Source organism: Melopsittacus undulatus, chromosome 3, assembly GCF_012275295.1.
Source record: "Melopsittacus undulatus isolate bMelUnd1 chromosome 3, bMelUnd1.mat.Z, whole genome shotgun sequence".
Taxonomy (NCBI): Eukaryota; Metazoa; Chordata; class Aves; order Psittaciformes; family Psittaculidae; genus Melopsittacus; species Melopsittacus undulatus.
Genome location: NC_047529.1, coordinates 71,491,115 through 71,552,062, shown reverse-complemented (window position 1 = coordinate 71,552,062; position 60,948 = coordinate 71,491,115). Strand labels below are relative to the sequence as shown.

Sequence of the window (60,948 nt, the reverse complement as noted above, 5' to 3'; positions counted from 1 at the left end):
AAGGCTGTGTCTGCCTGTGCCAGGGGCAGGGAGGGAGGCGGCGCCAGCCCCCAAGCTGCAGTCATCAGCAGCTCGGGGAAGACCTTCATAAAAACCATGCTGGCAAACTAAACAGGAAAGGGTTTGCTTCTCCCCTGGAAATCACTAAATCGGCTCTGCCAGAGGTGGTAGGTACCCTGGGCAAAGTGCCTTCTTGTCTTGCGGGCTGGTGCACTGAGGAAAGGAAACCCCGCTGGCACTTCCCTATTGAAGCGCTGCCACTGTAGCATTTGTCCTACTTGAATTTCAAAAGTGGGAATTTTGGTGTATGCAGAGGCAGGGAAGGATACTGGCACAGAAACCCTCTCGAACAACCTCTCCTGTGTTGTCCTGTGTGATACCAGACCCATGACTCAGCCTGCTGAGCTTTCAGTGTCTCAGTGCTGTGAAGGGAAATGATGGTCCCAGAATGGATTTCCCCTGGACAGCTCTGAACATACACAGTCCATTGAAGACCATATTTGATACCTGTTAACAAGCCCAGGTAACAATTTTTCTGGACAATGGATGACTTCAAGGTTTCAATGCATGGCAAGACTGTATGTACACTGTTTATCTCTTTGTGTCCACTCAGTGAACATGAAATTACTTGTGCATTACAGGCTGGTTTAATTTCCTGCTTCCGATTTGGAAATTTTGATGAGCATTAGAAAGCTTTAGCCAGACATTTGGCATTAGCAAGTACAAGTAAGACTGCTTTTAGATTGCCAGCTGTGGTAAAAAACCAGCAAGAAGTCGAAGCACAGCATTAATGACATTTAGTTGCTTATTTTTGCAACAAGATTTTCAGGAGAAAACAAAACACTTTCTCAGTGGAAATAATTAAAACAATGAAAATGACTGCATTTCCTGTGTCACTGACATATTCCATGCAGGAGAAAAAATGTTTCCCAGCAACAATCAAAAAAAAAAAAAAAAAGAATATCAGCAGTGCACATTTTTCTTAGCAATGTATATCCCATTCCTTAATTGGAACAGGCAAGGGACTTTCAGCTTATACATTTTCAACAATTCATCACATGGGGAAACAGCAAAACCTTTTTCCACTGTGAAGTGATCCAAAGGACTTCCATTTTTGGCATTTGGTTTGGAAATTCCTAAAAAGTGCCTCATTTCAGGCAGTAAGTGGCATTTATAATTGGCTGCTCCAGGCCCAGCCCTTGCCCTGGGACTGTGCACTGGCAGGCACTTAACCATATAGGTGACAACACACTTATTGTGGAAATAAAGCAGAAAATTAGGGCCATGTGCCCACTGTTCCTCCTTTTCCATCTTTCTGAGATGCTTCTTTTGACTTCATGCTTAAGTTCAGCCTCTGCCAGTGAAGTAGCTGATAGAAGTAACTCTGATCACACAAAGTAGTATACTGGATACTAATAAAGACATTTGAAATGTAGCTATGATACACCTCTTACTGGTTCATACTGGATTCTCTCCACTGTTTCCAGAAAATTGTGTCAAAAGCAGGTGAGAAAGAAATCAAGACCATAAAAATTTCAGTTTGAGCAGAGAAACTGTTTTGCCATTTTCCCAAGACAGTGAACTGGATAAAATATGTACAGGCATTTTTACTAAAACTTCTCGCTTTCGTTTATGACTGCCTCCCCATTTCATTTCAAATGGATAACTTTCTTTCAAATGTATGGGGCTGCTGTTTCTATCATTTGTTATAAAAATGTACGTGTGAAATATCTGAAGCTAACAGTGAAGAACAGTGTATGATGGCAAACCACATGTGTTATTCAGTATTTGTTACAAGTGGCCCTTCAGGTTGTCCAGAAGCTGGAAGACCTCTCCTTTTATTTGATGAAAAGGCTACACTGCCATGAAAGTAGAAACCTGAAGTAGAACTCAGGTTTTGTTGTTTTTTTTTTTCTCAGCTAAATTCTTTCTTTATTGTACTTTCCAACCCCCAGTTCTTACCTTGAGTTTGATTGTGTTTGCCAAAACATAACTCTTAAAGTTGCCACTCTGGCAACATAATACTTTTAAAAAGAACTTTTAAAGAAGATGCTAGCAGAAGAGCAGGAGGAATAAATAGTTGTGCAGTGAGTCAGCAGGTGTTTTTCAGACCCTGAAGGGAGTTGTGAAATGTGATGAGCTCTGGATTGTATCTATTATTTTTTCTATCAAAAGAGGTCAAGAACTTTTTAGAAAAGATTTATTTAAAGCTGGATAAAAATACATTGCTATAAATCAGTGCCTTTCAAAGAGTAAGAACAAAACAGAAAAATGAACGACAATAAGAAATCAGAGTTTAGAAAGGAGAAACTTGTGTTCTCAGCTCTGTCATGAATTATCCATGTCATCAAATCGTACCATTTATTTACTTATTTAGTATTATCCATTTGTTAATTTGCAAAATAACACAAAAAATAGCTGAAATATTAATTTCATGAAATTCTTCTTACATTTATATAAAGCATATTTGCAAAGCTGACTTCTAAATTACATTTCACTTGCTCCACAACAGTAATAACACTTCTCTATATTCACAGATCCTCAAGGGCTCACTTGACATAGCTCTCTTTTCCATCTAGTTTTCATTGCTCTGTGGCTGGAATTTTGGCACGTTTTTCCCCTTATGTGTGGTGTCAATGCATCAGTATTAATGGGAAAGGCTACTTGTGCTTTTTCAGATTGGTACTTTTTTTTCCTGGAATAAGTTGTACATTTTTTCTTGGGATTTTTACTCCATTTTATTCTATTTTATTTTTTTCTCTCCATATCTCTTTCCGTCTCTCATCCTTCCATCCTACCTTATACTGTCCCATGCTGGCTATCTTATGAACCAATTCTGCAAATGGTGAACTATTATTTCTCAGAGCAAAGCTCAGTGATCACAGATGCAAGCAACATAGCTTCAGTTGATAAGGCAAGAAAATCCTCTTTGCAGTTTTACTGAAAATCTTTATTTCCATATTTTAGAATAAAGAAACTGTGTGAGTTCCACTATCTTCTTTCTGAAAGTCTTAAAATGTACAGGGAAACAAGATAGCCTTATTTACTCCAACTCTGATAATAATGGCCTAAGCAAACTTACTCAGAAAGGCCTTCAGCTCTTAATTCATTCCTATTTGTTGGCTTAATACCAACATTCATGTCTCTCCACAGTTGCAAATATAAGTTATTAGATCACTGGAAACACAGACAAATAACACTCATGACCAGAGATTTTAGAAGTGCCCACCTCAGCCTCACAGATTTTCCAGGCAGCTTATTCAGCTGTGAGTATCTTACCTTCTTTTTCTAGCCTAATCATGCCTTTAAAGTGTTTGGTCCATTTTGAAAGCAGAAAACTGAGAAAATATCAGAAAAGATGATTTCTTGCCAACTGCACATTGACAAAACCAACAGAGGAATCTCACAACTGTGTTATCCTCATACTCCTGGCTTGTCTCCTGACTTTCTCCTGCTTTAGGCTTTTCACTCTTCTTTCTGCTGAATTGTGTGACCTGCCGCTCAGCCTCAGGCAACTCAGTTGTGGAGTCTGGGATCGTACTATTTGTAGTGTCATTGAGCTGTTTGCCTATGCCAGCGTTTGAGATTTCTTGCTTTCTGGAACATTTCACCCCACTCCCCACGCTCAGACAGGACTCAATTCCCAGGCAGCAGTAAGAGGGGCAGAGAGAATGTGATCCTTTCCCATCTGTACATCCTTTGGCAGCCCCTCTGCCCCTGCTCTGACTGACACAACTTGCTCTTGGGCACATGGCATGAGCTAAGCGGCTAGTTTAACGGCATACACAGGCAAGGCAGGAACAGGAAAAGAACAGAGAATTCAAAAGTAGCAAAGCACACTCCATTTTCTTTCCCCTTATCTCATCCATGTCTGTTGTACTGGAGTTTTGCTTGTTTGCTTGCCTGTTTATTTTTGCTGGGAAACTGAGGGGGTATAGGGTTGTGGGACCACGAGCCTGTGGCCACCAGCAAAGGTTTCACAGTCACTGCATATCATGAGATCACTTTATGATTGCCTTGGCTGCAGAACCAGCACAGGCTGTTTGCTTTCCCTCCCTCTGTTTGCTTTCATTAGCTGTAACCAGCTTTTTTCCAGCTCCTTCCTTTTCTGGGATGCCACTTAATGCCAGTTAATACCAATAACAATAACATCAGTACCTCAGCTTTTCAACTGAAAACAGATTTTCACACCTGCTGAGCTTTTCATGATCAGCTGGCTACTGATAACACTGCAAAACATCCCTCATACCAATGTCATGCTAAGCAGCAGACCTCAGGATAAAATATTTCACATTTCTACTTACTGGGAACATTTTTCCCTGAGACCTTATCACCATGCTACAGTGGTTTTGGCACAGGGTGTAACTTAGGGAGCAGGTTGAAGCCCAGGAAGCTCCCCAGTACCTCTGCAGCACCCACAGCTCACTATGACAAAGGTGCATTGCCCTCTGGGTAGCCCAAACACAAGTCCCCAGAGTAACAATGCCTTTCTTCATTTATTTTCTCTTGCCATTATGGTTTGTGCTGTGTACTGGCTGCTTCACCATCCATGAAAGCTGGTTACCTCCTGAGATTACTACAGGAGGCAACGTTAAGACATTGTTGTGTTGCAGCTGGCATAGATACCATGAAATAAAGGCAGAACTAGGGAGGAAAAATGGATTATTTGGCCTTTGTTTTCAGGAGAAGATTAGCCTGCTGGATTTCTGAGTAAGCAAGTAGGTAAACATTTAAAAATCAGTCCAGGCTCTGGCTTCTGAGGGTAATGTAAGTAGCACTGAACTCCAGTTTTAAACACAGTTAAAAGAAATCTCCTTTTGTCTAAAATTTCTTTTTATTCTTATTCAAAAAGAATAAAACTTATTGTTGTATTTACTTAAAATTCATCACTTCAAATCTGTTCATCAGAAGATTTGGGAGCTCAATGAAAAGCAGCCTTTTCTTTTTATTACTTACTCCTGGAGGTAGTACGCTTCTTGTTAAAGGAAGATGCATTTCTTAGTAAGCTTTTAAGTTATCCCAAAGTATGTAGGTGCCAGCAGCTATACATTGTCAGTATATTTAATTGGAGGACTACATTTAGTTTAGGGGTTTGAACAGAAAGGGCTGCAGTTGCATTACATCTCTTACTTCCATCAAAATTAGTAATACCCTACAGCTGATGTGTCAATTCACAGCTGAAGGACACTCAGTGTGATGGAAGTGGAGGTGCCTGCCCACACTGTCTTTGTAGAGATTGGTAGAATTAGTTTTGTGTAGAACAGGGGGAATGAAGGGACAAAGAAAGGGTGCAGAAGATCTTCACAAATGCATGAAAGGCTGATGGATACTTCCAGTCTCACCAATGTTGTACTGCAAGCTTATCTCAGTAATTTCACACAGCAGTCCCTATTTCAGCAAAGCACTTCATTGTCAGTGGGATGGCAAAAACTAATAGTAAAATTAAGTAGTCAATTCTTGTATATCTGATTACCTAAGGATGGGACAGATTTTCTACATGGAACCTTCTATAACTTCACATGTCCAAACTTAACAGCTGAGAATCTCTGAATAACCCTAGTGCAAAGAGGGCATAGAATGGGGAAGTCTGGCATCAGTTCATGCTGTTCAGGATGCCTCACTTCCCACTGGACATTGCCCCTTACAAACATCCCCCCTTTTCTGCCAGACCTCACCAGGAGCCTGGAGAGCCTCTCATCAATTCTCCATGAAGCTGAACATGCCATTGAATGGCAGACTGAGCTGAGCTCTTCTTGGCTTCTCAACAGGCAGAGAAGTCACTGACTCTGGGTCAGCACTCCCCAGGCAGGAGTGAACCTCGGGGCCACATGGGCTTTGTTCCCCAGCAAGCTGAAGTGGCATCTCAGCAGTTCTCTGACTTCTTTAGGGCCATTACATAGAAAGACATTTGGGAGGTGGGAACAAGTGTGCAGCTGTGGAGTTAGCCCAGTTTCCAAACAGCAGGCATTTGAGCAGAGCTGTGGGTTATATGAGGTGTGTGCTGTTAGAGGAGGTTGTTTACACACCACGTTATAGCAAAGGAATCTTATCATAGCTGGTTTCAAACTTTGAAAAGATTTCAGCTCCTTCCCCAGCCTAAACAGCCTCTCCTTTTTTTTTCCTTCCAAAACATCTCAATAATGACTTTAAAAGTTGACATTAATTTTTGCACATAGCCTATGAGGATGTGACAAAAAATTGCTAACAGCCCTGATAGCATCCTGACAGATGGACATTTTATATGGAAAATATGTAACACATGAGAGCAGAGGCAGGCTGACTTATTTAACTCCACACTGAAGATACTGCCAGTGCCAAACTTCCTGCTGGAACCAGTGCCTCTGCGGCATCCTTACCTCTCCACCTTCTGAAGCTGACAGTGAGGCAGCTGTCAGACAGGGTAGTTTCAGCATCTTTGTCAAATCTTCTTGTTAAACAAACACTGATAAAGGGTGTATCATGCCTATTCTACTTCAGAAAAAAATGTCTAGGAATTTTCCTTCCTGGAAATTTTGCAAAAGCTACCGACTTTCCACCTCTGCCGTCCCTCTCATGCTATCTGCAGGCTTTAGTGTATTAAAACAAAAACAGCCAAGACAAAACAGCACTCAGTGAAAGAGAAGAAAAGCACAAACAAGGAGCCTGTAGCACTGCCAAATTATACAACAGCGATTCCCACCAGGAATAGCTGGGACAACTTTCCTCACTGGGGCCAGCGGGTCTGCTGAGAGCACTTGGGGGCTCCCACACCAGGACAAGGACCAGGACCAGGATGGGGCAGGCAGCTCTCCTGCACACATGTAGCTTTCACTCTGGTGCAGCCTTTGGCCACTGCTTCCCCCAAAGCTAGCAGGGGTGGAGTGACTCCTAGCAGCCCTCAGAATCAAGCCTTTGACTCAGTATAACTGAGACAGTTTCAGTTTTTCCACAAATAATTTTCATGAGAAGAGGGTGGCTTGCTCTTCATTTGCTTGTAAAATAGCATGAACATTTACGCTGTGAAAGCCATCGCAGACTGCAGAGGGCTGCCATGGCTTTTCTTTCCTCCCTGCTATTTCTCACCACAACTTGCTCAGTTTACAAGAACTAAGCAATGCTGCATGTGTGTGCTCAGTGCCCTAACTTTAGCTGACACAGCAAAAACTTCAAAACCTCCCCTTAAGGGTGACTTCTCTGTTAAAAACCTGCGCATATGAACACCAGAGAGAGGAGACAGAGAGAGAGAGAGACACTTTAAGCTAATGGCTAAGGAATGTGCATCGAGTTGTGTGTGGACGTCTGATGTTTCCAACTATTTGTTAAAAGGCAAAAGCAATACTTCCGACAAACGGCCCTCCCCTCGCCTGCAATAGGCTCCCAAGAATAGCAACAGCCTGTGTCACTGCAAAGGGCAAAGCCTTCTGAAATAGCAACAAAGTTGTTCACAAACCACTTTGTGGTTTGCATTTGGTTTCAGACAGCTTCAGCAACTTGTTGCCATGAGGAAAATAACCTGTGCTTTCCCCTCCGTCCAGGGAAGGACTGCTGCCCTGTGAAGTGCTCCTGCCCCAAGCTGCAGAGGGGCTAGCAATGGTACCTGTGCAGAGCAAGAAGGACCTGAGCCAGCAGAGCCAGACGATGAAAGCAGGGGAGGATGAGGAGAGCAGCCGGGGCAGCCACCGCAGCAGCCGCCGCCACCTCCATGAGCTCCCGACTGCAACAGGTAAAGTGGCCGGAGCTGAACGTCAGCTGTTAGTTTGTCAGAGCAGCAGCGTGCCCGCGGAGCTAATGCTCGGAGCTGTGAAAGCAGCACTGCAAAGCCAAGGGGCGTCCCAGGGCATGGGACACTGGATATCTAACAATGGGAGAGGGGAAAAAGTGAGCAAGGAAGAGAAATGCCAGCTCAAAATTTGAATTAAGTTTTATGCTATACTTTTCCCAAAAGGCCTTTGTCCTACTCTCTGTGCATGTGTTGCTTGTGTAGAGGCCTTCCCTTTGCGTAGATCAGTCACCTGAAAAGCTGGGAAACCCTCTGGTGCCCAAGGTAGCAGCGGTGCTCTGGCTTTCATACTCAGAAGCAGTCCAGCCCTTTTCACGGAAGTGGAGGGAGGCCAGGCAAGCACTGCACCTGCTCACACAGGGGAAAGTGCAGGGTGGAGACACAAGGACTCCCTCCTCTTTTCTCCCCTTAGCATTTCAGGAAGAAATAGGGTTTCTGTGCTGCCACCCCAAAAAATCAACTTCAGAATTTCTTCTTTTGAGTACTGAAGCTGAATTTCATAGCTCTTCACCTTTGCCATCCTGCCCAGACAGTTTGTTTAAGTTACAGCATGGTTTAGCACCTTGAGTCACTTTCACTGATGATGAGGTCAAAGGGAAAATGACCCACAAACATGGTATTTCTCACCCACAAGCCAGCTGTACCCAAACAGGAAAGCACAGTTGTAAGCCAGAAATTACTATGTCCCAAGCAGGTTTTGTTCACTTAAAAATTAATGAACTGACTAACCTGCTCTTCACAGGCAGAAATGCTTCGCTGGAGTATAACAGTGATCAGTCTAGCAGTATCTACTGATACCTAGATGCAGAGGTCAATCAAGAACAGAAGGCCAGTTGGACTGCAGACATATTTAACGTTACCTGAGGGCATGGGGGGAGCAAAGCAGGTGCATCTAGGATAACATTATCAAAGGGAAGCACAATGATTACAATAAATAGACAGCAAAGTTACTGCAGCACAAGGGCTATGGCTAGAAGAGTACATGCAAATTACACACTTGGCCTTACCCTCAGAAGCTAAAGCAGCAACCTGAGGAATTTATAATTGCCTAGCTAGGAATTAAAATAACTTGTTGATTCTTACTGGAAAATAATGAAACAAAACCCATTCAATGTAATCAAGTGCCAGGCTGGCTGTTGACATAATGAAAATACATGGAAGAGCACTAAGAGAGATGGAGAGATGGCAAGGGTGGGTCTGCTCAGGATCTGAATTCTCCATCTTTTCATCAGTGCCAGGGACCTTTTTTCATGAAATTCAACTATTACACAATACTTTAATTGGGATTATACTGTACAAAGTATACAATGCTTCCCACCATCACAGGAATTTAGGTGTGTGAAAATATGCAATTCCTTCTGCCTTCTTTTTTAGTCAATTTACAAAATATTTGTTTTGGTTTTGCCTTTCACACTTGGGTGAGAGGAGTCACATTGGATCCCACAAGGCCCTGACACTATTTTGGGGTAAATTTAATATATTCTGAGGTTTTCCAGCTCTGCTTGCAACATAACTTTGTCCCAGAGCTACCATTTGTTTCTTCCCGTAGGGTCTTGTTGGGTAACTGGTTCAGATCTCATGCCAGACTTCTAGATGAGCAGTTAGATCAGATGTATCCCAGCTAAAAGGAGAGACACAGCTATTAAGTAGCTATTGGATCTAAAGAAGCCTCAGGCATTAGAATAGATCAACAAGGAACTGGATGAGACAGAGAAAGGGACTGTAACTGTGCAGCAAAGATCATGATGGCATGAAAATAGGATAATCATCTTTTACAAAAAGCAAAACCATAATTCAATCATGCAGCAATTCCCAACACATGCCATTAAGTATTTATCCTACAAAACCACCTGATCTACACGTTATACACTTTAGCAAAATGCTTCTATAAAGACAGCTTGAAGAATTGTAAACACTATTTCCCTTTAACAGCAAACTTCTTGTATGTCAGACAGCATTTACATAGAGAAGAAATATGTTGTTAAAGAGTGCTTCAAATTTTCAGATAGAGATGCTATAGTTTTAAGATTTATCATGGATAAATGTAGATACCTTGTTCGGTTGAAGAAGGGAGATTCCATGCTGTGGATTCATATCTATGCAATGCACTCAACTAACTCTGATTTTCTAACCTGTGCTTGTTAACCAAGGATTGACAGAGCTTGATTTCACCTTTCAAATGTCTAAATAGATCAAAATATCCTCAAGTATTTAGAGAGCATATATTTGACCTTGCAGGAAAATACTTTCCTTCCCTCCCAAACTGAGACATTCCTCACCTCAGATTAAATCAAAGTCAGCAGAAAAAAACACGTTGGAAGGGACTGTCAAATCCCCTCCTATCAAAAATAGACGTACTTGCACAGGTCACATAAAAAAGTAATCTCTCCTCTCAACATCCCATTCCATCCTACTAGTTTTCTGTACACACACTGCTTGTTCTCTTGGGAGAAAGAAAATGTACATAAATGAAACCTCAGTGTCCGGATTAATGTGGAGTGTGGTGTGTGGTCCTGTCAAGGTGAGCTACAAAGGGCTCCAGGGTACCTATCCCATAGCTCTACTGCACATGAAGCTGGGGAATAGCGGTGCTTCCCAGCTCAGCTTGCTTGTAAGTCTTCCCTGGCACAGATCAGTTATCTGTAGTGGCCAGAAAATTTAGGCACAGGCCAAATATTTTGCCTTTGGAAGGACTCTATTTTCCCAAACATGTGCTTGAAAACAAGGTCACATCCTTATTACTTGACTTTATGCAGTCTCACCATCAGTACTCTGTGCTATACTACAACTATGCTTTGTCTCCTTTTCAGGAACCTAGCATGCACACTTCCAGCAAATGTTCTTAAGTATGAGTTTATTTGCCAAGTAATGCTGCTTTTGACCTGAATAACAGTTGTGAGAAACCAGTTTGTTTATATGCAGAAACTCAAGAATAGACTTTCCAATGACTTACCACGTACCAGCCACAAGCTCATTACCCATGGTGTCTGTTGCAAACAGAAAGGAAAATTTCTCTGGAAGATATCATTAAAATATTTTATTCCTCTGGGATGCACAGTGCCATGGATTTTTCAGACTTCACATAAAAGTAATAGAAATATAAATTGTAAGAACTTTTTGGGGGGGGGGGGAAAGGAAAAAAAAAGAACTGCCAGCAACATAATTAAAAGTGACACTTAAAAGGATTGTGAGTGCAACTACTGCTACATGCTTTATCTGAAAATGTTAAAGCAAAACATATACTGAAGTCAGAGGGAATTTTGACCAGAGGAGGACTGTGAAGGAAAACCAAGCAGAGATTTCAGGCAGCTCTGAGCAGACAAGTCTTAGGTACACCAGTTACAACAAAATCTCATAGTGATATAAGGATATTTCTCAGCAGAACAGGGCCTTTGTGGAACAAAAGACACCAAGTTAACTGCTGAGTTTGCTGCTGCTAATGCAGAAAGACAACATGTCTCTCTCTGCATTATATCAGAATCTGCTTTTCATTTAGGGGTCTGCTCTAGTTACAGCCCTCTTCTATTTCTACATGACTGTGTGCATCTGTCACTGGACACATGAACAAGGATGCCAGTTGATTATTCTGACATTATTCAAACTTGGAGAGCAAGATATATATGGGCTTGAGTGCTTCCCTAGCAACTTCCCAAGTGTCCAAACTTCATGACCAGTCTGTACGGCCTCCCATATTAGAAATAAATATTCACCTTGGTTTCTCTGAAGACCACAGGCTGAGGAAAGCAAAGTTTGGATTGTAAAGAACAGTGCTGGTGGTGGACTCCATCAAGATATTTGTCTTTGCACTCTCCTTTTGAATCAAAAACTAGAACCATACAAAACTGGCAGTTGCACATTTAAAGAATTAAAAGCTGTGCAGGACAGACCTCGAAGTATCAATAGGAGACACTGCCCAAGCTGCTGTGTTTCTGCTGGTGAGCCTTAAACTCAGTTTTTGTCCCTTTGTTGCTTAACGTCTTTTCTCAGTTGCTTGGAAGAAAATAATAATGTATTATTTGTGGGTGATTAATCAGTGGGATATGCCATTGGCTGAATGCAATTTGGGTGGTTTGGCCTGCTGACTCCAAGTGAAAGTACTGCTGGGATTCCCCTCTGCTAACTTTTGGCTTCTGCATCTGAACAAGCCACACAGATTCCTTTTATAGGCAATGGAGAGAAATAGGCATCTGACCTACTTCAGATATCTAGACATGCCTATTTTTCACAAGTGGTTACAGAAGAGATGTAGAGATACTGCAGATCTCTCACAGTTAGGTAAGTTGAAACCATCCTATGTATTTCAATACAGACATAAAGTGATTTGAATTCCTAGGGTGAAAAAAGGCAGGTCATATTTAACAGAAAGGCAGTGCCTTGGGAAGAACCCTGTCAGAAAAGGAGTTGGTTGTCCTGTAGGGTAACCAGCAGAACACAAGCTTCTGTACATGGCTGTGACAGTCGTTAGATGAGTAGAGGGGCAGATGTCCACCAAGAGCAGGAAAATTGTCAAGTTCCTATGTGGCATTGTGCAATCACTGCAGGAGCACTGGGTCCAGCTCACAACTTATTGAAGTTGATAATCTGGATAGAATTCAGAGAAAACAGCTTTGAATGCTTAAGGGACTGGCAAACTTGTAAAGCCTCAGAGGCTAAGTAGCTTATCAAAGAGAGGTCTTTGGGATGACTAGATGACAGGCCATAATTTTGTACTTGGTGAACACAGCTAAATGTAGGCAAACAGAGAATGTTATATGAAGTTGCAGAAATTAAGCCTAGAAATAATTTATGGATAATTTACAGTGAAAGAAATTAGCCACTGGAACAAATACTGACTTAGAATCATTTGCTTTCAACCACTATCAATTTTTAAATCAAAGCTGAATATTTTAAACAGCCCAGTTCAAATAAAATATTATTTAAATGAGTCTGAAGGGTTATGTTGTGCTGTTCATAAGTGTCAAACTGGATGAACACAACGATCTCTTTTGGCTTTATAATGTATAAATTAAGGCAAAATCTTAGGTTAAATCTACATAGCTCAATGATGTAAAATACAGAGATATCCAAGACAACATAAATATCAGCACTGAGCAGTAGTTTGGGCAGAGCACTGTGATACTGTGATCAAATTAGCAGCGTAGCTTCTGGTACCCAAGCTCATTAATTCAGCACAACTCTGTCATTACCAGCCCTGACTTCTAGCTAGGATTCATTAAAAGCTGTATTTTTAAGATCCAGTAACATACAGCAAGAAGGCAAGTTAAAAGTATAAAGGGGAGGGAGAAATTAGGTTTTGCAATTATAACATGTTTATTGCATGCATGCAGTGGAGGAAGGAGCACATGAAGCACAAAGCAGCTTAACTGGAGTCAGTAGTACTTCCACTGGAGTACTGGTCAGTGCAGTTCAGTGTATGAAGGAAGTACAACAGGACCTTGCCCTAACCTAACCCATTCACTAACCTCTGCTTAAAGAAAGTGCAATGACCTTGGATACTACAGATATGAAAGAAGAAGCTTTAGACATAATACAGACATGGACAACAACAGCATATATATACATATATATATATATATATATATATAAAGATTGTTCCATCACTGAAGCATTTTGTAAATTTGTTTCTGACATTTTCTTCAAGCTGTCCTACCTCCATCACAATAAATCTACCATCCACCCCACCTTATGAAAGACTTCTCACAATATCCCATATCCCCCATGCTCTTAGGGCCCATCATGACAAAACCATGTGGTTTTTTACCATATCCTGCCTATCTCTGGTTTTTCAGTCACCCACGCCCAGAAGCAGAGTAGGCTGAGTGGAGCTGGGTGCACTCAATAGCTCCTGCTGTTGCCACTTGGCTTCTGCCTGACTAAAAGGGAAGAAAGGGAGATCCAAGTAAAGAGCTAATAGGTGATACTTATCTTAATAGACCTAATGGTTTAACTAATATCCCCTGACCCTGGAGGCACAGTTTATATTCACACAGTATACTCTGCTACCCTCTAAAATGACTCAGCCTTCTGTGGAGTGGATGTAGGGTGTGATAGCAGGCTCACACCTTGAGCTGCCTCCAGGAATTGTTAGGAGAGTAAGAGTTGGCTTGGGCACAAACATGCCAGGGACCATGACAGCAATTTAGCAGGATATGTGGCCACATGCCATGGTCTGGGCCTGAGCTCTGGCACTGTTTATTTTGGTAATGCATACTTACTGCTAGGGCTGCCCTTCTCCTCTCTTTTCATAATTTGCTTTAGAAATGTAATATCCTCTGTCAAATGAGACTGATCCTTGCCAATGTGCTCAAAAGTTATTGGCGAGGAACTCCAGGCAGTCAGTGCGATCAAAGAGCCTTAATGCCTTAGAAAAATAAGCTAAAAATTAACAAAGTATATGTATAATTTTCAATTAGACCATACACTACTTTCCAGCTTGTTGCAGGAGAATTAACTGAAAGACTGACTCAGTTGTGCTGCAAAAGCTACCTCTCTTCAGATACATCCTATCTCTCCAACTAACCAGAAAATCAGAAGTAAATTTTCCTACTTGTGTGGCAGCCAACATCATGATGAGAGGAAAGTCATGCTGGGAAAAAGAATAAGACCAACAAAAACAAACTGATATATTCTTAAAGGTTTAGGGTGTAAAAGGCCTCACAGTTACGAGAATAGGATCAATCAAATCTATCTTGTAAAAATAAACAATGAATCATAGTTGTATAAAATGAGTTTGTTTTAAAGTGGACATTCAAAGGCATATAATCTCCACTTGGTTTATGCTTTCACCATCTGTTTTTTATTCCTGACATTGTGGCCATCATAAACTACTCAAAATATTAGATCCTGGTATTCTGAAGTATCTGAGATTAGTGATGAACAAAGCCCAGAAAGTTCCCGAATTAGTACCTCAAAGACTGTTTTCCCTACAATATCCCAGCTATCTGAATCAACCTGGTGCTTGATGGATAAGTTTCCATTTTGCAAAATAAAAACACTGGTACCAGCAGCCTGCATGTCATTCTCAGGTGAATCAACTGAATTGGTAAGTGGTAGGAACAGCGTAACTTGTTAATTATTCAAGTCAGAGTTGAAGCAATTTCACTTGGAAATTATTGTTTTACTTGCCCATGGTACACTAGTTAGGTGGACAAGACTTTCTCAATTCAGTACACGAAAAACACTGAGAACACCTCAAAGGCAAAAACCGTTTTCTTAAGAAAAGATTTTACTGTCGGTGTTGCTTTTTGCAATGTCACTCTGAGAGGGAAGTTTTAATATTTAGGGCCAGATCAAAATCTTATTGACTTCTGATCAGGAAGATAAGAAACCCAAAAGCATTAAAATTAAAGAGGTGTTTATACAAAATACTTTTTTTTCCCAAAAAATATAATTTTATGTTATCTAACAGCTTCACTTAAAAATTATTAAAAGATTTTTTGGACTGGTATATCAGTCCAAATAAAAAGTTATTATTAATTGTCAGAATGTTGCAGAAGTCACACTTCCAATTTGTTGTGTTTTTTTCTCCAGTTTCAGGCTGTGGAACATTTACCTTTCTATCTTCTGCTGTTGCTGCTGTGAGTGGACTTCTGATGGGTTATGAGATGGGCGTTATCTCTGGAGCTCTTCTTCAAATGAGCAGCATATTAGCACTCTCTTGCAAAGAACAGGAAATCGTTGTGAGTTCCCTGCTTTTTGGGGCCTTATTTGCATCCCTTATTGGTGGATTCCTGATAGACAGATTTGGAAGGAGACTTGCTATTATTATTGCATCTTCTTTACTTGTGTTGGGGAGTTTGATTATACTGCCCTGTGAATCATATGGGCTACTTATTGTGGGACGGATTGCCATAGGTATTTCCATATCATTATCATCAATTGCAACGTGTGTGTATATTGCTGAGATCGCGCCAAAGCACAGAAGAGGCCTCCTAGTGTCATTAAATGAACTCATGATAGTGATGGGCATTCTTTTTGCCTATATTTCAAATTATGCTTTTGCTAGTGTATCTCATGGCTGGAAGTATATGTTTGGCCTTGTTATTCCATTAGGTGCTTTGCAGGCTATTGCCATGTATTTCCTTCCTCCAAGTCCTCGGTTTCTTGTAATGAAAAACAATGAAGAAGCTGCAAGAAAAGTACTGGAGAGGTTACGGGAAACATCAGATGCTTCTAAAGAACTTACTGCAGTCAAGTCTTCCCTGAAAGACGAAGATCAGTATAGTTTCTTGGACCTGTTTCGTTCGAAAAACAACATGAGAGCTCGAATGTTGGTAGGACTCATCCTAGTCTTTTTTGTGCAAACAACTGGGCAGCCCAACATTTTATTCTATGCATCAACTGTTTTGAAGTCAGTTGGGTTCCAGAGCAATGAAGCTGCCAGCTTGGCTTCTACTGGAGTTGGAGTTGTTAAAGTGGTCAGCACAGTCCCAGCCATAGCTTTTGTGGATCAAGTTGGAAGTAAAACTTTTCTGTGTATTGGTTCTTCTATTATGGCAGTATCTTTGGCCACAATGGGCTTAGTGAACCGTAACATAAATATGAATTTCACCAGCATCTGCAGAAGCCAGTCTCCAGAAGATTTATTTCACCAAAGACCAGGAAACCCCATTGGTGTCACCAATGGTAGCCTCAAGGACCACTTTGCTAGTGCAGAAAGATTGTTATTTGATGCACAGAGAAGTCCAGATGTTGCCAAGACAGGAGAACTGAACAGGACTGTCCTTGCAGGAAGCAAAAGCACAGCAGATTCTCACACGGAAAGTGGGGAAGTTCCTGTTGTCCTGAAATGGCTCTCACTGGTCAGCCTGCTCATTTATGTTGCTGCATTTTCAATAGGTCTTGGACCAAGTAAGTGTTTCATTTTTCTAACTTTTTGTAATGATTTACTTGCAGGTGGATTAAGTGCTGGGATGACATGCCTGCCTTGGCATCAGGCAATTCCCAAGTTAGGTGAAGCAACGTTTCCTGCTAATATGCATTGGTATTGTCAGAGACAGTCCTGGGGGGGCTGGGGTGTACTTTTTAGGAAGAGGTCCTGCCCAGGAAAGCCAATGGACTAATCTCTCTTCAATTCAATGAAGCTAAAAACTGCTCTGAGCTTTGTACAACGAAATTTTGGGGGCCCTCAATAACTTTGCTTTTCCTAGTCTATTGTGTCCTTACATTAGGAAGGTTAAGATGCAGGCATTTGCTGCTGCTAACTCATAAACCCAGCATAAAACTCAGCCTAGTGTGACACCATCATATCCATGAAATGACAGCATGCCTGGGTCCTGCTGAGGATCTGACCCCTTGACTATATAATAGTCTTCAAATATAGAAAAGACATTCAAGATATCATAGCTCATGAGCAAACTGTAGTATCATCACCACTACTGGTGCTGAACAGCACAAGTGGAAAAACACAAAGGCACAACACTAAACAGTGGAGGTACTGCTGTGGCTACCATCACATTTGCACAGTTCCCACTCTTTACAGACAACACGTCTGCCATTCCCAGATACTAGCAATTACATCTCTACATTTTGTTTTGTTCTGTTTTGTTCCAATAGCACCAACATATTTCTGTTCTTTGAAATGGTTGATTTTTTTAAGCCACACTGCAAAACCCCCATGCTTGGAGTCCATTATTCATTAACAGCTTTTATGTACTTTTTTCCCTGGCTCAAACTTGCCTTGCAAACACAGTGTACTCCTGCTGTACTATTATGATAAAAAGCTTGACACAAGAATACAATCCAACAATTGCACTAACAGCAACTCCCCTGCAGTATTTATTTATTTTAAACATTACGCACTGTGTGAGCAGCTTGAGATAAGCATTCATTGCCAGGGCAGCAAGCTTGACTGTGTTATTGCAGAATTATTCCTTTCCTTACAGATCATCCTGGGGGTGGATTCTGCTTTCAGTGACATAAGTTCAAAACCAGGGGTGCAGCCCTGAAAAGAAAATGTTACTTGAGCTTTTACTCCTGTGTTTCGAACACAAGATTTAATGACCCTCAAGGCAGGGGCACACATTCAGGCTTGGTGTCCTATTGAAAGGTGCTTTCCTGTTGACCTGGCTGTGAATGGGTCCCCAGTCATTTGAGTTGGCCTAATGGGAAGTTAAGGATAACGACTACTTCCTTGAGAGCTACAGAGACTGATGTATATTTGTCAGGATAATCTGAGAAATCTTTGAGGACAGTGCCTTTTTCTCTGATCTCTTTTTTGACCATGAGCACAAATGCTCTCAAACAGCAAATAAGAAAGAATACGCACAGACTCAGCTCCACCATGTTAAAATCATGTATGATAAAACCACATTGAGGCAATTTATGCAGACAGATGTACTTGCATAGAAATGAAGGACTGGTTGAGGAGAGATATAGGTATTTCAAGGAAAGTACTTTCAAAACATTTTCATGCCTTTAAAAGTTAAAATTGACAATATCTAGAAAATGCAGGAGTCTGAAAAACTATTGTGGTTAAATAATCTGGGTTGGAATGCAAAGTTATGATTTGCGTCTCATAAGCAGCCTTCAACATCTGCTTCTTGGAGCCCATATCCTTGAATGTATGTTAAAAGCCTAGCTCAGTGTGCCTTTCTTAGTGTAAAGAAAAATAGCCAGAGCACCTCTGCTTATATAAACAGTTCTAACATGTTTAGGTTGTTAATCTCTTAAATCTGGTCTGTGGTCTGGACCAGACCATTAGATATTGTCTACTCTGCAGAGAGGGAGGCATTAAGGCTGCACTCGCTGGCTGCTGTTGCCAAGCAATGCCTGAACATCAGGGGACAGAAGCACTGTAACCCCCATACAACTTTATTTTCAGTGGGAAAATCTCATAATCGGTGTGATGTCTGCCCGTCCTGCTGGCTGAGACAAGGTACTTCTGGGAATGTGTTTGCATGTAACCTACAGATTAAATCAGCCTCTTTTGGACAAGGAGCAAAGAGAATCTTGATCTTTTCCCTCCACCCCATAAGGCTATTCCTGGAAAAAAAAAAAAAAAAAAAAAAGTCACTCAGTTTATTTTGAGCCTGTGCTAAATCTTGTTCTGTGGGGATAAAGGACAGTCCACTTATTGCTGTTAGGAAGATGGTACATTCTTGATACACATGGTACATGTACTCTCCATGCAACTTCAGATGATGCAACCTGAGTTCTACCATCTTCTTTTTTTAGCTACTTGATCGCTTTCCCCAGCCCCCCTTCCTTTTTGGGCATTCTGGCCAAGAACTAGTTACAGTCTAGATTTGCACAGCAGACATTTATGAATGTTGTATTTTTTCCATGATTTCTCTTTTGTCTCCAAATTACATAAGGTAGATGGATTTTGTTTTTAAATGAACTAAACATATGCTAAATGTATTTATTGCCATTTATCAAAGCATACAGGCAGCACTCAATTTATTCTATGATTCTATGATTTTAATTGAGTGCTCATCACTCTTCATTTTGAGTGATGAGCACTCAAAAATAGACAGTAAGAGATAAAAGCCATTTTTGCATTATAAAAGAATTCACAGACTAGCAAGCATCTGCTTAGTTACTTTTTTGATTCTGGGGTGCTCTGCATTTATATCATCTGCCCTTAGGCAAGATAAAATGAGTATTTCTGCTGCTCTGTTTCACATTAATTATGTTTGATAAACTGCGATTCAACTGTTTGTTCACACTCAATTTCACACAATTATGAGGACATTTCGTAGGTGCAACAAATCAGTGTTGCATCACATTGCAGAACGGCACATGCTGTCTCTCCAGGGGTGTTTGTAGAGGTATTTCAAAGCAGTTATTAACTAAGGAAACTTACTTGACACCCATCTTTGCCTTGAGTTACCTTTGTTTGTATATCCAAATGAGAATCAACCATTCTCACCAGGGAAATATGTCTGCAGAGCCAAAGAGAAACCACTCCCTGGCTGCCATGTGAAGAGTGTGAGGGGGGGTCTAAAAGTTCAGTGTGACCCTGGAAATTAATTTAGCACAAAGGACACTCAGAGAAAGTCTAGTCAGGACCACGGCTATGCATGACCACTTACTAAATGGCACAAAGTTAACTGAAATAGTTGCAGAGCATCTCATTTGCCAGATGCTCTTTGCAAACCACTTGACAGGCAAAAAATAGTTGTCCTATCTTATAACGAGGGTTCACCTCCTTCATTTATCACTGTTGTGTGGTACAATGTATTGAGATGTGGGAACCAGGAAAGACAAACTCCTTATGAGGCTTATTTTTCAAAATGAGGCTGTAAATGTGGAACTCTTGGTGTCGGATAGAGCATGTGCAAGAGAGGTCTCATGGTTAACACCTGTAGCACAGCTGTAGCCTTTCTGAAACAGAGTGGGTCCAGCCCAGAGACCTGCTGCTTTCCCCACAGACCTAACAAACAAAATTCAGGTGTTTTTGTCAGGTAGCACCTGTTACCAAAGATCTGCTTCTCTGCCCTGATCAACTCCTTTGGTGCCATTTAGGATCTAGGACTAAACAGGGACAACTCCTTTCCATGTGTTTCTATATATCCCTCGAGTGACGAGGTCTCACTGGGTGATCTCACCAATAAGTAGCCAAAGGAGAGACAGTAGCACCACACACTTTAGTAAAGGGATACAGTGTGGTCTGGAAGCAATTCTCTTCACTGAATAAAAATCAGAGGGGCTCCAACAGTCCTTGGCTGAGAAGCAGGTAATACAAACTCAGTCTGGACACAACAGAGCATCTGTTGCATCTGTTTTCCCTGTCTGAATTTGTTCCAGTAAACAAAAAGCAAGTGAGCAAAACAGGTGTTGGGCAATACCTCTTCACACATATTGTAGGAGTGCAGTTCAAGGGGATCCATGAACGTCATGGAGATATTTTGCTGTGGAGTGGAGAACACATTGAGAGGGGGATGGCAAAGGCGTGCATTTGGACTGCATGTACTACATTGGTGCCTTGCACAAAAGATCTCTTCCTTCTCTGTCAGTCCTCTAAAGATGTTTCTATATAGCTGCAAAGGCATTTAGGCAGTTGGTGAATAAACTTTGGGATAATCTGCTGGTGTGAATCACATCAGCTCTGCTGACATCATGACAGTTCATAGGAAGGGAATGGCTTCTCTTCTAAATTACCTGTTGCTAAAGACTTTTTTGTCTCTGCTTTCCATTCAGCTTTAACCCAGATGCTTGAGTCCCAGGTTGATCTTAGTGCTTGAAAGGGTGGCAGGCCAGCAAGCTGCCCTTGGGTTATTAGTTTCACTGATGAAATTCCTCTCATATGAGGAACCTGAGATTGCGGCTTCATGTCCCCCAGTCTAGGTTCCCCCAAGAAGGGGCAGTGGCTACGTTTTCCAGCAAGCTCTGCTGTGATGCACCATGTCACTGCTGTGGAAACTCTCTGTGGGCCTCAATGGCCCTGGGAGGAACAAAACTTGTGCATGGAAATCAATGAAGGCAATCCCCTAGAGGGGAAAAATCTTAGGAGCAAGTTTTCACTGATGAAAGACTAGTTTGGGATGAGAATATCCATTTCTAATTTAAACGTGGGCAGATTTGCCATATTGAGTATATCAGCTTGAATGGATGCTTTAATACTGAGCTAATTTATTCCTAAAATGGAACAGATGTTTCAACATATTTGGAAATTTAGCTGATGTAGGAGCCACATTCCTCAGATAATTGACAAAGGGAAATATTCTCCCCACCTAAGAGGGGGCTTTCAGACCCTTGTTATCTGACCTCTGCTTTGGCACAGCCCTCCTTTCCTCACTAGCTGTTGAAGAAGTTTAGGGAGACCAGAAACTTAAACTAGACTGTGTGATACCATTCCACATGTAACATGCATTAACTTTTTATCAACCCTGAAGTAGTCACACAACTGGGCTAGGTGATCATTGTACATCCCTTCCAACTGAACTATTCCTACTCCTAGTCTTGTTCTATTCTGTTCTGTTCTGCCCTGCTCTATTCTGTTCTGCTCTGTTCTGTTCTGCTGTGCTCCATTCTGTTCTACTCCGATCTTTTCTTTTCTATTCTGTTTCCACCCCCCACCCTTGTTTTCTTTACGTCTGATTTGAGCTGTTGAATCATTAAACGTAGCTTTAAACCCATGCTGGGGACAGTGGGGAAGATGGAAGGAGGATTGGGCAAGAAGGATCAGGGAAGATAGAAAAAAGCTCAAGGGTTCATAAGAAAAGTGAAATCCATGGAGGTGAGGAAGGGAATAAGTCCTTCTTTCAATCCATCACTGTCCTTCTTATGCCATTTTATGGGGTCTGTGGCAGTGTTTCTTTGTGTAATTTGTTGGGTTAAGCAAGCCAAAGCCCAGAGTTGGAACATTGCCCTAAAGCCCAGGGAATTTCAGTAGAAATAGATTTAGTTCCCTTGATTTTGCTGCTGTGATTCTTAGATTAACTGTCTACCTGAGTTAAAGCATGAATCATTAGCACAGTTAAATGCAGAACCTTTTATGTTTCTTTAACCTCAGTCACTAAAGGCAGAAGAGCTGGTTTCACATGTGACAGTGAACAGCCCAGGGACTCTATCACAGTGGTCATATATCTTGCCAGAGAGATATGATCCAGGTTGCATAGGACTTCTTTTTCTCTGCCCCAAAATGCTCTTGCTCTTGGCCATCAAATGTTCTGCCAGAAACTGGAAAATCCTGTGGGAAGGAGAACTGTCAGTGTGGAAATTCTGACACCCCCATGTAGTTGTTTGTTCCTGTGTTTTGAAACATCATAAGCTGTATGGCCTTGTACTAGCTTGGAAAACACATGTAAAAGATAGGGGTGTCTAGAATTCATATCAGTATCTTTGATGTTAGAGCAGCATTGCAGGCTTTTACAGAACATGGCCATTGTATCAATTTATAGTGTGCATGAATTTGCTGTTAACAGGCGTTCATGCTCAACATTGCCTTGCAGTACACTTCTTTATAATGTTTTATTTTTGAGCTTCTACATTTTGTAGAGCAGCTGCAGCCTGGCCTTAAATTTCACAAAAATGAGCAGTATCAATTTTATGTCATTTTGTGGTTTACACTGGGAGAAAGAGATAGTGGTGGGGATTAAATCAAGTGCTCAAAAATAAGCAAGTGCTTAGATCTTTTGTTGGATCTGAACCAAAATAATAAACATTTAAAATGTTCATATTTCACTAAAGGTCAGTACAGAAAGTCCTATTTTAGTTAATTAAAAAATTATTGTGAATTCTTTATTTTATTACAAGATTCATAGCACTGTTCTTTTGTACTGAATCATCTTTTTATGCATGCTTCTATGTGGTTTGAATAGAGCATTCCTATTTATCTAGTTCATTATTCCTGTGCTATTCAAATGATGCCCTTATGTGGCATTTATTTCCCACTGTGCCTGTACTTCCAACCTGTAGTAGAAGACAAGGCATGCCAAAATGAAAACTAAAGCAAGGACTCTGAACTGCCCACTGCTCCCTATTTCCTTGCCCCAGACAAGGTTTATCTGAAGCCCCCTGTTAACACATCAGCTAATCCAGGAATCAGTTTGCCTTTTCACAGGCTGATTAGTAACAGTGAAGTACAAGGTAACTTAGGACATTTTTGGATAGTTGGATGCTGAATTACCGGATTTTGAATTGTAGAAAATATTCTCTAAAATACCAGCCAAATAGTTTAATCTTATCCACCTTTATAGAACATACAAGTTTGTAAGGCTTATTTAAGTGTGAAAAAGATCATAATAAGGAAAAAAAGGCTTTTGCAGTAATGCGATATTACCATGTCAGTGGGAGCTTCTCTCTAATTATTTTAGGACTTCAATATGCAAAGAGCAGAATAGCATTGCTCAACCCTGAGACTGAACTTAAACTACATACAGAGATGCACATCTGAAATCTGGGACATCATTTTCAGTGACATCTGTTTTCCTGTTTGTAACTTTAATTTTCAGTATGTGAATGAGGGCAAGTCTTATATCAGGCCAAGGGTTTTGCCTTCTGAAAGATGGAGCCTTTGGTACTGTGAAAAGAGGAAGTGGCAATACCATGCCCAAGCCGATATTCCTGTTCCTCCACTATGATGGTGGTTCAATTTGCTGTTGCTGGGCATAAAATTTGTCCCTCCGAGTACTACCTAAAAAAGGTAGGTGACTACCTGTGCTTTGGCATACTATGCTCCACTTACACAGTGATTTGAGTCAATATTTTGATCTTAGTGCTCTGGATTGTATAAATATATCTCTACTAATAACTGTATGTTTATAACTTATTGACACAAAGACACTGCTTGAGAGCAATGGCTCCTGTGTTTGAAATTAGACATAGTTTTTAAGTTTGACCTGGGTTAGTTTGCACCTGCTGACCAAAATTAAGCATTTTCCCTCCAGACCCACTCTAGAGAACTAATATTGCTGTGACTCTAACTAGTAATTGGGCCTAACAACCCTGTTTTCTTCCACAGGGACATCATCTTTTGTAAATGGATGCACTGTCAAGTAAATCTAGCATACCATCCTGTACTAACTTCCATATGATAATCAAGGCTGCCTATCATTAGCCAAATTTGCCCTTCTTCCTTTGTAAGTTGTGTTGCATTTAAGCATTCAGTAAATAATAGCAGTCTTTGATAGTCGTATCGAAGTAAATGAAAGATTTTACGTTTGTTTCCTTGACCATGTTCTGGGAATGAAGATCCTTGTGACACTGAAATCGGTAAAAAAGTTTATAGCACATATGTCAAGCTTCATAAAACATAGTTTCCTTTGGGAGAGAGGACTGGGAATTTTTTAGAGGCAAGTTGATCTTAGATCAGCTTTGTGCAAAAACTTGAACTGTGAGTAGGACTTCAAAAGCACAAACAGTATTTTATTTTACTCGTAAAGATCATAAAAATAAAATATGTATTGTAAATTATGAAAAAATAATTATGCCAGAGAGGTTAAAATGTGCAGTCAGGTAAATTACTGGCACTGCTGGGGATTATGTAAACTGGCAGCCAAAGTGTAGAGAGCATGGCCCAGTGTTATGTCAGCACATGAAATTAGGAGATGGTTTCTCCCCATGGCACCTGAGTTTCTGTGTCACACTAAGCCCTGAGAGGAAAGCCAGAAAGCTTTTCTCAGAGGGAAAGGAAACACAGGTGGGACCCAGCTTCTGTTGCCTTAGTACAGAAACTCTTATGAAAGGAGCACAAAATACACTTTGCAGTGGGCAAACCTAGAGCCTTCTCACTTTCCTTCTGGCTGCCTTCCTCCAGCAGCAACCAAAGGAAAGTAGGACCACCAGTGACAAGTGAGGGACCTAAAATATGGGTCAGTACAGGCCTCTCACTAAATAAATCACTGTTGCAATAATTAATCTTTTCCATTTGGAGTGTGTAAAACATACACACAAATCCCCATCCCTGGAAGTGCTCAAGGCCAGGCTGGATGGGGCTTTGAGCAACCTGGTCTAGAGAGAGATTGGAATTGGATGATTTTTAAGGTCTGTTCCAACCCAAACTGTTCTATTATTCTATGAAATCTCTATTTTGCATGATCAAAGGTTTAAATTGCCCCCAATTCCTGTGTCCCAACAGCTCTTTTCTGTTGTGTCCCTTTACAAGGACCAACATTAGCCATGGATACTGAAAAACCAGGTTCATTTACCACACCCGTCTGGGTGATTTCTCCTCTCCATACATTTTATAGGTGAAATATGCGATAATCTGAAGCAATTCAGGCACAACTTCCCAGACCGGCTTCTGCAGTCATTCCTCTGCAAATGCCTCAAAGGATTATCCTGGATTCAATATTCTGAACAAATAAACACCTACAAACAGGAAAACACATTTCAGGTTTTAATTAAAATGCCTTTTTTTTGGATGGCAGTATGTGATTTATTATAATAAGCACATTTTTCCTCGAAAGCTTTATTTTTTTTTTCCTCTCTCTCTTTTTCTCTTTCTGCTTGCCCTGCAAGTTGTTCTGTCCTCATGGGACAGTTTGAGTGTCTACATAACAAAGGATGAGAGAAAGAGAGAGAATGGCTGTGAAATTCAGTTAGAAACAGAATTGTCATCTCATACATCAATTCAAATCAACTTCTGTTAGGGGACCTGACAAAAGAGACTATTTCACCCCTCCATACAGTAAAGCTATAATGTATCCTACTGATATATTTGCTACTTGAGTAGTGTTATTGGGCCAGATAGGCCATGAAACACATTAACTAAGACAATTATGCCATTCCTTGATCCTTCTACATGTATCACTTCCTGCCCAGTAATCCTTTAGATAGGAATCACTGTCTCTAAGAAAGTTCTTTTTGTTTGTGACCATTCTTTCAAGCTGAAAATGGATGGTAACTGAAAATCACTGAAAACAGATTAAACCATATATTGAATAGCTTGCATGAATGAGGAAAACCCATACCAGGCATTACAGGGTTTTTTTCAAGTTCACGGAGATGAAAATTCCAATAGTAAAAAAAAAAAACCAAAATATTAAAATGCAGGCTCACAGCAGTGAGAAGTTTATGGGAGGAAGGATGGCTGGGGAAATCAGAGGTGAAGTACATCTCACTGCCCTCCTTGCCAAGGGGCCCAGAAAACAAGGGAAGGAGGTAATTAATGCATTGTTCTCATAGTCTCTTTCTCCAAAGCCCTCCTGATGCTCTAATGTAAACTGGAGGAAGTGAGAGTGAAGGGTGATTTCCTTGATCCACCACAAGGTTCCTTAAAAAAGCAAATGTGAGTGTTCAGCTGTCTATTAGATAGTGATGCAAACAGTACAAACACTGTACAAAGTACATGTTTTTATGTACTCTGATGCAGCCTCAGAGAGTCGAGGATTAAATCCCACTTGTCCTAAAGTATGTTCCTTTAAGGAGTCAGCCTAAAAGATTAGCTATTAGAAAGAGAAATGTTGTGTGCCAGAAAACGAAAATAGTTTCAGATTTGCCACTCCAGCTCCTTTTGGATCACCAGTGATATCATCTTGCAACCAATAGTCACAAAGCTGCTCAGAGAGAAGCACCTTGGAAGCCACAGAATGTCGTACCTATTGCCTTCTCCCACAGAGATCAGGATGCAACCAGAGGTGTGAGATTAGCTGAGGCTTCTGCAGACTTCCTTATCTCAGCAATAGAACAATTCCACTCCTTTAAATGTGCACACACAGAGCTTGTCTTGACCCTTTGCAGGTTGGTTGGCACTTTGCTGGCAGCTTATATGCACCCCAAAGCAGTACAGCCACTCATTTGCTCTGTATGTACCACTTCAGTCTCACTATGGGGCAGAGCCAGACAGACAAACTAAGCAGTTGCTGATTTTTAAGGCTGATCATGACACTCTGCTTTAGCCTCTTGCACAAAAGTAAGGCCAGAGTTTCAATTCACTTTTTATGTGTCTTATCTTTTACCTGCCTTGGAAAAGTACAGACTCCCTCTCACCCTCTCTTCTTTCCAGTCTAAGCATCCCTTGCTTTTGCCAGCCCCCCAGGTTTCCTTCACCAGGGACAAAAGTCTCTGCAGGGGTTGCATTGTGTGGACACTGGGAGCAGTGCCAATACAGTGCTGGTACATTACAGCAGCAGGTACCCACTGCCCCAAATCCCAGCTGTGCCCCCATTCTGTACGTTGTCATGGGTACACACCTCATCACCATGCACACCATGAAGGCTTGTGCCATCCCCCTTCAAAATCAAGGAGAACCAGGGCTGAAGCTGTGAGTAGTGGGCCATCTGGCTATTTGTTTTAATACCCAGCATAGGCAAAACCCAGACAAATAAAAAAGCTGTAGGGTTTCATAAGCTTGGGAAAACCCCTGGTCTTGGCAAAGGCAATCATTAGACATATCTTTTGATTTCCTTCTTCTAATGGAAGCTAAGCAGTGGCTTGCTTGCATCCAGTGCTGATCATTTGTTACACATTCCTAGAAGGTCTGCCTTCATTACTGGTAGGATAATCCCTTCCTTATCTTCTCTTGGACCTTATGTTCCTAACAACCCAATTCTCTCTTTCAAAGTCTCACATATTTCTGCCTACTTCCCTCCTAAGCTGTAAGTCCACTTAATCTTTTTTCCAGAGTTTATACCTCAGAAACTTGAATTCTCTGAAGTATTGCAATGGCTGCTTTATAAATCTCACCATAAAGAACTTGGTCTCACGCAATAAAAGTATACGAAAGGAAAAAATGCTAAGCCGCAAATGAATACTAAGGAAATCTAAAATTTCATTAACAAGAGCTGCTGATCAGCTTCCAGTTTGCTTCTGCCTCCTGACAAGAATAAGGTCAAAACAAAGACATTCTTCATTCATGCACCTCACTTGACTGCAGAGTACCCTCGAGTTCACAGTATTGCTCAGGTATTACCAGATATTTCTGTTTCTCTGATGTAAGTCGATTATTTTCTTAAAATCATATTTTATTTAATATGCAGCTGTAAAATAAGGAAGTAAGAAAAACTTCATGAGGGGTTGAGACATCTCTATTCTTATGCCCCAATTACAAAGCTCATTAGGTTTGCCATGTTGGCTCTAACAAAAGGGACACTCAATCAATCTCTTACCCTGCCTCCAACAATAGCCAGCAGCAGATGCTGCAGGAAAATACATCAGAAAAGGCTCATGCAGCATGTACAACATGTCCTTTTGCCTATGTGTAATTTAGGGAACTTCAAGAAAAATGTTGGGGATTTATTTTTACTGTTGTGAGCAATAATTCCTGATGGATCTTTTTCCACACATATGGAGAAATGGTGCTTTAACACCCAGCATTTAATAGGTTTAAAACCACTAATATTTTTCACATCTGAAACACCTTGTCAAAGTGAGTTCCATAGTTGAAATACACTTTGTCTGAAAAAGCATGTCCTCCCTAAAGCCTCTCCTAACTGCTGTCCCTGGTAACTTCATTTGGATTCTCCTGGTTTCTGTCTTTAAAAATGCAACAAAAACCTCTCTTCATCTCCACTTCAACTCTGCTTCCCCCTGCTCTATGTTATCTAAGGTGAAGGATACTTTTCTGTTTAATTGATCTTTTCAGAGCCCCTTACATCATCTACTTCATCTGAGTTGACCAAATCTGCATTCAATGTGACAAATACAGAGGCATAATGTGCTCAGTGCCACATTCAGTGTCCCCTTCATAATAACTGCCAAACCTCTGTCTGCATCCATTACCTGTGCCTCACAGGAGCTGATGCTGTCCCTGGACTGCCCATGGAGGCTCTAGCATTTCTGCCCTGAGCAATGCTGGCATGCTGGTGTGGGTACTGCTGGCTGGTTTTGTCCTTGCTTCAGATGTACTGATAATGGATTTTATGGGTCTTTTTTTTTTTTTTTAATTAGTCAAAATTTTCAGATCCTTTTGCAATTCTTTATGATCTTTATTTTTATTAGCCTTAATAAATTTGTACTATCAGTACTTCTTCATGTGCATTCAAACCTCACTTGAAAGACCTGGAAATATACTGAGCACATCCAGTAATCTTCCACTGTGAACACTGGCCTTGTGTTTCTTATTATAAACAGCTACTGATCAATACAAATACATTCTCTTTTGCCCTTGGCACTTTACCAAAGCTCTTTGAAACTGAAAAGCACAGTGGCTCATTCGTTTGAATCCCTGTGTTCCTTAACTCTTTCAAAGGGACATCACTTTCCTCAGCAAAAAACCTAGACAACTCTTCCTCAAGACACTGTACATATCCTCCTTTCCTTCTTCCAGCTGAGATCACTTAGCTTTATCCCAGCACCAGCCCGCAGCTTGGTACAGAATTCTACCAGGGTGATGGCTTCCTGTATTCCTAAGAAATGTTTTCTTCGGTGCTGGCAAGTGTCACATCCTCCATCCCTGGCCTCTCGTCCTTGCAGCCAGCAGATTCTCAAAACACCTGAGGATGATACTGCAAGTAACTTTTCAGCAATTCTACTGTGTTTTCTTTGTCTGGATGCAGTGAACACCTTTATGGAAGACACATTTCTAACAGTTTTCTGCATTCAGTTGCTTATCTATGCTGAGCTATTTACTTCTATTTTATTTGGTTGTATATGTATTTTAAGCCCCTAATGAGTTAATTCAAACATTCTTCATAACACCCTGATATATTTACCATGATGATCCTTTTAATTTCTTTATAGGAAGTGGGCTTATTCTAACATTCTCCTTTTGAAACAAAATGTGGTAGGCTCTTGGTTCTTCCACTGCTACAAGAATCTTGAATTTGAAATGTTATAACCAATATAACAGAGCATCTTTGTGACAGTTAACATCTTGAATACTTGAACCCATGCTCAGCACTTAAGCAAGATTTGCCTTTTTTTCTCTTATTACATATCAGGCAAATTCCTGGAAGAAGCCATCATCTATGGTATCTAAAATGTAGCCCCAGCACTGTGCTCCATTATGCAATTCATTTAGCCCTAATGGAAGCAGCTGAAATCTTCCATTGTTATTGTGTTTTCTGCCATTACAGCCCCTGTGACTTTGTTTAGAAGTGAATGTCACCATCCGGTCAAGAGGTTAGTTGTATACATGAATCCTCTGCTCTTGCACTTGAGCAAGTAACGTCGGGTCATTGAGTTTCTGTGGCACTTAATGAAACAGTTCAGATTCAGTGCAATATTTTCTTCTGCATTTGCAGTAGGCAGTGTACAGATTGTACCATTATAAAAGACCATTCAGCTGCTCAATTTTTCTTAATTGCTGTCAACATGGAAGGCACAGCAGGTCAGCAAAGGCAAGTTATTACCTGCAGCCACTGCATGAACTGCCACTGCTGAATCTAGCAGAGGCTAATGCTGAGCCCTTAGCCTCATCCCTTATCCACATCTCACTGGAAGAGCACCAGCTCTTTTCACATCTGTCCACTAATGCTAGCTAAGGGGGACAGGAACAGATAATGAAAACTACTGAGTGTGTGCAATGTGGTTGCTATCACAGCAATCATATTAAATTACACATCAGATGGAGATGTTTGTTGGAAGTAGGAGGATTTGGCCCTCTTTTCAAGATCGGATGATTTCCCCTGTAAAATACCACTGCTTAGACTGGTGAAGGCAGAGCACATAGTTGACTCTGCAGGGACTTTGGGAGCATACAGGTTAAATTTCTGCAGCACTGCATGCACACAGTGCACAAGGTAGCAGCAATCATGAATGGGAGCCCAAACCTAGTTACTGGCTCCCCAAGAGAAGTCCACAACCCCTCTGTACCTACAGCAGCTCCTGCTTTTTGGCAAAAGTACAAATAGCAGAAACAACTCCAGAGAGGTGCTAAAAGCAAAGAATTGATCATTATTGCTGCTTCAAGCTTGGGGAAAGGGATAAACAGACTGTAATAAGTGCCAGAATTTTACAACTGCTCTTTCCCTGCAGGGAATAAGCCTGTCCACTCCTTGACAGCTAAGCAGAGGTCAGGGCCGTGCCAGAGGAAGTAGCTACCATTAGCAGAATGAAGAATAGATCAGATGTTTCAGTGGGATCTGTCTGAACTAAATAACTGGTTGAAATAAGAGCAGCTAACCACTACTGCAGCTGATGCAGTTCCTCAAGCATTTTGATTTCTTAACAGAAAATATGTTTCAAACCCCCAGACAAGGCACTGCAGCAGTTAGTCTGAAAGAGCCAGTCTGTCCTTGGAAAAAATGCATGTTACTGGAGCTGCCACAGCACCTCACATTCCAGCTGTGGCATGAGCTGTCCCCCAGCTCCCATGATGCTGATGAAGCTCATCAAGGTCAGGGCTCACCCAGCCTGGTGGGGCTGCCATGCCAGTTCATGGGACTTGGTCCTCCTCACATGTTACCTCTCTGAGCAGCCACTGCAAGTTGCTTGAATGCAAGAAGATTCTAGAAGTAAATGCAGACCAAAGTTCCCACAGAAAAAAAATATTCCTGGAGGGTGGTTCATGCTGTGCAGAAAGTGGGATTGAATTATTTCAAACTTTATTTAAATCCTGCCTAACATTACTGTGAATATCCCCTTTGCCAGTCTCAGTGTATAGTGATTTTTCCAGCCGAGCCTGGCTGCTGGCTGCCAGGCCATCCCACGGAGACACACTCCACAGGCTGTGCACACCCTGCTCAGAAGGGCTCTTCTGTATCTTGCTTACTTGCTGCTTTGCATTTCGGCTAGCACTCCCCATCATGACATGTGGTGACTAGTGATACTGGTTTCAACAGTCCTGATGCTGAGGAGAGGCAAAATACAACCCTGCGATCCCTGTGCATTGCCAGGCCTGATTTTGCTCAGGTGCAGGGCTAGCTGGCCTGCAGGAAAACCAGCTGGCTACAGAAGTGAGTTCTGTTCTTTGCTCCCCACCATGCGTAGACACTGCACAAAACATACCCAGGACATTGTCAGCAGCAGAATTAAACTTTGCTGTGATCCAATTCAGAAAAAAAAAAGAGAACCACAACCCACTCTCTCTGGCTGCTGTTGGACATGGCAGCTGTGGTATGACTACGCATAACAGCATTAGGCCATTACACAGTGTGATACCCTGGAATAAAATAACTACTCTGCCAGGTCACGCCTACTGCGGGAGGGTAGTTCTTTATATTTTCCTCTTTTTAAAAAGGTAAAGTCTGAGCAAGCTCCAGAAAACGTTATTGAATTAAAATCTGTGGTGCAAAGAAACCTAGAGATTGCTCCAACCTGTTCTGTTGACTCAAGGCCCAGGGCTCTTCTTTCCCCCCCTCTCATTTGGCACTTTCTAGTCTCTTTACACAGCACATTTTTCTTTTCTACCTTTACCAGTACTGCCACACAGGAATGCTACAAGAATCCAGAGGGATAGGGCAGTGTGACACAGACAAGGACCCTATTTTAAAATGTATCTTTAAGACTGGCCAGTGCAAATGTCCTGAAGAAAATCCCAACTGTCATTTTACAGAAACAATATAACAGAGGAGCAATTGATGATGTCCAAAGGTCTGAAGACACAGCTCATCCACACATACCTCTCTGCTCTTTTGCTGGTCATCTTCTAACCCACAGTCTCTCCAAGAAGCTTCCTCTTGCGAATGCATCTTGCTTATGTACAAAAAGATGACGGAGGTTTCTTCCTAGTTTTGTTTTATTTTGTTTTGCTTACTTTTCTAATAACCAGGAATAGTACAGAAATGTGGTGTAATTTTTTTCTCTTGCTATCTAGGTGGTTACACAGACAGCTCTTCATATCTGTATTTGGTTTTGTGGGCTAGCAACACCAGCACTTAGATCACCTGTGCTATGGTGTGGTGTGATATGAAGGAGGCAAAAATCGAACCCTCTCTCTTAATTTATATCACAGGAATGTCATTTATATGGAGCAGAGAGCTGGAATAGCAAACCTGCTCCAGTGTGGCCGGTTGATTTATAAGGTGGCATAAACACACAGTGCAGTTCTGAGGCTGAAGATTACTTTGGTTTGCTGCCCCACTTCCATTAGCATATGTCACTTGAGAATTATTTAGTGACAGCTCCTTTTCCCACACAGCTGTGCAGTCAGAGCTCACTTCCCTGGTTCTGTGCGTGCCGGTTCTGCCCCGGTGCCACCCGCTGCTTGCCCTGGAAAATCACCTTATTCTTTCAGGTGGCCTCGCCTGAATCATAGAAACATAGAATGGTTTCAGTTGGAAGGGACCTTAAAGATTATCCAGTTCCAACACCCCTGCCATGGGCAGGGACAATTTCCACTAGACCAGGCTGCTCAAAGTTTCATCCAGCCTGGACTTGAACACTGCCAGGGATGGGCCAGCCACAATTTCTCTAGGCAACCTGTTCCAGTGCCTCACTACCCTCATAGTGAATGGATTACCTAAATGTACAGCAAGGAAAGCCATTCCTTTGAAGACAACGTATTTTTGTTTGTTAGTTAGTTTGTTTGATGTTTTATTCCTTCTATTTCAGTGGCCTGGCTGGTCCTCAGCGAAATTTTCCCTGGTGGCATCAGAGGACGGGCCATGGCTTTGACATCTATCATGAATTGGGGTATAAATCTCCTCATCTCTTTGACATTTTTGACTGTAACTGGTAAGATTTCTCTGTTTCCTTCCAAGTTGATGTTCTCCTAGTGGGCAAAATCAATGTTTTCTATATGAACATCATTGCTAAAATTGCAGTTGTGGTGCCTCAGGAAACAGATTCAGATTCCATTTAGTTTGTTAGTGTAATATCACTGTTTCTAGCACACCCTTTGAAGCCTCATGGTGCTAGCCATCAAAGCACCTTGCATGTCTACTCCACAGGCTGTAAACCCCAGCTCTTGCCTTAGTAGTAGGTTGAAAATGTATGATTTAGTCATACATCTTCTGAAGTCAATGGAAGTTCTGATCTAGATCAGACCACAGCTTTTCTGATCAAATATGTTTAAAGACAATCCCATTGAAATAATTCTTTTTCACACTAATGGCCTGGCTTTGAGAGAATTTCCTTTTGAAAAAGGTGTCTTTGTAAGGGAAAATTATTTCATGTTTTAATGCAAGAAAATAGACTACCATATAGCAACTTATAAAGTGATGATAAAAAAGGGGAAGGGTTAAAATGTTGATGTTGAAATGAATTGATTGGAAATATTTTTCTGATTTTATTTCATAAGAAGCTTTGTAAATTTTAGGTTTCAGTCTTATTTTGAAGAAAATACATGCTGAAAATCAAAATATATAAGGGAACAGAAATTCCAGGTTTCCTTTTACTCTACATTACTTGCAGGCAATCAACGCACAAGAAGTTGAGGTGGTTTTTATCCCGTTAGATGCATTTTGAGATGGATTTGAAAATAAGCACAATCTGTGACTAAAATGTGTAAAAAAACCCCTGAGTACCATCTTGTTTGACACTGGGAAAAATGTGCCAGGTCAAACTCATTATGTCCATACTAGCACTTTAGTTAGATCAAGGGTCCTCTCCAGAAGCAAATAACATGGTTGCCCAGCCCCCCCTCACTGCATTTTGGTTTGCAGCATAGAACTGCACTCCTGAACTGCACAAGCTTTTGGACAAAGCCAAACCAGAAAATGCACAGTAGATGCACTCCAGCTGCCAACACTTGCTCAGTACTTGGACCAGATTGGACCTAATCCTAAGGAAATATCCCCCAAAATAGATAGTGCAGACTTCAGGTACTCAGCATCAACTGTTTCACCTGAAAGTCCCCTCCTGTCATGGAGCTTGACTTGTTAATGTCCACCTAGCTGCTATTTTGGTCTCAGCTGCAATTAATGTAAAGCTGCAGTAACTCTATTGGCTTAACTGTCTCTAATCTGGATTTATGAAAGTGTAACTACAAGCAATTACATGTTCCAGAATGACTGCAAGCAAAATAAATTAATAGGTTCCTGTTAATATGAATTAACAGGAGCCATCAATTGTCTTTCATAAGAAGTAGTAGAAAAAGCAAAACCACTCTTACTGTCCAAATTACAGCCAGGCACAAATAAGTGAGCTAAGGATAAGAGCCTAGCTTCTAAGTTCTCCTGTGCATTAGGAGTTGTATCCTACAAAATACAACAACAGAAATAAATTGTAATATTTGAAAATTTAAAACAAAAGACACATTTTCTTTCTTCGCAGAGCTCATTGGCTTGTCCTGGGTGTGCTTCATTTACACAATCATGAGCCTAGCATCCCTGGCTTTTGTGGCTGTCTTTATACCAGAAACGAAAGGATGCTCTTTGGAGCAAATATCCATGGAACTAGCTGAACAGTAAGTACTAACACTGTGATCGCATCAGCCAGGTGCCAGAAGGACAAAGCCTTCCAATGCCACATGCTAATACAAAAAGGAAACTGCATGTTTTTGTTTTTGTTTTGTTTTTTTTTTCTGGAGAAAACATGTTTTCTCAAGGCTTGAACTTGCGTATGTTGATCTTAGCAGCCAAGCAAACATTTAGGTGCTGCTGAAGGACTGGCCCTAAAAGGATAGTGGTTTCTGTCTAGCACCCCTGTGAGGAACACCTGCAGCCAGGCCTGGCTCCCCAGCACTTTTGCTTGCTGGTATTTGCACAGAGAAGGGCAACTGTGATCTGACATTTAGGGCTGTGTGTCTCAGCCTGCAGGCAGAAAAAGGGCAGGAGAGAGACACTACCTCAAATACTTCAAGGCTCCATATGAGTTTTGATAGCTCTTTTAGATGGCAGTTTTTTGTGCATTTACTGAGTCCTGTGGCTCTGTAGACTCTATGAGCTCGTGCCTATAAAAGCTTCTTCCAGTATGAGTTATGTGTCCCCACATCACCATGTAAAAAGAGAATAGCAATGAGAAGAAGAGAGTGCTGGTGACATGAATGCCATGTTCCCACTCCTTTAATATGACCTATTCTGACCCTATCAGTCTTTTCTCATCCCTTAGAAGTAAATTGGCCCTTGGAATTATATGCGTTCAACAAAAAGAGCACATCAATTTGAAGAACAGAATTAAATGGTTTGCTGATACACATGCTATTTCCTTACAGTCTCCAAATGTAGGTGTCATTGTCCGTAAATTGACTGGCAATTTTTGCTATCAATTTATTGCTTCCCCCATTCTTTTCAGTTGGTTTTGGCAATAAAAAATAATAGAAAAAGTAAGCAGCTTTGTTTTTTAAAATGTGGCACTCTCCTGACCTGTTCAAAGAGCTGCTTTACAGCAGCCATTTGCTTTTTTGGACTCACAACTGACTTACCAGCATAATGATTAAAAGGATAAAGAAATGATAGAGGAAACAGTTCAGTGGGCAGAATTTTTGCAAGGCTGATGCCTTGGGGTGAGAGTCAGGCCCCTTTGGTGTGTGACATGCTTGTACCAGCCAGGCAGAAGCATCCCCCAGTTCATCGCCACACCCAGGCTTTACAGGGTAATGCAGGGAGAGCATGTCAGCTGTATTTGATGGCAAACCCTGGCGTGTTTTTCTCCTTCTCCAGGAAATACGTGAAGACCCCGTGGTGCTGGATGAACCAGCGCAGAGAAAAACTGGTGCCGGTGGAACTTGCTGCAAGAGAGAAAGAGCAGCTCTACTAGACCCAGGGCAATCAAAGCAGCCTTTACCAAAAGGCTGATAAAAATAACCTTTAGTGATGCCCACACTGATGGGACACATGGTATCTTTATTATACACATGATATTATCTCTTTCATTTCTTAGTAGAGCTTCTTTCAGTTGCAGTTTACAGCCAACATTAAAGATTGTTGTAGTTTGTAATTTACCAGAAATCTGGGCTCTGTCTGCTTTAGACCACCATCCCTCACCTTCCCTCGGGTTACTCACCTCTTACCTATAGGAGATGAATGTATATTGTAATAATGTGCACAATTCTAGCTGTAGTTATTCAACAGGAGTTCAGCCTGGAAGAGGTGCAAAGAATTACTGGGGTACTAAGGTGAAGGAAGGAATCTGACAGGAGGAGCTCATCAAAGACAGGTCTGTTTAGCCTAGCAAACACAGGACTGAGAAAAGTTAACAACTGTGTCACGTTAGTGAAGACAACACTATGGAACAAAAATAGACAACTACAGAATGTTAAGGATGGTGCAGGACTACTGGGTATGAACTGTTTACGAATTAATTTAGGTTTTTGCATTAGAAAACTTGAAAAGGGATCTTGTCCATCAGAACTTTTTTATATCACAAAGCATGCTCAGCTTATAAGAGGAACTTTCCCTACAGTTTCCCAGGAGGGACAGGATTCAGTGACCCAGGAAATACTGCTCAGAAAACAATCAAATTGTTTAATGGGGGGATATTTGCATAATAAATTACCCTAGATCAAGGATGGCCTTACAGAAGAGGCAGTAGGATTTCTTTGGCTTCCCCGTCCCAGGAAAGTTGGAAGCTGGAGGTACCAGAGTTGATGTCAAAATGACTTTATTTCTCAACACAGGGCACACTAGACTTTGGCTTCTGGATTCTGAAAGCAAGATTTGTGTGGTACAAGACAGAACAAAGGGATTTTCGAAACCATAATCACTGCAAATCATAAATTATGTCAAATTCTTGGTTATTTCTTACCAAGTGTATCCTGAAGTACTCAACAAAACTCTATAAAGGGTTATCTATCTGGGTCCCATAAAAAATGTAGGTCTTTTTTTCCTTAGGTTAACATATTTTGTTAGAATGATCAGAAGATAAAAATTAATTATCAGATAAATAAATGGTTCTTTGAATTAAAAAAACACGTGTTAAAAGCATGCCGCTTGTCTAAGCAGCCACACAGTGGCATTTCTTCCAGCATTTAATGGAGGAAGCAAGACTGACACTGTCAGCTGGAGTGCATATACTGCTCTGACCTAAGCACGTGATCCCACCTTATTTGCTGTCTCATAGCATTAAAACCATCTGACTCTGTCCTGCACTGAAAGAACAGTGACTTACTGATCCAGGTAAAGTTTTACTTCTGAGCAGGGTAGGTCAGTTCTGATCAGATTCTCACACGGTCACACTTTTGGATACTGACATTGTAAATTTATAGGCACAAGTCTATTTATACAGTGAGCATGTGTTTGAAACCTGAAAAGAAACTATTGAAGCCAAGGACATGATTTGCCAGAAGACTGGAAATTTAGCTACCTCAGAGTGGGAACCTACAGGCCAAATCTGTACCTCAACTTTCCTGCACTATAAACTTTAAAGGATCTAATATCAAGACCCTGTTGGACTTTCAGTACAAAGGTCAGCTAAGTAGTTATCACAACACAAGATTTTTAACTGTGCAGATCCCATGTCATTTAAACCAAGTGAAACTGTGACTGGGTAGCCCACTGGCTAGCTGATCAGATTATGGTTGCCTTATCTTTTTGTCCTGATCCTAGAGCCAGCAGTCCTTACAAGATCACAGGTGCCATGAGACCAAGATGCTTTCAGGGGTGCTTATGGTAGACAGCATAAGGCTCAGAAAGATGCAGGTTTTAGCATATACAACCTACCAAAAATAAAGCAAAATCACATCATAAGAGTCCAGACTTCTCATAAGGGTCTATGTGAGCAATTCTGACATAATCTATAAGGAACATGAGACTGAGCACACCCAGGACATGTGGGCAGACAGCGGTGTTGTGTACCTGAGATGTAGGTGACTCAGACCAAAGGCCCCATCAGAAGCAGTATGCTTGAAAGTCCTTTGCACTCGTTCCTTACAGGGAATCAGCAGGTTCTAGTCCCAGGCTAAAATTCCACCCTATATCTCAGCTGCTTCCACCTGCTCCACAAACATGGAAAACTTTGGTTCCTATTACTTTGAATTTTCCAATAAAAGTTGAAGACCTGCTTAGAATTTTGTTTGAGGACTACAGTTCCGATAGTGACCACAAGAGGAGGTCCCTCTTGTGGTCTTGCCAGAAGGGTCTCCTTGCCCTGCATGGAGGGGAGCCCATAGCAGAGTCTCCTGACCTCAGCAGAAAGAGTTTACTCTGCACTGCAGCAGTAGGAATCAGCAAAGGTAAGAGTGTTCTTGTAATTTCTGAAAACAGTCACAAAAAGGATGCAAAATGCATTAGAGCTCAGCCACATAAAAGTGGCTCAGCCACATTCAGCAGTGTGAAACGGAGAACTGGGGTTGAAGCAGTGGGAGAGAAGCCATGGATGAGGAGGGCACATGAAATGGAAAGGAGAGGTGAAGTCAGAGACTGACTGATGGTGGAAGGGAAAGGGGCAGCTGAAGGCTTCAAGCATAGATACGTCATGAGGTTGAATTTTTTACCTTAAATTTTTGCACTTGGAGGTGTAAGGAATTAAAGAACCAGAATGTGGTCAAAACCTACAAGATTTGGTGGGAGGTTTGTTTGTTTGTTAATGCTTAGTTCAGCATCCTGATCTTTGCACTTCTGGTATCGGTGCATATTGTCAAAAACAGCATGAATTTATGGTTTTTTTTAACCATAGTATGCTCAAGCATACTAAAAGAATAGTTTTTGAAATATATTAATGCCTTCTTGCTAGAGAAAACAAAACATTCTATTACTGATATTGAAAGAATAATAAAATATGGGAGACATGGTTGGCACCATGTGTTGCCTAATGAGTATGTGTCAAGCCTGGAAGCTTGGCAAGCTCTTGTTGAAGATAAGCAAAAGATATAAAAGTACTTTTCAAGTACCAGCAAATGGCTGCAGGCTGTACCTGCCAGTACTGTAAAGCTTTTTTCTTAGATCGACAGTGATATTTTCTTTTTATAAAACCTACAAATTCCACTATCAGTTCTGAATGCACGTAAAATGATCATGTACACAATTTTTATACTGACAAGTGCCTAAGATTAAATCGAGTAACATAATGCATTTTTAGTAAGACCATATTGCAGGAAATGGATCCATTTCCTGATCTGTGACTTTACCAGGTAGTGGATTACCTGTATTTCCAGTAGCATCCCCATTTGCTCTGGCTGGTACTGTTTTCTGATAACTGCCTCTAGGTAGCAGACCTGCACATGTGATCTAAGCCCATACTAGCTTACAATTTCTATTACACCACATTTAGTGAAAGGGGCTTCTATAGTATCTTTCTTACCATTACAGCTTCCCAAACCAACCTCTGCTGTAATACATTTTGTGAGTGTTCTTACAGAAGTAAATTTACCTCAGAAAATATCACAGAAATTGTCTCCCTACCTTACAGGTTTGGGGATAACTGTGAGCTCTTCTAAGCTTCCTACATGCACACTGATTAAGTGCAGACACAAATAAGTAAACACATAATTTTGTGAAGAAGGCATACTATGATTCTATAATAGTTCCAACACTGATTTAACTGCAGTGACCCTAACAGCTTCAGATATCTCCAACAGATGATAATGCTGTAGCCAAGGGCTTTAAATCATTATAAACTATAGTCTTAATTGTAGTCCTATATAGCCCTATAAATGCAGCCCTAATTGCACTTGTCTTTTATAACAAAGCCTGCACATCTGAGGACACGGCAGTCACAACCTCATCACCTATGAAAATACAAAGGAAAAAAGGGACGTGTCCTGAAAATCATATCCCCAGATTTCTGAAGCACTCCACAAAAAAACTTTATCTCAGATCTAAAATTACTCAGTATCTTCATTAGCAGACTGGATTACAGAACAGAATATGCTTATTAAATTTGCAGGCAATGTTAAACTAGGAGAGACTGGGTTGGAAGTCAGAGCTTTGCAAATCTGTGAGAAGGATCTGAATAAAGCTGACAGCCTAAGTGCAAATTTCTCGGGTAATGCTAATTGCAAGTTAGAGAATGATAAAATGGTGCTAGAAAGCGCAGGAAAAGATCTAGTGGCTATGACAACTCACAAGCTAGCAATGAGTCAGAGTTATCATTCCATTCCAAAAAGGAGCCCTCAACTGGTTGTATAAATAGAACCAACCCTGCTCTCTAAGGAATACGAAATGAAGTTTTTATGGTGCTGCTAGTGCTATAGCTGAGCATCATGCAGAGTTTTGCATGGAATCCACCTGAAGATTCCAGGGAGAGATGAGCAGTGCTCTAGAAAACCTGGCCATTGAGGAAGAGCTGATTGAATGACAGGTAAGTTTAATCCAAAGCACAGCTCCACACACAGGAGGTGAGAACCTAGTGTGCTGGGGCATCCTGTCCCGTCTGGGGTCCACGCCATGGCTGCAGTGGCAACAGCCTAGGTGGAGGCACCACAATAGAGTGAAGGAAACAAAGAGTAACTTATGAAGATGGGAAATGGATGGGTGTGCATTCACATGCGTGTAGAAACATGCAGCAGCAAAGGTTATTCCAGACTGAGGCAGGGACCTACTGCTGTAGAGCAGGAATGGGAAATAAAACAATATCCCCAAGTGTAAGCATATGCTGCTTATTTGTCACTTGGCGCTAGGATAGGTAAGCATACATTTCAAGAAATCTTTTATTTGCTATTATTCTCTTTCTCAATACTACCCTGCAAGTTTAGTAGTGCGCTTTCTGGCCCCCTTATGGATTGCTACAAAGGCCTCAAACTGCTAGCATGGGTCTGAGCAGCATTTCAAAAGAAACAGTTCCTATTTTAATACATAGCAGCTTGTTATTACCTTTCATTTTTGTTCTAGCAGGCAGATTTCATACTACATGATGGTGCTAACAAAAAAAACCACTTTCTCCAGATAAATTTAGGAGACACATACGCTTCATAAAAGCTCCAGAATGTCACTGGTGGCAGTCAAGTGCTTTGTAATTTGACCCAAAAGGAAAAAAAGGGCAAGCCTAATCTAAGCCACCTATTGTTATAATGGCCAATTCCTCATTTATCCATTTAGGACTACATTTTTTTTCCTGGAAAACCCATTACAATTTTGTTCACTGTTCAAATACCTTCTGCTTTTTCCTTTTTAAACTGTAATAATAATATACTAGTGTTCCCTAATTGGTGGTTTGTCTGTTGCTCTGACTTTTCACAAAATCCTCATTAGTGTCAGAAGTACTGAGGTCCACATTATCTTCTACACAGACTGGAAAGCTTGCATACAGCAAGCATCTTTTTCCCCACTCTTTACCATGAATTCTGTGACCATCAAACCCAACTTAGTAATTTTATGGTTATAAGTCCTTTCTTTCCTACTTACACTGAGCTTAAAAGGGCTTTTATGAATATACCACTTAAAGCTTATGGCAAATTGTTGCTTCTTTTTGTTCTGAGGGGTTTGGCTGAGCATTTCCCATACCCCTTTTTCCTTTCCATAATTTCTTCATGAAGTCACTACTGACACCCCAACTCCTATACTATCCCCTTAAAACAGATGAAATAAGTTATGCTAGGCCTTTGCTTCTTAATGATGTTCTTCCATCTTTCTTTAGCAGCTGTGACTTCTGGTACAGTAACAGCTCATGGTTTACTGTTTTTAGCACCCACTAAGACTGTGTTACCTGTAGCACACAATAGTAGCATTACATTTCTCTTCAACGAGATAGGGAAAAAAAGACATACATACATTTATACATATTTATTGTATCTTTTTAAAAGTAGCATTTGCAGTTACTTTTAAGCATTCACCTCTTCTGCTTCAAATGTGCACTTACTGAGAAAAACATCTACTGGCTTCCAAGTCCAAGATTAATATCAAGAATAACACATGTCAGAATCAAGCTTCATTGCTTGTTGACGGCTTCTGTCATGAAAATTCTATACAGTAAGAAGAGCGTAGAAAAGGTCTGTGTTAATCACTCAGCAAGAGGCTGGGCCTGGATTAGCATGACCACACCATCTTCTCATGTGGAAGCACACCACCACTTTCCTGAAAACTGAAGCTCACACAGTAACTCTTCCTTCTGCATCCAGTAGGTAGACAGGGCAGTTGGTTTTTCTACATTAGCTTCTTTAGTTGATAAGATTTCCTCATCTATAGCAAAACACTCACTGTAGACCTTTATATTTAGAAATGTCTTCTCTTCATGTAATAGCAAGAAAAGTACTTGACGTCTGGCATGTAGTTAAGAGAACTGGGAACAAACCAAATTTCATCCTCGGATAAACATACGTAACTACTATAGATTTCAGTCTAACCCACGCACAAAGTTTTACACATACTACAAATAGAAACAGAAGGTATCAGCAAAAGACTATTCTTACATTGTTTCAAATTAACTTGCAACTATACAATTTTAACTGTAATAGAAAAAGGGAAAGGAATATAACAGAACAGCTATGAAGAGAAATATTTTTCCAAACCTTTATTTGTGCACATTCATCAGGTGAAAAAGGTAACTTTTACAGCTTCTTTGGTGCCCAATATTCAGCATACAAAAATGTAAAAGACTATTCACAAATAAAACACAAGCTCAAACTAAAAAAAAAAAAGTTTTTAAGGTAGTGCACATCGTGACAGCTTTGCTTATGAATACACAGAAATTACTGCAAAAATAAATAGAATGTCTTTTTAAAAGCAGCAATTTCATATCTTGTAAACTTCCGTTTTTACAATACAGCACTGTTAAGAGTAAAATCCAAAAGAACTGGAGTTTATACTGTGGCCACGAGCAAGTAAAAGAGTCTGTATTCTTCTGCTATGGTTGGTCCAGTTTTCCTTTTTGCTTTTAGTCCAATGTGCAGCAGTCTTTAAAGGTGCTTGGTTAGGGAACCTAACCATTAAGTGGTGAGTTATAAAACTTATTTCCTGCTTTCAAACACGAATGGATAAATCTGTTCCACAGCACTGGCAACAGCCTTTACATTTGGCCCTGAGACACATTGAAAAAGAGAAGGCAGTAGGAAAAGAAAAATCAGGGAACCAGAAGTTAAAATAACAATAGTATCTTGAAAATAACAGTATTTTTGGCCATCACAACTTTATACTGTAGACAGAAATAATTTCTCCCCCATTTCTACCAACTTCAGAAGGTGTTCCTCTGATCACTTTCATTCACAAGAAAATTGAAATCTGCAAGATGTTCTACACTGGTCAATGGCTAGACTACAAATAAGTAATACTGCCATTTAATTTCATAACAACTTGGGTGCTTTTCAATTTACAGTCAGCCCAGACAAGAAGGCAGAAGCTGATTAGCAGAGGTAAAAAATACTTTTCTTTCTGCTGATCTTCTAGGAATCTGTATTACTCAAAGCTTAGCCACTTTTATCTCTTCTTTTAAATACCTACCAACATAAGCTACTGCTAAATAATACTGGATTTAACCCAAGGATGTTTCAAGCAAGGTTACTTTATATTTGAAAATTGTAGATTATTGCTTTCTAGCCTGGATTTTGCTAATAGCTCCACCACTGATCTCAGACAAAACCTGCAAGCCAGGGAATGCTTACTGTCTCAGGATGAAGCATATGAAAGTTAGCTAACATCACCTATGAGCATTTGGGTAAAGAAAAGGAAAAATGAAGTAGTGATGCTTTCTAAAGGCACTAGACCATTTTACACAATGAATAACTAAGACTGCAAATAAGCAAGCAGTAACATGCGAGAAGAAATTCATCCTGGACAGAAGTTTGGTGATGCAGATAAATGGAAACAGCAATTTCTCACATACTTTCTGACTCTGAACTCAGAGATTTTTTTATCTCACTTCAGACTATACTATGTATCCTACAGGTTTTCATAAATCTCCAGCTTGGAAAATTGTATTTGTGAAAGGGATGTTAATGCTACATGCAGTGCAGTTTTTAGCACTATGAAAACAAGGAAGAAAATTCAAATATTTAAACAAACACCTGCATTCTCAAATCCTATGTCACTTTTGGTTTTATAAAGACCAGACTACGTACATTCAAAGCAATTTTTCAGCCTACCAACAATAACGCTTTCTCCACAACTCCTCTGGCACTTCCACTCAAAACCAAACCAGATGCTAGCACTGGGGAACAAAATCCCTTCAAAGTATTTTTTGACTCTCTTAAGTGCCTTCCTTTTCTAAACCTACTGGGCCTAAAGTTAAATATTCCCAACAAGGTAAATAATTATTTTTGACATCAAAATACCTGTAACTGTGATACTGCCTGTGGAAAAAATCTGTAAAGTAGCTCTGAGAGTTTTTATTCTGTAGCACACAGCAGGATGAAGTTCTGGTTCATAACTAGAAAACAAAATAAAAAGTAAAAAAAGAGAGATCTAGAGCTGAAAAATAAAAGCTTAAGTAGTACACCAAGACTATTGCTCTTAAAAATCCTACTGTACCTCGCATGAGGTCTGTTATTCTTCGTAAATTCTGGCAATCTGATCTCAAAGGGCATGTTGCACACTGCTAAAACATTCACAACTTTAAAATCTGTGAAAATTACCTTTTCAAAAGGGAAGAAAAAAAAACACATTAGAAATTCAGTTTTCAGTGAAACAGATGAATGGGTCACAAAAAAAATGTTACAGGATTAGTAATTAGAATATATTTATGAGACTTCAAAATTAAAACCTTGTGATTGATGCATTTCTAATAGGGATATAAACAGTACTTAATGGACTCAAATCACTTACTTTATGCTTCAGCTAAGAATAAGTAAAAATGTGAAAATTCTTTTGTTTCAGATCTCCAGTAGCTGGTTTGGCAGGCTATTTTTCTGCTGTTACTTTCTGAAACCCTGCTCAAACTACTGGCTTTCTGTTATTCTTTACCACAGCCATTTTAGATGACAACAAAACAGCCAGCAGATAGTTCCTAAAAAAACAAATGCACTGCTGAGAAGTCACTGTTGGCAGTATTACTGAAAAAAACTTTTGTTCATGTCCTGAGATTGCCTAAACTTAAAATGACTGTTCCTCAGTCAAAACTTTTTAGAAGGATGCTACCAATATAAAAGGTCAACTATTAATTTAATCTTCAAAATATATTCCACTTAAACTGCTTACTTTTAATAAAACTTGGTGCATCCATCCTTGAAGCACAGTTCACTTCACTGATTTAATGTTCCAGTCAAACTTCTAGAGGCTGGGTCTAACATGTACATTCGTAACAGTAGTGTGTCTAACTTCTGCTTGGGTCTGATGCAGTGTTACCTGGATAGCCTGTCACAACTGCTTTTATGCACTACAATCAAAGGGAGCCTCTCCCTGTCAAAGGACAGCCACTGTGTGTATTTGTCTGCCTGTAAACGGAAAACGCAGGTAAACACCACAACTGACTACCAGGAAGTTTTAGAATACTAAACTGTGTCATTTTAAGTCACTCACATTGCTTTTTTTCAACCTTTACTATGAAATGTAAGTGGTGTTTTTGACTGGTAATGTTAACCCAAACAAGGAGAAAAAATAAAAAATGGAGGTTTCATGTCCTAAATGTTTTATTTGGCTTATTTCCTCCTGTGCAACCTCATAACACAGAAGTGTTTTTTGGCCCCTTCTCTTCAATAAAAGAGGCTCAAGCTTCCCATTAAGAAAATGGACATATATCTGCTATTCCACCGGAAACAAGGTAAAATTATGTTTAAATGATAGTTAGGCTTATATCCTTTGTCACTCCTTCCAAACAAATCTTTCAAGATATTGTAATGCTATCCAAGAAATACCTGTGGGTGCTTCATTCATTAAACAAATTTTGTTTTTCATTGGCTAGTGAAGAAGCACTACTGTGAGCTGCCAAACAAAACTCAAATCCACAAAATAAATCAGCTTCTCTTTAACCAGCATCTGGAAAATATATGCCAACACAAAAGGGGCATCTGAGTGAAAACATGCTCACTGCTAAACCATAACGCTCCCTCATTTTTGTTTCTTTCTAAAAAATTAACTACCAGCATTGCGTGAGTCATACAAGTCTTTTTTCATTAGATTTACCTGAAAACCTAGTTTCTGTAGACTACGAGCTAATCGTCTGGCACCAAATTTAGCTTCTTCTTCACTATAAAGGAGAAAGAAAATAATCTAGCATTAACAGAAATAGAATATATATTTGTGTGCACAAATACCACAACAGCTATTCAGACTACAAAATGAACTACTGCACCTTACCCTTACCTCACAACGCAGATATATCTTAAAAGTAATTCACCTGTTATGAGCTTAGCAACTGTCAGATATATCTGAACTGAGAGTCTGCTTATGCTTCTTTCCACTCCCACAACACTGTATAATTTGATTAAATTTTGGTGGAGCTTCATAAAAGAATAAGAGATACCCCTCAAAGAAGGTCGCCTTCCACAAGTTTCAAGTCCTGGCTAAAAACATAGCTTGAAGAGTTCTCAAATGAGATCTCTAGGATCTTCTTCATAACGTATTTTGCCTGCTGCTCTCCCAGAAGGCTGAAATAATGTTGCTTAAAATTCCAACTCAGTCTGAGGCAGACACTCACATAGAAAACTTCCTTCCAGATACATATCTTGGCAAGGATCAACACAAGATCCAGTGTGAGTGAATCTTAACAGTGTCAAGTACTGCCTCTTGTTGCCACCTTCCTTACAACACTGTTTTAAAATGCACAAGAACTTTTAAGCTAGAGAAAGAATCTTCATCAACTCACCTTGTGGCTCCTGTGCAAATAACTTTTCCTGAGGACCAAATTGTGGCCGTAATCCTAGGTTTTCTAAGCTTCATCAATACCTTCTAAAAAGAAAAATGAAAATGGAAGATTTTTGAATTAATGGTAATTCAATTCACACTGGAAAAAAGTTTCATCAACTCTTAAAAGAAATCAAGTTACACTAATAACACTACCTTTATTTTTGATAGCCTTGAACTGTTCCTTCACCTCTTTCAGTAATTAAAAACAACCCTGCTCATGAGAAGAGCAAAGTAAGTGTGGAATATCTCAGCCAGTCATTCAGTATTCACAAAACAGATTAAATGAAAGTATTTTCTTCTGAATAAAAAGCTGCAACCCACAAGCATTGTGCTTTTTTTTTTTTCCTTATTACAGTGACTCCCACATTGCTGACTCCTTCCTTATCAGGATATATCTTCTTGACAAAGACACCAAATTTTGGGAGGCAATTTTGGAAATCTGAAGTGCAAGAGGGATCATCACATACCTTGCACCAAGTATTCACCTCACTAGTTTCAGTCTTCTGAGACAATATTTACCCACTCCCCTTTTAGTGTTTGATAGACTAAATGCCTATCAAGAAATAAAACTATGCTATCCATATTCTATCTATTCTATTCACCACACACATGCCAGACACAAGAACATTTAGCTTAAGGAACATTCATAAAAAAAGATAACCGAGCTATGTTGAACCTCTTACCCCAACATCACGCTTGTATATCACATTTGCTCCCTCTAATGCGATCTTCCTCAGGTTTAAATGACATCTTGTTCTAAAAACACACACTACATTTGTGATTAAAATGTCCAGTGCAACATCACTGTCCGCATCCATTGGGGTGATTTACAACTCAGTTTTCCCACCAGCTCACCATGAAGATCACATCCTGAGAAACAAAAATGATAAAATTAAAACATATCAATAAAAAACTGCCTATAAATGCTATTGTATACACCTGTCCCATAAATGAGACAAGAACAGAAGTGACTAAAGTGACTACACTCTGATCCATTTAACTGTGTGTGGGGAGGCGGAGTGTCTGCATCCCGTATGCTAGAAAACAGAAGGTTACTTTTGAGGTTTGAAGCCATGTTGCCAGACTCAACAGAAATAAAGTGTGTATACATAAATATATAAAATATATTTACACTTGCCACTTATGTTACAACTTTTACCAAGTATATTAGGATGCAGTAGATTACTGAAACTTTTTCCATAGCTCCAGTGGATAATCTTTCCTCTGCTCATTCGAGAATGTCAACAGACACCTCAGGAAAATGCACTTCTCTGCTGAAGTTGGTAATTCTCAACAGCTTGACGTTTGTGTTGGAATGGATAAGCCTGCTTAATAACTCTGAACATAGCTTACACAAAGTGCAGCCTGTAGACAGACTGCTACTACAGCTTTCCCATCTTCATATAGCACTCTTGGCCTAGCTCTCCCAACATAACAGCATAATGGGAACTGTACAAAACATCCTGGTAACAGCAACAGCGTGGGCTGAGTCTCAGTAGCCTCTCAGCCCCTCCTGCACTGCCCACAGGAACCATGCAGAATGAAAGTACTCCATGTGCTGAGTAAAATCGAGTGTTTCCAAGGAAAAGCATGAGTAACTGTGAAGGCATAGGATGGCTGCCCAGTGCACACACAGGAAGCATCCAGTCTCCCAGTGCATGCTGAAAGTGACACTTGTAACAAGCACTTCAACTGAGGGAGAAGGATCGTAAAACAGAGAGTTTGGCTACAGGTAGCCCAGCTCCAGACTGCCCAACATCTCTTCTGCAAGTATATCAAAGCCCAGACAGCAGACCTCTCAAATCTCAGGTGAAATATTTGGGGGAAGGAGAGAGGAAAATAAAAAGAAAAAGAACATTCGTATACAGTAAAAAGGACTTCTACCAAAATTCTGTAGCTCATTAAGGATTTTTTCTTTGTAGAAGAACATAAAAATCTTAGTGTTACTCCAGGAGAAATAGCTGAAGGTAGTAGAGCATAGTCTAAGAGACAGAGACAATATTATCTTGATCCATTAATCTAAAATTTTAGTTGTGGTTTAAGCCCAGCCGATAACCATACAGTCACTTGCTCACTTGCTTCTTTGTTCCCCTCTCTCTTCAGGCAGGATGGGGAGGAGAATCAAAAGAATGTAAACCCCACAGGCTGAGATAAGAAGAGTCAAATAACTAAAACATAATACAAAACTACTACTATTACTACTACTACTACTACCAATAATCAGGGAAATAACAAGAGGAGGGAATATAAAACTAAAAAGAGAAGGGAATAAATAAAACCACACACACACAAGTGATGCACAATACAATTGCTTACCACCCGCTGACAGATACTCAACCCGACCTGAGCAGCAATGTGGGCCTTCCAGGTGACTCCCCCAGTTTATATACTGGGTGTGACATGCTGTGGTAGGGAGCAGCTCTTTGGCTAGTTTGGGTCAGGTGTCCTGTCTCTGCTTCCTCCCAGTTTCTTGTGTCCCTCCTCACAGGCAGAGCATGAGAGACTGAGAAGTCCTTGATCAGGGTAAGCACTACTTAGCAACAACTAAAACATCAGTGTGTTATCAGCATTGTTCTCAAACTAAAGCTGAAAAACAGCACTGCACCAGCTACTAAGAAGGAGAAAAATGACTGTTACAGCTGAACCCAGGACAATATAAGGAACCCACGTCTCTCTGTGTTGCCCAGGCTACGCTGCAGTGGCTATTCACAGGCGCAAGCCTGTTAATGACCAGTACAGGAGCTTTGACCTGCTCCATATCTGACCTGGGCTGGTTCAGCCCAATCCAAAATGAACACAACAGAAAACAAGAGGAAAATCAAAGAAAAATAGTCATATATATGAAATGCTTTACATGGATATTGCTGTGGATGAAGCAGGAGACTATGCATCAAGAACAACATATGTAACTGTACAGGGGATGCCAGTGAGCAACTGTGTGGTGCTTAGTTGCTGTCAGGGTTTGAACCACAAGAATATCAGACTGTAATAATGCCCTTATATCACTTCAAATGTTTTGGTCTTATGTTCTATATTAGAAATATCCAAGATACAAAATTAGCATTATTAACAGTACTTTCATCTGACTATGACTTCCTAAACATCATGCCATACTCTCTAATGGAAAATTCATTCAAGGTACATCCTTGACTACAACTCACTGACAATACAGAAGTAATAAACTACAGGGTAAGATGTGCATAATATACTGGGTCAACTGCTGGGTTGGTGGCTGCTTCTACTGGGCAGCTTGCTCCCAGCTGAAAGAATTATTCTGTACTTGTCAGCTTATCCAACAGAAGAAAAGGCGAGATGGGTGATACCGGAAAAGAAATGAAGAAACAGCAAGAGAAAAACCAAAGGCTATGTGTGGGGGTGAGGTGGGGGGGAAGCAGTCAAGAGAACAAACAGTAACTAATTAGTATTCACAGATCCCTTTTTAAGAAAATGAAAAAATTATATGAATCCTCAAAGTTAGAAATTACTTATTCCATCTGGTTTTGATGGACTACTACAGATTGGGTTAGTAATTTATGGCACCAGATCCAAAGATAGCACATGTGCAGATTTCGAATGATACGCAGGCAGGGCCACCACAGAGCAAGGAGCTGGAACCCATGGCATCTTCAGAGAGGCATTTGGATTCACACTGGCACACTTGGTTCTTGCCAAGTTCACTTACTGGAACCCAGGAATGACTGCCGTGTAAGAAAACAAGATAACTCCAGTTGGCAGTGTCTTCCATTTATCAGCAAGTTTCTATTGGCACCCTCAGCCTCTACATTCTGAGAGAATACCATCATCATGCATAATACCCTTGAAAGGCTGATAACCTCTAAGCAAGCCATAATACTGTATGATAATGCCCCCATAAAAATCTGATGGCTTGTCTTAAACAGATCGGGGGAGAAAAGTCACATGTTCAATCAGAACAAAGGAAAAAATGGTTGAAAGAAAGGTAAATTACAATTTAAAAGGAAAAGACCTATCATTAAAGGGGGATCTATAGGAGAAAAGAACATTAAGATGCTGTGGAGCTGTCAGTAAGGATGTTTTCAGCATTATGGTGTAGCTTGGTTAGACATCCAATCTACTTGCATAGATTTTAATGGGAGAAAAAATACACATTAATGCACTCCCATTTTCATTAGCCATATTCTGAAAGTTCAAGACAACAGGTATTTATAGAGGAGCTTTTTAATTTGAAATTTAATTTGAGCTGCAGCTAATATTCTAGACATGTTTTGTGACATTCAATTAAAAGGAATATAATTTGTTACAGAAGCAGTATCTGAACAAAGTGTAAAAATACTGAAAACTGCCTTTATTCTACTTTAACAGTACTTGATCTAACAGAAGTATTCCATTGTTAAGCTTTTCCCTCAAATATTGAGCTATTCAAATATTAATTAACAGGTTTTCCTCATTTGTATTAAGGAAACTCTTGCCCCTGTTCTTTAAGAATCTGAAACTGTGTCAACAATTTTGAATACACCCATTCCCATTTAGTAAACAAATACAATGTTAACCTCTCCCATGTCTGAGAAATATCAGGTAAACCAAAATGCTTCCAGACTTGGATACTTCTGTCCAAGCAGTGAATGAGCATAACCTACTACAACTTCTGCATTAAGCATTCATTTTAATGTCTCACATTGTACTGACAACAAAGAAAATACTAGAGAAGTGGCAGCCTGCTGCCTTTCTTTGGGAAGTCTCATAGAAATCCAAATTCATAGGACCCATGTGAACTGAAACAAGCTAAACCTTTTCTGAAAATAGTAATGCATGCACTATATAAAAATAACTTCTGAAGACCATGTTTATAAAAAATGGTGTAACAATGTTATCGTGAAAAAAAAAGTTATTCTTTATACGTATCTGCAGCAGCATGGCTAGGTGGAACACGGGAGTCCTAAACAATATTCTGATGCTCCTCTTCCCCAACTTTCTCATCTTCTCTGCTACTGATATACACTACTGTATCCCTGCTGTGTAGCCCTGACCCATCATGTTATTTCCCAAAACCCGCATTTCTGAAGAAAAGAATGTTTTCATGCTTTTATAAATACATTTTGAGATCAAGCAACAGTGTTATATATCAGCCTATTACTATCCCATATTCATGCAGTTACACTTGCAGAGCAGAGTGCTGGAGAAGAAACCAAACATTTGGTTCTTTCGTGTTCTGGATTTGCAGACACCTAAGTTGATTTTCTTGAGCTTAGGTCTTCTTGACTAATTTTGCCCAAAGGTTCACTCATCTGAGCCTTAGACTTCTGGCAGCTTAAATCTCATTTCTAAAATTATGTTTTGCCATTTAATGCTAATTTAATAATAGCCTTGAAAACAGCATCATTTACTTCTCTGTATGTAAGAATTTGTATTAAATTCTGTACCTCACTGTGCTTTCTCCAGCACAAGAAACTAGCCAACTTTGAGTTCTCTTGCTCCAGCCTAACACAATGTGCCCCAATAGAGAAAAAAAAGCTTTAATATATCTCTGCAGAAGTTTTTATTATTGGACATTTAAAAAGATGGACATTTAAAACGATTGTTCTTTCTTTTCAACATAGACTTTGGGGATACATCTGGAATATTACCCTAACAAAAAAAAAAAATGAGGAAGGGGGAAAAAATGTAGAGGGGTAAAGCATGAGCACAAAAATAAAAACAACAACAGAAGCTAACTCAAGGATACTTGACACTGTAAAGCAACATATTCTACACAGAAACCAGAGAAACTTTCCAGAATAATAAACAGGAGGAGGAATGAACACTCAAGTTCTTAAACAAAGCATTACCCATACATCCCCTGTAAGGACCATGGCTATACTATTTTAGATACTATATAAACACACATGAAGACAAACACCCTGCACTGAAATCTTGCAATCTAGAAAAAGCCAGTGCTGCCTTCAAAACGTTCCAAACCAAACCAACCACGCCATCATCATCAAAGAGAGAGGAAAGGCACTTGGGATGGAGTATATAAACAAAGTATTATTTTAAGCTCTTGGCTACCTTTGATCCAAGAAACTCTGAGTCATGAAGGTAGATGGGGGGTAACTAACAATGGTTACTTTAGTGTCAGAATGGTTTAATAAACACCTTTTCCACCAGCAGCCTAAGTATAAGCAACTTCTACTGGTTATTTTTAACCCTGCTCCAAAGCAGTTCAGCAACTGACCAACCCCACAAACAGTTCCAACAGTCCAGCTGAAAACATACCCATCACTACTGTGCCAGTAGGCATTCATCAAACTAATGCTTGAAAAAACATTTTTAAGATGTTAGCAGGAACCTCCATATGAAGTTTCCATATTAGAACAGGAAACACACAAAAAGCTCATCAAGAATGAGGAGAGCCAATTACATCATTCCACTGAAGATGCATTTTTGTATGCAGTCCCTCAGGAAACAGGTCTGTATCAAATGCTCAAGGTGACAGACCTCTGAAATCTGCTTGAATTCCTAGATTTGATACAGTCACAGTGGCAGATGAACCAAGAACAACACAGATACTACTGTCTGCACAGAAAATATTCTGGTCCAAACAATTGTCTTACAGCCACTTAGCTAGTGGGACATGCTTTTACTTTTGTGTTGTCTCTAATGGCAAGTTAAATTCTCCCTGAAGCAAAAGGCCATCTTGAAGCTAATGTTCTCACTTTTCAGGATTTGCAGTCATGATTATTTCCTACAGAATGAAACATATTCTGAAGAGGGAGAGTATTTCCAAATACTCATAAAACCAGCGTCAAAGTCAGGATTTATCCAATTAGACCAATGCAGAGAATGATGACACCAGCTATAAGCATGTAGGGCACAAATGTCCAATCCTACTGCAAAAATTCTCTTGGCTAAGCCTACTAGCATCCACTTAGATCTGGGGTCTTGCAACACAAACCCAGTTGCAGGAATAAAGCCATACAGTTCATAGAACAAGACCAGGAAGTGTGTTAATAACATTCATAACAGGCCATTTTCCTCAAATCTTTCTCATCGAAAAGGTCCGCTCATACTCAAAGCAAGATCCACTGGACTCGAATTTTGTGTCACCTTTCCCTTACCACATTCAGTAATAGTCTAATGCCAAGCATTAAGAGCATCCCATTGGATCGGTATGACACATAGAAAATTGTCATGATCATGATGAAAGTTTGAACCGAGAGGATAAATGGCCACCCCAATTTGATAAGACATTATAAGAAAAATAAAAACCCATTCTGCCGCTACAAAGTATTTTAACACAACAGGTAAGCCTCTCATCCCCCTCCCAGCCCAACATTTACCATTCGCACATCCAGACTGAGGAAACAGACGCACGCTTCCAATTCACATTGCTGGGCACCTCACAGCAAGCCCTGCATATACCAGCGTCAATTATTTTTCTCTCCTCCAACCCCAACCGAAAACTTCTCTGGCCAGCGCAGCGGAAACAAAGCGGCGGCAGCAGGCGGCCTAGCCACGCCGCTCTCCACCGCCTAACAGCGCCGGCCGATTCCTTTGCGCTTCACTACCCGGAGCGGCGCCGGCCGCGGGGCCGTTACAAAGCCCCTAGGGCCTGGCACGCTGCTTCGGGAACTCGGGCACAGGGCAGCTGGTGGGTGACCTCCGGGGAAGCCCTGTCGGTCGCAGGCGAACGGGCAGTTTTCCCTGGAGAACGTTTTAACTCCCTCCCCCCTGACACGGCATCCACCCGCCAGCCTCAGGGGGAAACCATGGTATCGCGGCGGGAGGAGCCGCCAGGGCCGGGCGGCGGAGCGGGGAAGGCCCACGGCGCCTCCTTCACCTCAGCCAGGAACGAGAAGGAGTAAGAGAGAGGCCGCCGCACCCCCTCCCACGGGCAGGGACGGCGGGGCCGCCGACCCGCGGCCCTTGAGGCGGTGGCTAGGAAGAGAGGGGCCCGTCGGCGTGCGGCATTTACCGTGCGGGAGGGCGGTTGGCGGTCAGGTCGGTGCGGAGCGGGTGCCGGCTGCTGCTAGGCGCCCCGCCGCTGGCGCCCGGCGGCGGTCCGGGTCCTGGGCCGACTCCCCACGACAATAAACATCCCCCAGCGCCGCGGGCATAGACGCGGCGCCGGCTAGAGCGGCCGCCGGAAGTCACTGTGGCGGGAGGGGAGAAAGGGGGCCGCGCTAGCACCGCACTTCCGCTTTCGTCTGCCGCCCACTGGGGTACTGGGGGGCTGTGGCACCGCCCGGGGGGATGGAGGTAGTGTGGCGGAGCGCGGCTCCGGCCTACCCCGCTGCGGCCTTCTCGGGTAGTCAGTGTCACGGGGCGCTTTCTTGCTTGATGTGGTGATGGTGCTGCCTCCCGCCCCATGCCCGGCGCAGCGAGGCCGCGCTCGGTAGGGTTCCGGTTGTGCGCTTGGCTGTGGGCCCCCTTGGGAGCCTCTGCCAGCAGGGGTGCTGCCAGTGAGCTCGTGGTACGCGGCTGCTGGCCCACTGATAGTTGCTTGGTCACAGACACCTTGTCTGAGGAAGCATCCTTGCCAGCAAACAGGAGATAAGATCCAGTTGGCAGGTTGGATAGTGTGAATACTCATGGCACACAGCTTGCGTTGCTGACAGGGTACTTGCTCGCAGACCTCTTCAGCTTCCTGCACATACCTTGGTCGCTGGCTTCACTGCTCCATGTGTGCTTGCTCGCCAAACCAAGTGGTCAGCGCTGGGCCTGGCACAGCAATCCTTAGTTAGGATTCACAGCAACAACATGTTGCTGCTGTTACTGCAGCAGTATTCTGGTCATTGACTCTGTCTTACAAATGCTTTCAAGAAATATATATTTTTTTATTTGAAGCAATATTGTTTGGTACTGAAGGGATAGTCCACACCAGTAAACTGTGGTACCTTGGTGTGTGAGCAGTCTACTGACCCCAAGTGAAACAGATAGGAAACATACAGAACAGGATGCTCAGAGAAGCTGTGCCTGCCCCATCCCTGTCAGTGTTCAAGGCCAGGCTGGATGGGGCTTGGAGCAACCCCATGGCAGGGGGTTGGAACTTTTCTTTAAAGTCCCTTTCAACCCAAACCAGTTTGTGATTCTATAAGCAGGTGACTGTGTGTGGCACACTGAGGAGGGCTGAAATGGGGCACAAGGATACAGTGATTGTGGTTGGGATGGTACTGGTTCTCTGTGCAGGACAGATTTGGCACTGTCCCACCTATGCTGTCTGTAGGGAGTAGAGCCTTTCCACTATTGTATTTTCTCTTGGAAGATCCATTTGTTGTGCTTCACTTGGGAACCCAGGAACAAATGATTTGGCTGCGGTGTAGCCATTTAAGGACCCACCAGCCAGACTGAAGAATGAAATAAAGTTGGGTTGACTTTAGGATTATGAAGACACATCAGTTTTTAGTGAAAAGTATATATTTGTATATTTGTATAGTGCAGAGTATTCATTATATTGAAGATTTTCTGAAATATAGGTGTTGTTATTATGTACTTTTGTGTGTGAAATTATAGCACAATAGCTTTCATTAGAGGAAACAATATGAAATAGAAATTTAGAAGTCTTCAGAGTTGGGATGTTTTCCTCTGCTAGATTCAATTTAATCCTTGAAATTACTAGATTCACTTGTCAAAAATATGTTTCAGATTTTCCAAATCAGCTCCAAGTGTACCAGTGACAGTGTTGCTTGTTAATGCCGGCTTGTGAATGCTTTCCCCGTTAGGAGGAGGGATCAGTGCGCGGCAGCGCTGCCACCCCGCGGCCTGTTACGGTAACGAATTAGCCACCTTCAGGTGGAGATGGTCAAGAGACGCGAGCTGCTAGAGACGGGGATTCTGAATTTAGAGCAACTGTTACCGCAGTTCTGTAACTTTGCACGGGATCTCCAGCATTTCTATGGAGTGCCTTAAGGCTGTTTTAATTCTTTACGGGCTTCAGCCTAAAAGCTCTGAGTCATTATAATTAACACTGCCATTGTGGGATAGATTGTTGCAATGTCTTCTTCTCCCTGACAGTTCTTTCAAGGTTCTGTATAGCTGTGTCACTACAGATGCTGATTTTTACTTTTATTTTTTTTTTCTGAATAGCTGATTGCATAGGCAAGTTACGAAGAAAAGCTTTATAAACCCTGATTTTGCTTGAATTCTAAGCTTCTATTTTTTTAGCACACTCATAAAGGTCTGCATGAAATGAACACAAAATGCCTTCTAGCAAATCCATATCTATTTTCTGTCTCCACGTGTTTGCTGATTTCAGGATATAACTTTTTCTAGCAGGTGTTCCACAGGAATGTGCAGTCATCACTGGACATTAAGAATCATGGTGGGCTTTTTTACTGATGTAGAGATGAACCCATACATACAGTTTCAAAGTTTTGGCTGCTTTTCAGCCTGAGCTTTTCCTGTTTAGACTAGGACATGTACTGAAGATTGCATCTTTAAATATATATTTAGAAAACGTGCACATGTATGCAAGTCATTGTGATCACATTAACATGGAATGCAAATAAGCACCTGCCTCATTTGACATGTAAGCCTGTCCACTGTGCCTGCAATTTTATTCCACACCTATATAGTTGCAAAACTGACTGTCCTGTCCATATGTTCTCCCCCTCCTGGTCTCCGTTCCTCCATACAACCCTAACGTACCCCCGTGGCTTCCTTCAGTAGTATGACCAAGACGCTAAGGATTTCCCATGTGCAGGAACTCTGTCTTCATCTTATTCTTGCTATTCCTTGTTTTAACTAGCCAGATGCTGTACTGACATCAAACAGGGAAGGCACAGAGACCATGTCTGACACTGCCACTTCCTTACTATGTGATTTCATTTTCCTGTGCCTCTGCTTCTCAATCCTTTGTTTGGGAAGAGGAGATGGAGGTGTGGGAGGGCAGTATCCTGTGCTGGACATTCTGCAGCATGGAACTGTGTGCTTCTTGGGACCATCAGTATGAGAATACTAGCAAAATAAAAATAAGGATCACTGAACTTTAGGACACTGCGCATATTTTTGTTCTGTAATTACAGCAGTGAGAGTGAGCAAAGATGCAATTTAATTATGTTGTTATTCAGCTGTAACTGCAGGTTTCTGTAAAAAAAAAAAAGAATCACACATGAAACTAAAGCAAATACTTGGTTATCTGGATCTTTCTATTTTTACAGGATTAATTTTCAATCAGATAACATCCAGTGCAAGGTAAGCTATGGGAAAGTGTAGTGGAGAGAGAAAAAAGCTGGATAGCCCCTTGAAGCAAACCACAGGGAAAGCTAGGAGAGAGTTTCATACAGCTGCATCTTAAATCCTATGGGCTCTGTGCAGAAGACTATATTGAAGTATTTGTGTTTGGCAAGGAGGTACCCCAGAGCAACCTGTATCTCACACGTTCCATAGGAGTGACACTGTGGAATGGTCGTCAGCTATGCATATATGATACTGCAGGCTAATTACAAGACATCTCCCAAGCTGGCAGCCAGCAGCAAATGAGCTTAAACCTTTGGCAGGAGATCAGTCAGGGAGGGAATCCTTTGCTGTAGGGCTTAGTTTATCAGCTGGAATTGTAAATTCAACTGTGCCTTCTCACACTTCTCTGATGATGTGCAGCATGGTAACTCATGCCAGCACTGTTAAAACTGTTACCTCCCTGCCACAAGTGGTACTAAAGCCAGCTCCATGTTATTCAGACATTCTGTATAATTTTATATATTATTTTATATATTTTTTGTATAAAATTAAAAATTGTTATATAGGAAATATGCCATATTTTATATAGTGTAGATATATTATGCAGTGCTTGTATGTATATATTGTGTAATACATATAGTAAGATATATTATTTAATATAATACAAGCATATGAAGAAAATGGCTGCAAAGTACCCCAGAATAAAGTCAAATTATAAGGATGAGGCATATTTTTAGTAAAATTTACAATATTTTAATACATGTCTGTAGTTTTGGTCCCTGCAACTGAGTGGTATTTACAGACTATGTGTGCTGAGCTTTGTTGGCAGTAAGAGGGAGCCACAGCCACACCCTGGCCACAGCACTGCTGTCAGAGCCAGAGAATGATCCATAGACTGTTTTATCGCCACTAGCAAGTGTAGATATAGATAGAGATGCACAGCCTGAGAGAGAGGATACTTCCCTACACCCTCTCATCCCTATCTTTATACTGAATCAAAGAGTAAAGATCCCTGATGATTTCATTATACCTAGAAGAGTTTGTAAGTTTGTGAACCAGAAGAGCCGGTGTCCTAAGCTCATACCAAGCTTCTGTGTGAACCTTCAGCCTGTCACTTACTGTCTCTGTACCTCTTTTTCTTCCCATCAGAATGATAGCAGCCTCCTATGGGAAAACATTTGGCCACAATGCTGAGGAAGAGCTGTTCCCATTGTGGTCAGCTCGGCCATCAAAAAGCATCACAGGATGCTGAAGCAAGAGGCTCCAGTGAAGCACTGACACTTGGTTTGCTTGTTGCACTCAGTGGTCTTTGCCTCGTCCCTAATGGCAGAGGGACTTGCTGCTGCTGCAGTCTGGGAAGCCATCCAGCAGGACAGTTATATTTGCGAGTGCATCCCTGGAAGTGCTCACTGCTTATGACGGTTCATCCTCCCCTGCTGCTGCTGTGCAGGATTTTGCAGATGTTCCTCCCAGAAGAGGCAGCTGCAGCTCTCAACCTCCCAGTTTTCAACTCTGCCGTGGTCTGGCTCTACCCAGCTCTGATGGAGCTGCTGATAGTTGCTTCCTTCCCCAGCCTGTCCCTTCACAAGCCCTAAGCAGTAGTAGTCAGAGGAAGAGGAGTTATTCTATGCCTTTTTCACCCTTGTCTCCAGGCTGTGTTGCTGTACCCTTCCCTTTTTTCCCTAGTGTGTCTGATCCGCATTTCTTAAAGAGCATGTAAACAAGAGAGAAGACTCGTGTGTGTAGATAATCCATATTTACAGTTGGATATGGTCTTCTAGTTTACACAGCAGCCTGAGATGTAAATAAGGGTTGGGGTTTTTTTCCTTGCTTAAGGAAAACAGGCTCTAAGAATTTAAAGTGAAGAAAGGATTTGCATCGGTTTTTATTCTCCCACTTTTGTTATGATCTTTTATTTTTTGTCTTACAAGAAGGTTTTGATCTCTCCACTCCCCATGCAAGGATGGTGTAGCTGTGCACGCGTGCGCACTGGCTTGAAAACACATCTCATCTGTTTACAAGTTTCGGTTAAGGGCAAAACCCTAAAGCAAGAAAATGCGTCATCTCAGAACTGTTGTGACCCTAGAGTATGTCCATGCCGTGTCTGGGAAATGCAATGACTGCATGCCTAGACCTACTTAAAGTTGTTTTTATACAGCTAGCTCAGATACACCAGCATATGAAGTGAACTGAAGAAAAATCAGTTACTTGCAGAACTTTGCTGGGTTTGGAACCTGCCAGCAGCAGTCCTCCCAG

General features: G+C 41.0%; 2 protein-coding genes across 2 annotated transcripts; one reads left to right on the top strand and one right to left on the bottom strand.

The window, feature by feature from the left end:
• Positions 1–7,431: 7,431 nt before the first annotated feature.
• SLC2A12 (solute carrier family 2 member 12) lies at positions 7,432–37,183 on the top strand. Its single transcript, XM_031054049.2, has 5 exons — positions 7,432–7,702; positions 15,290–16,609; positions 33,581–33,703; positions 35,243–35,375; positions 36,571–37,183. Exons 1-5 carry the CDS (start codon positions 7,570–7,572, stop codon positions 36,665–36,667), a joined length of 1,806 nt encoding a protein of 601 aa, XP_030909909.1. The 5' UTR covers positions 7,432–7,569; the 3' UTR covers positions 36,668–37,183.
• Positions 37,184–43,269: 6,086 nt separating this feature from the next.
• TBPL1 (TATA-box binding protein like 1) lies at positions 43,270–55,662 on the bottom strand. Its single transcript, XM_005154749.4, has 7 exons — positions 55,490–55,662; positions 48,243–48,429; positions 47,519–47,601; positions 46,837–46,900; positions 45,247–45,350; positions 45,051–45,145; positions 43,270–43,801 (listed from the first exon to the last, which is right to left on the bottom strand). Exons 2-7 carry the CDS (start codon positions 48,375–48,377, stop codon positions 43,731–43,733), a joined length of 552 nt encoding a protein of 183 aa, XP_005154806.2. The 5' UTR covers positions 48,378–48,429; positions 55,490–55,662; the 3' UTR covers positions 43,270–43,730.
• Between the last annotated feature and the right edge of the window lie 5,286 nt (positions 55,663–60,948).

Excerpts from the sequence above, each read along its gene's own strand:
- TBPL1 (XM_005154749.4), bottom strand. The coding sequence starts at position 48,377 with ATGGATGCGGACAGTGATGTTGCACTGGACATTTTAATCACAAATGTA. Across the intron at positions 45,351-46,836 it reads TACAGAAACTAGGTTTTCAG|GTAATTTTCACAGATTTTAA; the intron begins GTAAATCTAATG and ends CCTTTTGAAAAG. Across the intron at positions 45,146-45,246 it reads AATAACAGACCTCATGCGAG|TTATGAACCAGAACTTCATC; the intron begins GTACAGTAGGAT and ends TTTGTTTTCTAG.
- SLC2A12 (XM_031054049.2), top strand. The coding sequence starts at position 7,570 with ATGGTACCTGTGCAGAGCAAGAAGGACCTGAGCCAGCAGAGCCAGACG. Across the intron at positions 7,703-15,289 it reads TGAGCTCCCGACTGCAACAG|TTTCAGGCTGTGGAACATTT; the intron begins GTAAAGTGGCCG and ends TTTTTTCTCCAG. Across the intron at positions 33,704-35,242 it reads GACATTTTTGACTGTAACTG|AGCTCATTGGCTTGTCCTGG; the intron begins GTAAGATTTCTC and ends CTTTCTTCGCAG.